Raw genomic sequence first — 72089 nt, 5'->3', positions numbered from 1 at the left:
TAGCAAATCTCCATCGTTGGCCGGTTCTGGGCTTTAAAATTGTAAATTGAACCCAAAAAACCAATCTGCTGCCTATCTTCATATAAAGCATTTCTTGAATTACAGAAAAGACATTTAACCTGTCCAGAAAGCAACAGAATTTGGAAGAACAGGTTAATGCTCCCCAAAAAGAGAAATTATCAAAACATTATAATAGGTTGTAAAGGAGCAGAATACGTATAATGGAAGGGGGCTATCTTAGCAGTATCCCAATTCTTAATATAGTTGGCATTAAAATTGTTTTAAAGACATTTTAAAATGGCATTAATCACTCTAGAGAAGGCTTACAATTTAAAGACTAAATGATGAAAATTTTTGGTTTGGTCAGGGTACTAATTCTTCATAAATGGATTCTGCAAGAGTTCTACGTTTCTGAAGTAGAACAGTAACTACTGTTTATGAAAACTTTCATACAATCATAGAATAGCAGAGTTGAAAGGGGCCGGAGGGCCACTGACTCCAATCCCTGCTCAGTGTAGAACCCCAGAGTATCTGTCTCAGATGACTGACCAGTTGCATCTTGAATTTCTCTAGGGTGGAAGAGCCCAAAATGTCCCAGGGAAATTGGTCCTGTTGTCATCCGATCAGCACATTTTTCCTGATACCTAGCCAGAATCTGGCATCCTGTAACTTTTCAAGGTGCCTTGTCCTACATTGTTTTGTTAGCACGCTGACTGCTCCAGAATTTTCCCAAGGATTGATGTCAGACTGACTGGTCCATAGTTCCCAGCTCCTCCTCCGACCTCCCCTTTCTTGAAGGTAGGGATGACATTAGCTCTTCTCCAGTCATCTGGAATTTCCCCTGTCCTCCATGATTTCTTAAAGATAATAGACAGTGGCTCTGAAAGTTCTTCCTCCAGATTCTTGATGACTCTAGCATGGAGTTCATCGGGCCCTGGAGATTTAAACTCATTCAACCTGATTAGAGGATCCTTGACCATCTGCCTATCAATCTTGAGTTGCCATCCTGCTCCCTCAGCTTGTAATTCCCCTTCATCAAAAAGGTCATAGATTTTCTTTTACAAGAGGACTAAGCCAAAGTAGGAATTGAGCATTTCTGCCTTTTCTTGCCATCTGTTATATTTTGCCATCCACATTGAGTAGTTGTCCCCCCATTTCTTTCCTCTGCCTTTTCCTTTGGACATATCTAAAGGTGGCTTTTTTGTTGCTTTTAGCATCCTTCACTAGCCTCAGTTTATTCTTAGTTCAGTCCATGTGAGCAACAGCCACAGACACAGCTCTTTATCCCGGAGTGCCCCTGCCTGACTTCTGCAGGGCCGCAAGATGTTTGAACCCACCAGCCATGGGTTTTGTATGGCACCGCTGCCTTGACACCTGGGCAGAGCCAGGTGGCCTTCGGCAGGGCAGCCCCATCCCCAGTCTTCCAGTAGCAACACCACCTGCACCCATGAGGTAAGCTCAGTGCCAGTTGCCCACCTGTGTGATGCAGAGACCACGAACAGGAAAGGCAGGTTGCTTACCTGTCAGCGTCATTTTTTGAGTAGCCATCTGTGCACTCACACAAACCTGCCCACCAGCCTCTCTTGGTGTTGCCCTGTGGCTGCCAGGTGCCCGCTCCAGGGGACAGAGGGGCCCAATGGCAGTCTCAGTGCTTCCGAACGGAGGGCCAGGTGGGAGGGGCTCCTGCTGAACACTACTCAAGGAACTTGGAAAGCTTCCTGAACGGGCTGCATGCATGTGCACAGCGCTCCCCCCCCCACCCCATGTCTGAATGCACAGGTGACCATTCGAAGAATGGCAGTTACAGGTAAGCAACCTGCCTTTTTTGCCTAATAAGCATAGGATTACACCCTATGGATTACACTTAGTTTCAAAAGTTCAGAGGGAGATAATTTATGAAAAAGCCAGACAGAATTTTTTTTAATCCTATTTTAAGCTCAGTGGAGAGGGAGTTCCAGAAATGTGGGGCACCTTCCAAAAGGCCCTGCCTCTTCTGTCCTCTTAGGCCAGCAGGCCTAAAAGCAGAGTTTCTGAGGCAGATATTAACACACGAACACATTTGCATATGAAGAGGACTTGGGGCTCCCCATGTGGACCCCACCAGCTTGTGGGCACCTCTGTTCATTTCTGCAGATTTTTATTTTCTGACATGTGGCACAAGGAAGCACTGGCTCCATCCTGATTTTCTTGAGAGGCGCAAGCCCCTGTGTGAGTCTCGGAGGCCTTCTTAGAAAGTGAAGCTGGTGTTTCATCTCATGCATCCATCCCACTGGGTTGCCCTAAGTTTTCAAATGTATGCACAGAGTCAAAAGGGTTGGGGATGCCTCCCAAAGACGGAATGAACTGCCTTCTTGTGTTTCTCAGACGTGCGAGTTAGGAGTGAGCGTGTGCCTGCCCTCAATGACCCTCACTGGCACATGCTTACTGATCATGTCCCCATCAGCTAATTGTGAAAGGGGGCTACCTGTGCATTATTTATGTGCACAGGTCACCTTCACATTCCACTGAATTGCAGATGACAGGAATATCAGCACAACGGGGTCCCACTGCTCTTTCACCAAATCTGTAACTGCATGAGGAGGGTTGTGCTGTGGAACATCTCGCTCTCACACACCTTCAGTCGTATCAGTCACACATTTTATCATTTCATTTCAAAGAAAGTACAAATCATTAATTCTGGAACAGACCAGTTAATTCAGGATTGCTGATATTGCCAATGTAAGTGACTCTCCAGGGCTAAATTTTGTTCAGTACTGCATAAATCCAAATACGAAATGGACAGAATCCAGAAAGGAAACCACAGCCTTGAACTTAGAAAAGCTGAGCAGGGCTGCTGTGGGAAGGACAGGAGGACTTTCATTTCTGGGGGTGCCATAAATCAGAGTTAACTAGGCAGCACTTGATATCACCAAACTGCATAAACGGAATCCACCTTTCTAGAGGAGGAGGAGGAGGAGAGTCTTCCCATAATTCAGCAACAAAGTATTCCAAATCTCCAGATTTCCACAGACTGAAGCTGATCTCTTATCCAGATTTGAATAGAAAGATCAGTGCTGCTCCTAACATAAGAAACTACACAAACATTTTTTCCAATTGTCCTTTTGCACATTCTAAAAGGATCTAGTTGTATTATAACCCTAATTATAATATTCTATAATATCCTGTCCTATTATATAATTAATATATATGTGTGTGTATATTTTCAATAATTATTTCCACAATATATTTTCAAAATATTTTCAATAATTATTTCCACAGTTATCTTCCCACTATGTAGGATTATAATTTCCCATACATCTTCAGCCCCTCCAAAATATTTGAGAATGTTTTGGCTCACTGAAATAAATGAGACTCAAGTTAGTCATGAGTAACTTAGTCCCACTGATTTTAATGGGTTTGTTCGAAATATGCTGAATGACTCAAACTTAGATCCAACCAAGTTTCCCTTGGAAGTTGCATCCGGTTAAGCCTTACTGAATCTTTATGCGTCTACATCCACTGTGCATCATGCATATTGAGATTAAATTCTCTTTCTTGGCATTTCTATCATACAATTATTTTCATTGCTGGCTCTCTTCAGTATCCTATGAACCCCAGACCACATCTACTCAAAACAGATAAAAGTCTTACCTGCATCAATTCCTGGATTAATCCCACACCTACTGAAAACCAAATATGTCTTCTGTATTGGTGAAGATAGGCTACATTTTTCCACTGTGGGGTTGCCAGAAGCAAAACTCCGTATCTTACTGATGGGCTATCAACTGTACACAGACACTCTCTGACATGTGTTTTAGTTACAAATCCAGAAATATAAATGGCCTACAGTAAAACTACATTATGTAGTTGGAATGCAGTATACTTCTTACGACTTCAGTACTATGCCTCTTTCCCCACTGGGCCTTATCTTAAACAAATATGTAAATCTGTGCTAACATCATTTTTATTGACTTGCATATATTTTAAGCTTCCTTAGATGATCAAATGTTTCAGAACTTAAAGGTGCCCATAGTTTATATGCCCCTTTCCTCATTTTAGAGTCTGTAATTTTCTAATGTTTAAGTCAGATTACAGCGAGAAATAAGATGAAAACCAGTGAAGGGTCAGTTTCAGCTTCCTCCAGAGATGTTCAAATAACTCTTAATAATTGGGGCAGGAGCAGGAATGTTACAGAACGGCTTTAATAATTAATCATTTCTGCAACATGCATGAGCTTATACTACCCGGGATTATATTACAATAGCTTCTGATTAATAGAGAAGAAATAATGTTCATTTTACATTTAAAAGCAAAAGTGGAAGAAATTATCACTACACTGGTGACATTTGCTACTTCAAAGAAAGTGATTACTTGTTCTTGCTCTTCAGTTGCTAAAAATATTTTAAAATTTTAAATTAAGCAGAGGCAATTGCAAGGCAGTCAGAAGGTTTCCAAGGTTCCCGTGAATAAAAAATTAAGAAGGAAGAACTGGAAGAAAATACCATAAGAAATATCAGCTCACTATCAGAGGATAGTTCAGTCCTTTCATAGTGCAGATGCTTATGCTATCTTGTTTAAATGATGCTTTCAAAATTTCCTTCATTGGAATTTTCACCAGCTTTTAGAATTACCTGCTTTTATCTGAAGAACCTCTATGGAGAGAGTATGAATGACAGACTGAAAGCTGTGGTGAAGTAGAAACTGAAGTGCATCCCCTAAAAGAAAGATTTCCTTCTCTATTCATTCAGTCTTCCTTTAACCCATACAGAACCATTACTTATCATTCTACAATTCTCTTTCTTTACTACCACATTAAATTTCAACTTTCACACTCCACACAGAGCATACTGAAATAGTGTTCGGGATAGTGGGGTGCCAAATTATTAATGTACTGTTGTTTAAAATTCCAGTCTTTGTGATAATCTGACAAAATCTATATATCTGAACAGTGGCTATGTTCACACAACATGACAAACAACCCTGTGTGGTCACCATGCTTTCCAGTTTTTTGCCATGATCTACCTGACAGACAATCAAGTGGCTTCTACTTTATCATGGCTTCCATCTTCCTTCCACTGTTGGCATGTATCCCATTAGCCACTGTGCCTACAAGTCAATCCCAAGGTGCATCACTCTCTTCCTATGTTGCTTACCTCTTCCTCATTGGTCCATGCATAGAGGTAGGATGGCTAGAGCTGCTCCTGCAGTTGCCACTCTTTCCAGGGTACTCTGTGATAGTTGCATAGTAGGGCTGTGGAAACTAGAAGCATGGTTTTGGACAACACAATAAGCCATAGTGGTACAGAGAAGCAATAGAGCAAAGTTTTATTCCTTGCAGTGGTTCTTAAAGATCAAACTTGCCATGGTGAATTACCATGAGTGGATGTGGACAACACAACTGGAACTCCATGTCTGACAAGTATGCCTTTCAGTTTTTGGGTGACTTGGTGTGACTTGGTGTGCCAAACTCAAGAAAGGAAAGCAAGCGCAATATATCTGGATAAATAACCAATGACTACTATGTATGTATTCCTTTTCCAGACAAACCAATCTAGGTTTCTTAGACAGAGAATAAAGTTTCAGGAGCCTGCTTCCTTGCAGTGACGCATTTCATGCAATTTTCAGCTGTTCTATTTGTCTGCTAAGTCCTGACCACCAAATGGATGCTGTGCTTAATACTTTGATATCTATTGTGGAAATAGAAACTAAGAAACAGAGTGAGTCAGAAGGGGCCTCCCAGGCCATCTAGTCTGACTTCCGGTTCCAGCCAGCTCCGTTCATGTAATCCCTACCATGTGCTTGTTCTATCTTTCCTTGAACACCCTCACTGATGGGGCCTCAACCACCTCCCTCGGAAGCCCATACCCTATCCAAGTACTTCCTGACATCCAACCTAAAACCGGGCTCCTTGAGCTTTGCCCCATTGGAACGTGTCCTGCCCTCCACTGCAGGGAAGAACAAAGCACAGCCCTCTTCCACATGCTATCCCCTCACATAGCTAGAAGTTGCTAAAAGATCCCCTTAGAGCCCCTCTTCTCCAGGCTGAAAAGACCCAGTGCCCTCAATCTCTCCTCATATGTCATCCTTCCCAACTTGTCTACCATTCTCATGACCCTGTACTAGTCTGATTCTAACCTAGCGATGTCTCTCCTGTAATGTGGAGCCCAGAACTGGATGCAGCATTCCAATTGTGGGCACACCAGAGTTGTATAGAGTGGTATCAACACTTCCCTAGATCTGAAAGCCACACTTCTGGCTATATATCCAAGGGTAAGCCATCCTTAACTGTTGTGACACATTGCTGGCTCATGTTCAGCCTGCTGTCAACAAGAACCCCATGATCCCTTTGACAAGTGCTGCTCTCCAGCCACTTGTCCCCTATTCTGTACCTGTGACATCTATTCCTGCCTCCCAAGTGCAAGACCTTGCACGTATCTGCATTGAATGCCATCCTGTTGTCCCCCACTCATTTCCACAGCCTATCGAAATCCTTCTGGATCTGGATCACCTGCTCCTCTGTTGTGGCCACCACCCCCACTTTGGTATCATCCACAAATTTAGTCAGCAGATTGGTTATCCCTTTCTCCAGGTCATTGATAAAAAGGTTGAACAGAATCGATTCCAGAACTGAGTCCTAGGGGACTCTCCTCATCACCAGCTGCCATCCTGATCCTTCCCCACTGATAGTTTTATTGGATTTGGATTTTAATGCTGTAAGCTGTCCTGAGATGTTATACATAAAGGACGGCATATAAAAGTTTTAAATAAATAAATAGTCACTCATCTGCTTGCAGTCTGTCAACCGTGCCCTAATCCATCAGACAGTGCATTGGTCTATCTCAAAACTCCTCAATTTCTCGACCAGGACATCATGGGGCACTTTGTCCAAGGCCTTGCTGAAATCCAGGTAAAAGACATCCATGGTGTCCCCACTGTCTAGCCACCTTGAGTCTTTATCATAGAATCCCACAAGGTTTTCAGAATCCATGCTGCGTGGCTGCCAACCTTCATTCCCTATCTAGAGTTTCTAGAGCTTTCCCTATTCTGAGCCTTTCCATTGTCTTTCCCAGAATGGATGTATGGCTAGCTGGCCTGTAATTCTCCATATTCCCTCAGCTACCCTTTTTGAAGATTGGAACCACTGAAGCCACCCTCCAGTCCTCCGGAATGTCAGGAGGTAGATCCCCCAGGTAGATCTCCACAACCTGCTTTGAGGAGAACACAGAAACAGAACAATCATTTAACATCTCTTCCTGTTCCCTTACGCCTGTTATGAGATCCCCTCCCTTCTTTTAAGTGGTCCCACCACCTGTCTCCCCTTCCTCTTTCTACTTACATGAAGGTAGAAGCCCTTTTTGTTGCTCTTGACATATTTCACAAGTTTCAGCTCATAATCAGCCTTAGCCTTGTGAAGAATTCTTTGCCTTGTGCTGCAGCCTACTGGTATACCCTTTTGTCCATTTGCCCCAGTGTCCATTTCCTGTGAAGGTCTCTCTTCCTTCTAATCTCTCTTACCACCTCTCTTCACATCCACTGTGATGCCCTCTTACACCTCCCCATTTTGCTAATCAGCAGTATCGTTAAGGCTTCCACCTGCAAGGCCTCCCTTTTTAGAGCTTCCCACCCCTCCTGGACTCCCTTGCCCTCTCCCAGAAGACTTCCTCCAGCCTGGCCTTCAATTGACTGAAGTTGGCCCTTAAGAAGTCCCAGCTCCTAGAACTTGACCTCCCACTCATCCCCAGTCCCCTGATCTCAGAGAATACGATGGAGTGGTCACTTGCATCCAGAGCTCCCCTAATCTGCACATCATCCACCAGATTCTTCCTGTTGATCAGAACCAAGTCTAGGATGTTCTCCCCACCTCCACCCCCTTGTTGCCTCTTGGATCCTGTGGGTGAAAAACTCTCCCTCCATAGTTCCTAGGAAGCAATGGGGCCTAGCTGCTGCCGCTCAGTGCATCTCCCAACTAATATCAGGGAAGTTAAAGTCTCCCATTATGATCATGTCCCTCCCCTGGGATACCCTTCCAATCTGGTCTATCAGGGTATCATCCAGGGTCTCAAGTTGAACTGGTGGCCAGTAATATACACCAGTATCAGATACTTGACCACCTCTAGATCCTATCCCTTCTTTAACATTCACTGCCCTGAGATACTCTTACCACCCCGAGACACTGTGAAGGGTGGGACATAAAAGTTTAAAATCAATAAGTAAATAATTAAAGTGCTACACCCCCTCCCCTTTCCCTTCCTGACCTTCCCATAGCATACCCTTCTATGTTGTTATTCCAGTCCTGCATTTCATCCCACCATAATCCGCACCAGGTTGTACCCATCTATTTCCAGAAGAGCCTCAAGCTCTTCCTGCTTGTTTCCCATGCTCCTAGCACTGGTGTGCACACATAGCAGCTCTTTCTCATGAACCCTTTCCCTGGCTCCCCTGACCTCCTCCTTCCTCCCAGCCTCCCTGGCACAGCAGGAAACCTCTGTGCAGTAGTCATGCCAGTCCTTGCAGTCCCTACAACATCCTGCCCCTGAGACCCTGGTCTTGTTCCTTCACTAGTCGAATCATGATTGGCTTCATGATTGGTTTCTGAGGGCCCTAATCCCCCCACCCCCGATCCATTTAAAGGTCTCAGGTTGAAGCCAACTAGAGCATTCCCAAAAGTCACTTTCCTCCTCCTGGTGAGGTGCACCCCGTCCCTCACCAGAAGTCCATTGCCAAGCAACCGGTTGCCCTGATCAAGGAACCTGAAGCATTCCTTCTGACAGCAGGCCCTCAGCCAGTCATTCATCTCTGCAACCCTCTCCTCCCTGGTCAGCCCATGTCCACAGACAGGCAAGAGCAAGGAAAAGGCCACCTGAATCTTCAGGACCTTGAGTCTCTTGCCCAGAGCCTCGAAGTCCTGAGTGATCCTACCCATCCCCTGCCTGACCATGTCGTGTGTCCCCATATGGATCACCAGGAGTAACTGATGATCCCCCAAGGGAAGAAGATGCTCCAGTCTGTCTATCACATGCCAGATGCATGTGTCTGGCAGACAGCAGACCTCCTTCACCCCTAGATCCAGCCAGCACACTGCCACCTCAGTAGCCCATAGTAAGGAGTCCCCGACAATAATGACCCACCTTCCTCTCCCATCTGGTGGAGATTGGGGGGCTGTACCTCAGCCCTCAGTCTCTGACAATGGCCTCCTGCCTGCATCTGACCTGGGGCTGGGCCTCCCAAGCAGGCAGGCCCCTGCCTGTTCCAGAAGAGAAAACCTATTCTCATTTTCAAATCAGTGCCTGGAGATGGATGGTGCGGTGCAAGCCTCTGCCTCCTTAGGGTGACATGCCTCCATGTCTCCTCAGCTGATTAGGGAATCAAGGGGTGATCCCTTCCCCTTCATCCTGCCTGGAAGGGGGCTGCCTCTGCTTGGCCTGGAGGACCTCCTGGGCAATGTCCAGGAGCTGTTCCCCCTTCCTTATCTCCCGGATGGAGCCGATGGCATCCTCCAGACCCTTCGCCTTTTCCTCAAGGAGGGACACCAGCTTGCACTTAGTGCAAGTGCATCCCGGCTCCTCCTGGGGAAGGTAGACAAACATTGCGCAGGAGCTTCAGGTAACCATCACTCCTGCCATGGTCGTCTCCTGGCCTGGCATAGGCAACTCCCTCAGAGAGCCTTGTTTCTACTTGCCCTCTGCACCCTTGTCTTGCCTGCACTATGCGACCCTTGCTTGGGGCTGAGAACCACACTCCCTTGGTGAAGACAAAGTCCCTGGGGAAGAGAGTCCCCGGGCAACACAGGCTGCAACGAAGCAACAAGGCCCTTCCCGCATTGTCTGTTGGTGTCACCAACAGTTGAGAGAGGCTTTATAAACCTCAGAGGCCACTGCCCCCCCCCCGCCTCCTCCTGGGCCTCTCTAGCCTTTCTAGCCCCACCTCCCTTGCTCTCCACTCCTCCCCCAATCCTCTGCCCAAACTCCTGCCTTGTCTTCGCAAATTCCCTGGCCACTCTCTCCACAATCTCTCCACAAGCTGCTGCCGAGATCCAAAAGCTGGGCATTTTGAAGCATCTTTATCTGTAACTTCTTGGCAATATGCTGACCTTTTAAAAGCAAACCCCTTTTGTACCATAACTGCACATGGCTAGAAAGCACATTTTCAAACAGTAGTATAGCTAATAATATTCAGCATTTATCACTTGTCCATGGCTTTGAGGGAGTGTTCTGAAGGCAGGAATAAAATCTTGCCATACATTCTAAAAATCTCACCAGCTGACTCCGCTATGCTAGCTGTATCTAGAGCCACCACCTGGGCAGTATTATAAGCCCCAGCAGGTGATTCAAGCAACCAAGGCAGCAGTTTCTGAATAGCAGCTTGTCACCTGTTGTAGAAGATGCTCTGCAAAACAGTTCTCTGTGCTTGTTCTCTGTTACTGCTCCAGAAAGTGGATCCCTTTCATTTCTGGAATAGTCCATTTGCCTCTGGCTCACCTGCCTCTCCTCCAGATGTCTTTTGGACTATAATTTTCAGAATTCCTGACTGTAGACCATCCTGGTGGACACCAGGTTGCCAAGCTGTTAGACTCTCTGGTGTTATCTGTCCCTCACTTGGTTGACAGCCTGCTTCCCCCGACCTTCAGAGCATCAAGCCTGCTATCGTTTGGGAACCTTCCCTAAGGAATCCTAACAAATAAAACCACCGGTACTGCAAGCACATGCAGTGCACATGAGCATGTGTGCATGCACACAAAAATATGATCATCTTTGCTTAACTAAATACATTGGCTCAGTCTCTCCTGCTCTGTTTTGAGCACCAAGCTCCATCCATCTGGAAGTACACATACATCCAATTCCTGAAGAGCATTTAAATGTTGATGCCCAGAAGCACTCTCTGCCCTGAGAGAAAAGCTTTTCATTTCTTGCAGTTGTCTAAGGGCCATCCTAAGTATGTTCATATTTCCCCTTGAAAGTCAAAACTTGCTCAAATTCCTCTACAGCCCCAGCCTTAGCTGAACTGGAAAGAATGGGAGGCCCAGTGGTTTAGATGCAACTATAACCAAAGCTTTGGTCTGTCTCTCTAGCTTGGTGAGACTCTGTACTGAATGCAAACATGGACAAATCCAACCTGGGGTCAGACTAAGGCCGAAGCAGTCAGGATGCAGACTATGGTAAAAGCCTAGTATTACCAGGCCAGTCGCCTGTTTCCAGAAGAGAGGCTTGTGGCACAGCAAAGACGGGACATGAGCAGTCAGAGAACATTTGCAGTCCAAGGAGGTCTTGCTGGACATGTAGAATCTACAGGTGCATGGGGAATATAAAAAGTATAACCCATACACCTCTGTTTAGCCACTCTTCCCATCCCTTTTCTTGGCAAATGAAAGCAAAGCTAATTTTGACTTCCTTCTCCCTGGCTGGCTGTGCTTACTTGGCCTGGCAAAAAGCAAAAGTTAATCCATCCATCTCTGAAAGGACAATGGATGCCCAGTTGGGCAAGCAGCAGGAAGACTGAAACCTGGGCTGTTTTAAGTGACCTAGTCTATTCCTGAAGAAATCAACAGCCAAATTCCTATTGAATTGAAATGTACAGGGGAGCAGTGCATATGCCTGTCATCAATCTAAAGTACAGTTACTGTATATGTTACTTGTACAAATAAGCTGGAGATAGCTTCAACTGCAGCCATTGGATAGTTTGCTGTTGCCAGGGAATCCCATTTTAGCAGTCTATGAGAATGTATGCTCGGGTCCACAGGGAGATGACTATAGTATGAACCTCAGAAGTTTTATTGGTGAGAACACCCAGAAGACCCCTCTGCAGAGACAAACCTTATAAGCAGTGTTGTCGGGCAGAGGTGTGCTCATCAACTGCAAAATTCCAGAACATATACAGAGTGTTTTATAGGTTTTGAGTCACACGCAGGAACAGGGTTGATGATGAGCAAATTATGAGCACGTAATATATTCATAGTCAAAACAATGTAAGAAATCTGCAGAGGGGGCATAACGCAACAGTACAGCAAATATTGGTGATTACAGGATATTGACATTGACATGACAATCAGAAAGGCACATGAATCACTGGGTGTGAGCTTGAACATATGAGCAAGTGTGATTACAACATTTCTTGGAAAACCAGTCAGCTCAGCTTGCTGCTGCCAGCAGGAGAATAGACAGAATTAACTTTTCCTTGGGAGGGCATTCTGCAGAGGATTAACTCTGCAACTAAATGTAGCAGCTGCCTCAGGCGAGTGGAGAGTCCCAGTCTCTTAAAGGGAGAGATGAATGATAAACCTTCAGGGAAAAAGGATTCTGGCTTGAAATTCTGCTTCTTTCTGGGCAAGAGGAGCAGGGATACTCACAAAGGCACATATAAGCAATCTTTCTCCATAAAGATTTATTTGGATTTCGCCAACACTGTCTTGTGGTGAAATTCTTCTTAACATGTTTTCAGGCTCGTTCAAGAACACTAAAAATCTGATCAAGCCTTCTTGGTGAGAATCCAAGTTCCATCCTTCATGCAGTCAGAGCCTGCACAGCACAAGGCCCTCGTGCCCACTCACCCCCACTGCTTTCGCTGGACTGCTGCGGTTTCTCCCAGCTCCACTGGAACCGCTTCTGAAGACAGTGGCAGCGGTTTGTGTCTCAAACAAGTATGTTCTCCAAGAAGGTGGATCTGATCTCAGATTTGCAGCATTTCTAGGCGAAGGAGCTAGGTTTGGAGTCAAGTGGCCACTGTGATTTATAAATGCAACAATATGTAAACCCGGACTGGCCTTGGTGGCCAAGCATTTTTCCTAATAGTCACCTGCGCATCCAGTTCTGCTATGCTTTTGCAATCAGTTGATTTTATCTAGATTAATAGACACTTGACATGATTTTTCTGTCCTTTTTGTTTGTTCTAGGCTGTTGCTTTCTTTCCAGGTTTAAAGCTGATCACCCCTCCGTGACAAAGAATCACTCAGCCAAATACTCACACACAAGAAGCTCAAATATTACACAGCATTTACATTTGTAGCACAAAAAGCAACATGTACAAAAAGTTACTTTGTACAGTAAGTCGCCTATTCAATAATTGTCTGATCATTTTAACAAGGGCTAATGAAAGATGTCCTAGTGAATAAGCACAGTGGGACTCGGTGTGGAGTAAATCTATGCACCAGCAGTTTGCAGGCCACTCCAACAAGTGGAGTTGAAAACCAAGTGAAGTCCTCTGTTCAGAGCGGAGAGGGGGACATGCTGCATTTCAGGTGTAACCCTGGCTGTTCTTTCAGCGCAACAGTGGGGAGCTTGGGCCAGGTGCTCCCCAGCAGGGCAGCCTCTTCACTTGCCTCTCCCTCTGGGTCAGTCGCTAACCCTCCCAGGAGAGGGATGGGGAGAAGCCCGGGCAGTCCTCGCTCTCCAGCCCTACTCCTCTTGCTGCTTCCCAAGTGAAAAAGAGCAGGGCATGGCAGCAGTGCTAGGAAGAGGAGCTGCAGGAGGGATGGGCCCATCTGGCAAGTTCAGTGCCTTTGTTTTTCATTTTCCCAGCCTTCCATTCACTGTATGGCCAGTTGTTTTTTAAAGCTGTGTGGATTTTTGTACTCATCTCTGCTAATGGATAAATTTTTGATATGCATTTTGCCTAATATGTCCATTTTGTTCAAGCAATGCTCCTTTTGCTTAGTGCTTTTGGTATGTTTCTTTCCCTAATAGTCATGTACTTTCCCCCCAGTATAGTTAGTTTTGTATGCAGCTTTTGCTCAGAGAACTGCATTTCAAAATCTAGTGAAGTGCAAATCATATGCTCATTCAGTAAGTGCATGTTTGGTGTGCCTGTATCAGTGCTGAAGCTGAATGGGATCTCCTCCGTGTCTAAGCAACTGGACCAAAAGACTGCAGGGGCTGGTAAGAGCCCCGTGAGTGGCCCCTGGGCCTCAGCTGGTGCTCAGCCATGGGGCAGCTGGCCCTGAGACTGACTGGACACTTGGCAAACCGCACTAAACTCCTGACTAAGCATAGGCTGTAAAGCACATTATACACATTTCTCTCACTTTATTTATTCTCTTAGTATTGTTGTTGGCTTTTTCATCATTATTGCGAGCAGTGTGAAACTTAGACTCTGAAGTGTTCCCTGAGAAGTGTTTGTGTGTATGTGTAAAAAGAGAGAGAGAATAATTTTAGCTTAAAATTGCCTCCCCCTCACCTTTTGACTAGGATCCTGGCTAGCAAAGATGGAACAATTGTTTCCCTGCTCACTCAACAGTCCTTCAGAGTGATTTGCCCAGTTTTAGGATTACCAGATGCAAAAGAGGACAAGCTCCTGCACCTTTAGCAGTTCTATAAAAGAAGAAGTTTCTTTCTTCAATACACTTATTGGGTAAAAGAGTCTTTTGCATCTCAGCCGAATTCCTGCCTTTTTACACTTTTGGAACTTGTGCCAATCGTTCAAAAAAAAAAAACCTTAAAAGTTTGCCCAAGGCTCATAGCTGAGCAACTCTGTTGAAACAGAAAGGAAGACAGGGAGAAGCAGTCGCCTTGGGGTCCTTCCCCAGCGATTTGCAGAATCCTGTTCAGGGGACTGGCTGGAAAAGTGTTACTCTGAGCACACACAGCCATGCTGTCACCCCAGTATCATGGATGGTTCTGCTGAACAAAACTAAAAAAATACAATGAGTAAAAAAGTACTTCTCTGCCATTAGTTGATATAAGGCAACCAGGTCACATCATAAGTGCTACCATTTTGCACCAGTTCTTCACACTCAGAGTACACTCAGAGAAGGAAATTTAATCATCAGTGCAAAGAAATTAATATATTTCCTCATTGTCATTGCTTTAGGTCATGGAACAAAAGGAGTGTTTGAACTTCTGTCAGGTTGGCGCCGCACCAGAGAAAACTTGCCATTCAAGGACAGGGTTGCAGACGCCTACTCTGATGTTATGGTTTCCTACACAATGACCAGCTCCTTGTACTTCATAGCCTTTGGCATGGGGGCCAGCCCTTTCACGAACATTGAGGCTGTGAAGCTCTTCTGCCAGAATATGTGCATTTCCATTCTGTTGAACTACTTCTATATCTTTTCCTTCTTTGGCTCCTGCCTGGTCTTTGCTGGGCAGTTAGAGCAGAACCGTTATCACAGCATCTTCTGCTGTAAAATCCCCTCTGCAGAATACCTGGAAAGGAAGCCCGTTTGGTTCCAGACCATGATGAGCGATGGCCACCAACACTCCTCTCATCACGAGATGGACCCATACCAGAACCACTTTATCCAACATTTTCTACGGGAGCATTATAACGAATGGATTACCAACATCTATGTTAAGCCCTTTGTAGTGATACTGTATCTCATTTACGCTTCTTTCTCCTTTATGGGCTGCTTGCAGATCAGTGATGGGGCCAATATGATCAATCTCCTTTCCAGCAACTCACCAAGTGTGTCCTATGCTCTCGTTCAACAGAAGTACTTCAGCAATTACAGCCCAGTGATAGGGTTCTACATCTATGAACCTCTTGAGTATTGGAATGGCACCGTACAAGATGATTTAAAGAAACTGAGTGAAGGCTTCAACACATTATCCTGGCTTCAGCAATATTACCAGTTTCTGAGAGCTGGGAATGTTAGCGCCACCAATAAGAGTGACTTCCTTAGCATCCTCCAAAATTCCTTCTTAAGAAAGCCAGAATTCCAGCACTTCAAGAATGATATCATTTTCTCCAAGGCTGGAAATGTGAATAACATAATTGCTTCCCGCATGTATCTTGTGGCTAGGACTAGTGAAAAAACACAGAGAGATGTTATTGAGTTACTGGAAAAGCTAAGACCACTGTCTCTGAAACAGAGCATCAAGTTCATCGTGTTCAACCCTACCTTTGTCTTCATGGACCAATATAGCCTCTCAGTGACCATGCCTGTCTTGATTGCAAGCTTTGGCATCTTGCTGGTGTTGTTGCTTACCTTCTTCTTGGTTATTCACCCTCTGGGGAACTTCTGGTTAATTCTTACTGCCACCTCCATAGAGCTGGGTGTCCTGGGCTTGATGACTTTATGGAACGTAGACATGGATTGTGTTTCCATACTGTGCCTTATTTACACTTTGAATTTTTCCATAGACCACTGTGCACCCCTGCTTTACACATTTGTACTTGCGACTGAGCACACCCGAACTCAGTGTATAAAAAGTTCACTTCAAGAACACGGAACTGCAATTTTGCAAAATGTCACTTCTTTTCTTATTGGGTTAGTCCCCCTCCTTTTTGTGCCTTCAAACTTGACCTTCACACTGTTCAAATGCTTGCTGCTCACTGGCGGTTGCACACTGCTGCACTGCTTTGTTATTTTACCCGTCTTCCTCACATTTTTCCCACCCTCCAAAAAGCACCACAAGAAAAAGAAACGGGCCAAGCGAAAGGAGCGGGAAGAAATTGAATGTATTGAAATTCAGGAGAATCCTGATCATGTGACAGCAGTTTGAAAATCACACACAAATATGTGGGGGGTTTTATTACTAAAGAAGTGTCACACACAGCTGCAGGGAAAGGATAGTAAAGATCACCACTGCTTGTGCTGGCCCATGCGAAACAAGACCAAGGAAGCCCCAAAAGGAGTGTTTATGGCACATGGAGGTAGAAGTGTTAAAATGATAACCTTAAAAAGAAAAGCGTGAAGAAGGGGGAAAAAACACCACATACTTTTTTTCCTTTAATCTAATCACTTCTCCAAGGGAAATGTTTATTGGCATTTTTATCCAACAGAACAATTACCAGGTTTGGCTTAAGTTATTAACAGTAGAAAAGGTCACAAGGGTTTCAAACTAGAAAAAGAAGCAAGACCATACAGCAAAAGGCAGTTATGTCCATAACTCTGATCATATTTGGGGTTTTTTAGAGGTTGGTCTAAGTAAAACCTATGCAGTTGGGAATGGATATTCAACCAAAGCCAAAGTTCTTCCCTACTCTAATGCACCATTATCTATCTCCATGCCACAGCTGACAACGGTGTCGCTTGTTCAGAAGACTAAGCATATGCTCCCCTACAATATAAGTACTGCAGATACGGGGGTGAAAGTTACTGGACACCTTTAGCTTCTACAAAATTGGTATTTTACAATGTGTTCAGTATGGTTAGAGTGACACTCAGAGCCAGTGGATTCTACCACATGGTATACTTGAATTCCCAGGTCTCCGCCACTGCAGTGCTCCTTGCAATCACTGCAGTGCTGTCCTTTTGCTTCCTGTACATTCTCTGTACCAACACCAGACAGAACATGCCAATCAGGCAGATGTGTCAACAGCAAGGAGAGCTCCCGCCCCGCAGGCACCACACGGGGATCGCTCTGTGCCCGGCTGAAGCGCTGAGCCCGCTGCTGCGGTGAGCAGCATGCGCGAGGCTCCATGCAGCATTATCCCATTCCCCCCCTTGAAATGCTCACCAAGCTGCATGCGGTTCACCTCTCCTCTGGCAAACGGAACAGTTGACTGTGTCTTTTGCCACAAGGGGGAAACCATTTTAATGAGAGGCATTAACCATAAAAGCATCAGGCTACTTGGGAGATTGGTTTTTATAAAACATTACGATTAAATGGCTGAAAGAACGTCTGTGGTAAAACAAAGCTTTATGGCTGTTGAGAATTATAGATGGATGCAGTAAATTTGTCTCTTGCTAAGGATAGTAGCTGCTTTATAAAGTATACATGCTTAGAAGCCAAATAGAAGGAATGGAAAGAGAAAGAGCCAATAATACTCAGGGTAAAATTTTGCCCTGAGTTAAGCCACGTATTTCTCTATTCCAGAAGCATTTCAGAGAGGGTTTGCTTTATGCATCTTGAATGCAATCCAGCCTTGCATAAACAAGCAATGTCTTCCTGAAAATATATTCTGCGTATTATGACCATTGTTTAAAAGAGAAGTCAAAGGGAATGTGGTGCGGTTTGGTATTCTTGCTTCCCTTCAAAAGAGCTTGTCTCGTTCAGCCTCCATGCTGTGCGTGTGAGAAGGGGCTGGCGCAAAGTTCAGTGGGTCCTCCTTGACTTGCGCAGCTGGCGCTTAAGTAACCCGTGAGCAAAGCCCTAGGGAGGAGAGGCAGGAGGAATGTGGGGCTCCTCCCACGGAAAGCACGGGGTGGCTCCCTGTAATGTGCATGCCTGGATCAGCAAGCCAACAAGGGACCCCTCTGCCGAGCCATACCCTGACTGTAGCCATGCTCCGTGTTCGTCGCTGTCGTCTCCAGCCTTTCCTCCATTCTTCTGTTTCTGGAAATAGATTTTGATTAGGTATTTGCCTGAGCCAAAGCCATATTTGTCAAATAATGTATACTGTTGTTATGATTCAGACCATTCCTCCAACTAACTTTTCTTCTGACTGACAGCAGCAATCCAAGATTGCAAGCGGAAGTCTTTCCCGGCACAGACATTCCTTTTCCTGGAACTGCTGGGGACAGAACCTGGGGCTGCTTTTTGCATGCAAAGTATGTGCTTTCCCACACGGCTACCCCCCTCCCCCGCCGCCTCCAGTATGTTGTGGGGAATAAGGCCTTCTTTCATGTGTTTTCATTCTCCATGGTTTTACTCTTGGGTCACTTGCCTAGAAAGATAGATGGTTTGAAAATTCCCACAAATACATTCTGTAGATGCAATATTATTTTCCCTGTAATAGATCTTGTGCTGATTTTTTGAAAAGCACTTTAATGTTACATTTTGGTACATCAAACCTTTTGAATCTTGAATTTGAAACAGGCTGTTTTGAAGTTTAGCCATGGCAAAAGCAAAAAAAAAAAAAAAATAGTCTCACATATAGTTGCACTCTCTTTTCTTTTGAAACACACATGGTAGAAAATGCTTGCCTACTGAGAGGGCCCAAGGAGAGGAATGAGGGCATTTTCCCTATTCCCAAGATCCAGAGGTCCTCCTGTCCCCACCAGCACCTTGCCTGTAAGCACATTGCCAAGATGAAAACATTGAAATCAAGCGTCAGGCCACACTCTCCCTCTGCCTGTGTATTATTACTGTGTCCTTGTTTGACCCTTTGACACTGGCCAGAACCAATCAGAAGCAGTGTCCAAACAGAGCAAGCGGGGCAGTGAGACTCTGGCACACAGGTTGGTATTCAGAGCCAGGCTTCTTCTCTCAGTGAAGAGGTACGGTAACTAAAGTAACTGCAGTTCCAGTGCGTTGGCAGGAGCAGCAAGGGGTGGGCACCATAAAAAAGGAGCACGAAGCAATACTTTACCCATCACAGGAGCAAAATGGCCAGAAGCAAAATACATCCCTTCTAAGCAATACTTTACCCATCACAGCCATGGGAGAGAGTGAGGAGGGCCAGGGCCAGGACCTGACAGGCAGCAAAAGGAGCTTCCCATCCAGTGCAAATACCAGACCGAGGAACTGGCCGTTTCCTTTGGGACCTTGATGAGGGAGGAGAGGATGAGTGCCCTTCCACATGCCATGGGCCTGGGCCTGATTCCCAGAGCAGCTGCATGTAATTATAAATCCATTCAGGCAACTTATGCGATTAATCTCACAGTTAAGCTGGCCCCGAGATTTCTTGTAGACCACTGTGACCAATAAGATTGAGAGGTTTCTCAATCTTCTCATATTGCACAAAGCACTTAAGCCTCCAGTCACCAAGAATTGATACTAAGTCAGCACGAGCTAATACAGAATCCCTGGGGCAGGAAATTCTGTTTTATTGGCTTTTGTTATTCACATAGAAGTAAAATGCATACCTATCATACTGCCATTATAAATATTCATCAAGCACCCAGAAACTTAGGAATGTAAAGAATGCTAAAAGGGCCTCAGTAATCATGTTTTTCCTTCAAACTAAAGGTGTGCGGGGGCTGGGGGGGGGGCAGGACAAGCAACACCTTTGCATGGGCCCAGGAATATGAGCATGATGCTTTATGAAGACACAAAGATGGCACAATCCCACATCTAGATTAATTGTGAGTACAAACAAGACATTGATTCCCCCCCATGCTTATGGCCATCATTGGGATGTGGCCTTTTCCAACATATGACAAAAGAACACACATACTTGTACATATGCAAAATAAGGAGGGTCCTGCAGGAGAGCAAATGAGAGCATCCCCTACAAGATCATAGAAACATAGAAATACAGCAAGTCAAAAGGGACCTCTCGGGCCATCTATTCTGACCCCCAGCTCCAGCCAGCTCCGCTCATGACATGCCCACCATGTGCATGTCCAGCCTATCTTTGAACGCCCTCACCGATGGGGCCTCAACCACCTCCCACGGAAGCCCATTCCACACCCTCGGGGTCCTGACTGTCAGGAAGTGCTTCCTGGCATCTAAATTGAACCTGGGTTCCCCGAGCTTTGCTCCGTTGGAGCACGTCCTGCCCTCCTCTGCAGGGGAGAACAGGTCACTGTGTGACACCCCCTCACATACTTGTATGTCGCCAACAGATCCCCTCTGAGTCTCCTCTTCTCCAGGCTGAAGAGAACCAGTTCCCTCAGTCTCACCTCATACGGCATCCCCTGCAAACCGGCCACCATCCTTGTGGCCCTATGCTGCACTGGCTCTAACCTAGCTATATCCTTCCTGTAATGAGGGGCCCAAAACTGAACACAATACTCCAGTTGTGGGTGCACCAGAGTTGTATAGAATGGTAGTAATATCTCTCTCGATCTAGAAGCCACACTTCTGGCTATGTAACCAAGGGTGGCGCTTGCCCTCTTGACCACCGCATCACACTGCTGACTCATGTTTAGCCTGCAGTCAACCAGCACCCCAAGGTCCCTTTCGCAAGTGCTGCTCTCCAGCCACTTGTCGCCTAACCAGTACTTATGACACCTATTCCTATGCTCCAAGTGCAATACCTTGCACTTATCCACATTGAACGCCATCCTGTTGTCTCCTGCCCACTTCCATAGTCTGTCCAGATCCTTTTGGATCTGGAGTACCTGCTCCTCAGTTGTGGCCACTGCCCCAGTTTTAGTATCGTCTGCGAATTTGATCAGCAGACTAATACGCCAAAGCTTTGATTTTAAATGTAATTGCTTTCATTGGGACAAATGGGAGCTTTTCTTCCATTGTTAATAGCAAATACAGGTAGGGGAAATGAGTAGTGTGGCAGACACCCAAGGATCCTGATTGAGATCTGGACCCTTGGCCCACTATTCATATTGCTATAAATCACATAACTGTCAATTGTGTGAATAATGTTACGTTTAGGTTGGATCTGAGGAGGGACCTGGGAAAAAGCACTGGGGAAAAAGCACTAGCTTAGTTCGGAACCTGGCCCCAGCCCTAAGGAGAAGATCATGTAAGACCTGGCTTCCTGCTTGTTTGCCCACAAATCTTAAAGCAGCTGTGAACAGCCATCAGCAGCAGCATTCCCTACCTTGTGGGCAAGATATTTCACAAGGAGGTTAGTGAGTTTAGAAGTGACCCAAAGTGCTTATGCTGCTGGCTCAGTGCCCCTGACTGGCCCCACAGCTCAGTCCCCCCATGAAATGCCCCACTTTGCACCCACTTTTCTGCTCTTCAGCAGCATGTGAGATGAGGCATGGAAAAAGCAAAACCAAATGAAGCCCAGTACCTATCCCAAGTCACCCTGTTCCGCGTGATCTCCCAAAGGTGGAAGAGAAAACTGAGATTAACCCATGGCCTACCCTACAAGAGCTGCAGCCGAGCCATCCACCCTTCTCATCCAAGGATGTGCATGGATTCAGTGGAGGACTGATTACTAGTTTAGGTAAAAAACGTCATGCCATTCAGCATGATAGGGAGGTCAGTGACCCAAGGCTCCTACAGTTATAGTTCTTTATCTTTAAAATATAGGACTGTGCTCTACAAAGTAGGGCCCACGGCCACTGCAACCTGATGGCTAACCCTTTGTCACTGCAATCATCCTCCCAGCCAGGTACAAGGTTTGTCTCTGTTAGCTCAGCGAAGGATAAACAAGGAGAAAATAAGAGGGGTCTCCATCCTACTAGAAAAGCCACTGCTGCAAAGTAAGTATGTGGAGAGGGAAAGTGATTTGGTTTAAACACATTTATGCAAGCTCAGCTGGCGCCAAGTCAGGGCGCAATCTCCTCCTGATTCCAAGCCCTGAAGTTCTAGCAAGGGGAATGTGCTCAGTCTTCCTGCCAAGTATAGTCTAGCAAGTTTTTGGCTCCCCAGAGGAAAGGGAGCCAAGGAGGAGAAAAGAAAAAATCCTTCAGTGGGCGAACCAAGTGGTCTAGCTGAAAGACATATCACAAAAAGTGCAAAATATGTAAGGGTTCATTTCTAACTTGAGCTAACCTAACAGAATGCTAGTACTCAACACTGATAAGCCCCAAGGACATATAAAATAATAATATACAGTGCATTAGAGCTTAGAAGCAAGCAATAAGTGAGAATTACAGTGGTACCTTGGCTCACAAGCTTAATCTGTTCCCAGACTCTGGTTGTGACCCAAACTGGTCGCGAGCCAAGTTAAATTTCCCCATAAGGTTCAATGTAAATAAGGTTAATCCATTCTGTAGCTATTTTTTTTAATCAGAAAAATGTGAAGCAAAGTGACAAAGAACAACAAAGATTGCGGCCATCTACCCCTCCCACCCCAAGCACAAGCATGGCCATCTCCCCGCCCCCCAGCACGACCACAATCACGCCCATCATCCCTGCATGTGCCCGTCTCCATGCTGGGGAGAGATGGGCGCAATATTGCTGTGGGGGAGATGGCCAAGATTGCGGTTGCGCTCCTACAGGAAAGACGGGCGTGATCTCGGCCATCTCTCCCCTGCCCCCAGCGTAATTGCGGCCATCTCTCCACTGGGGGGGGCGGGGATGGGGAGTTGGCTACGATCACGGTCACCAACCAACGCGGAGTTTGCAACTTGAGTCAAAATTTTTATGAAATTTTTGTTCGCAACCCTATCTGGTCATGAACTGAGGCATTTGTGAGCCGAGGTACCACTGTATTTCTGTTTGTACTGAAAGAAAGATCACCAAGCAATAAAATCAGGTTCTCGGGAGTTTGCATAAATCCTAAACATCCACATATAAGGACCAGCTCTAAAGCCAAAGGTCCAGTAAGGTGCTGGCAGTAAGGTCTTTAGGAATAAATGTTCTAACTTTCTTAAGAGTGTTTCAAGGGCTGATTCATCCTGCTGGTGCAGGTTGCTTCCGCAAATGGGATGGGAGCAGGAGGAGGATCCAAAACAGGAGGAGAGGAAAGGTAGTGCCTTCTGGCTAAATCCATTGTCTTTACTCCAGACAAGGGGTAAGGGGATAACAAGCCACTGCCACTGCCTTTTGCAGCACTGCATAACTAGCACAAGCATAACAGGCACCCTTCTTTTCCCCTACCCAAATAATTTTGATTATTTTTGTTTCCACTGCACAGATTAGCAAAATAAGCTATTCTTTCAAATTTCAGTTCAACTGAATTTAAATTAAACAAATGACTAAACCAGAGAACAATGATTAGGCAAACTGACATTTCACCAACAAAATGTAGCATCTAGTATGTGCTAGCACGCGTTGCCCGAGTATGGCACTCAGGCTGGCCTGCGGTTCCAGTCCGTTTGTTGTAATTCCATGATGTTCTGAAGGCAAGAATGGTGTCGGCGTTTTCTTTTGATGTGGCCTGGATTTGTTTAACCTCACGGTGGCTTGCTTGGAAGCCCAGACCTGCAATACAGCAGTTACCATATGGGGGCTGCAGTCCTATGCACCCTTGCTGGGTGTAAGCCCCAGTGAATGCAGCAAGTCTTCTGAGTGAGCCTGTGGGACTTCCTTCTGAGTCATGTGTTCCATGCATGTCAGAGTGCCACAAATGCACATCCTCTGTTCTTTCCCAATTTGTGCCAACAAATGTGATCAGACGGAAACTGGGATATCGGAGGTGGTGTAACAGAATGAATGGCAGTCAAGGCAGTTACAAGCAACGGAAAAGATAACTTTGATTCTAGTCTAAAAAGTTGTTCGGAGAATGTATAAATATTAGCTTCCAATATGTTGTTTCTTTGCAAGGAGAGAGCACATTTCTATACTCAGGAACTACAGAAACTATTGTAACTTTTAAATATAATCTTGTTGAAACTTGCTTTTAATGGCAATAAGATTATAAATGTACAGTCTTCAGAGTTACTGGATAACAATGTACAACTACTGTCTTCTGCCCACATACCTGGCAGCAAACCCAATGGGACCTACTCCTGAGCAGACAGATGTAGGACTGGGCTATAAACCTTTTAGAGAAAGAAGATGGACTTGGCAGGTTGTCTTCTTGTTATCAGGGTTACAGGCAGCTGCTTATACTGACCTGGTTCATTTGCCATGACTAACCACCATGAGTTAATTCACCTGCAGGGCGCTGAGTTGTGTGCCTTCCCACATGTTGATATGCAAGCCTCAGCAGGAGCACCTGACAACAGCACTTGTTGTCATGACATGCAAACCTCCAACAACAGGGGCTCTTTGAGGTTTAAACAATCCTTGGATAACCCAGGGTTGTTCTGACATCATCTAAGGGTTGTTTAACCCTTGAATACACCGCAATGTTTGGGTTCACACAACATGACAAGCTTCCTGACACAGCTTGTATATTCAGAATAGCAGTGCCAGAGCCCTTTGGATGAATCAATGCATGGCAACTTGCTGTGATATGTAAAATGGCCCCGAGTCAGACTATAGATCCATCCAGAACTGTAAACATTCCATTGGCAGCTTGCCAGGGGGCCAGGCAGGAGGAAAATTTCCAGGTGTCCCTGGAGGTGTTAGGGATTTCACCCGGGCCTTTTGTCCACAAGTAACACAGAAGATGCCAGGAGAGGCTGTATAGACCGTGTGACTCCTGAGGTTGGTGCCCAGCTATCCACAATGATGCTCATGCTGGTGTCTTGAAACAAGCTGAGGAGCACTGAATTAAGAACATGCTTTGTGTTCCCTTGGGACATTTCACCATTGATACACCATTCCTGCTACAACCCATTATTTTGCTACCCAGTTGGCATAAAAATGTTATCTCATATTTTCTCTTGGCTCCACAGAAGTGCATGGTTTCCATGGGTTTTCCCTTGAAAAATCTATAAGAAAAGTAAAGATCTTAATCAGTTGCTCCTAAGGAATTTCTGTGCTTATCCATAGGTATTTTTCCCATTTTCTTTCTATTATACACCAGCAAACTGATCCGGCTTTGGAAAAGCTGGAATAGCCCTTAATCTGATACAGTGAAGCCTTCAAGCAAACTCACTCAGCTCTCAGAGTTGGGCAAAATGTGCCTGTCTCATCTAAGTGAAGCCATGTCTACTAGCATCTCAAGACAGACCATTGCCGTGGTCCACTGCTGGCCCAGTTTCCCTCCAGGATTGCTACCCACAACAGGAAGGAGGGACAGACATTTAACTGGATCTCTTGCCCTGCTAATCTCCCTGGGCTTCAAACTGTATGTACTACAAAGCAATAAACTCACATGGAAAGTCTGTCTCTCCTGGCTGGAGATGTTACTGCAAGCATCAAGCACACAGCCACATTTAAATTGATTAAATTAATGTATTTTGAAAGAAAAAACCCTGTAGCGTATATGCCTAGTATCCTCTCAATTGGAATGCCAAGTTTCAGGTATCTAGGTTTCACAGTTTTGGTGCTATGGAACTGATGGACAGACAGACATCCTTTTTATTATCCTAAATTGAAAGCCACACCAACTTATGTACACAATTGCTATTAAATAAATAGTTAATGTTATTAGAGCAAATATGCAAAATTACCCTAAAATTGATTGATATCTCATATTTACAGAATCAAAAATAAGATACAACCCATCTAATGTTAAGCCCTTCAAAAAGCATTTCGTTCAATGGAGGAGACTGTCCAAAGTAAATCACACAGAATGTCTTACTCCCAGGAAAGTGTGTATAGCAGTGCAGCTTCAGGCATGTGTGCAACTATCTCACTGAAATAAATGAGACTTGTCTGGATCACACCCTTAATTTTTAAAGGCACCAGCTATTATTCTATGTTTTATTAAAATAGTCCTTTAAGACATGTTTATGTGAAGTATCTGCTTTGAATGGTTTTTAACTGTTGACTTACAAGTATTAGAAATAAATATTGTTGCCACATAAAAAACACATTTTCTAGATATTGTACCATTTTAAAGCAGAATAAAATATATGCTCTGAAAAATACAATGCAATATAAAATTAACACCATACAACTACAAAAGCACATACAAAGCCAGCATGACAAATATAATATATAAAAAGAACTTGGCAAAAAGACAAACATGAGTCAGAAAACACCAGCATCATAGCAGGGATTAAAACAGTATGGATGTAAAACTCTTAAGAAAACAACAAGATTTTTAGCAGCCAATGGAAGGAAAACAATGTTGGCATGAGATGGACTTTCACACAGGGGAGCATTGCATAACTGGGGTGCTACCAGCAAATAGCTTTGGAATGAAGAGGCTCTTGGAGAAGTCAGGGCACTGTTGCTACCCTTTCCCCCGTACCTTTGCCCACACCCCATATATGGGGCTCTGCACAAGAACTTAGTGCACAGAAATGTGATATTTGAGAAGGTCTCTAACAGCAATGCATCCCATGGCACAGAGGTTTTTAGAAGTAAAGCAAGACCCAAAAGCCAGCACTTGAATTACGCTTGGAATGAGCTGAGAAATGAAGCTGGCAAAGAAATGGCTTATTGTACATATAGCCTTGCAGCTGTATTTTGGATTGAGTGCAATTTGCAAAACATCTTCAGAGACCACGTGACAGCAGTCAAATCTGGAGGTGGCCAAGTATGGCCATCTCTGTCCAGAGGGGACTGCAGCTGGTAAAAGGCACTCTGCCACAGCTGCACGAAGAATCCAGAAGCCCTTCTGGACTGCAGGCGTGCTCCTGCCCATATCCAGCACAGGAGGGGCAGCACTGCCCCAAGCATGTGACCCACTCACACAAGTATGCGCAGAACACAGAAATGAACCCAGGGACACCGATTTTTGAGGAGGAAGGGGCAGAGGGAGCAAGCTGCAGAAGCAGGGAGCATATAGCAGCCCCTGCAACTGCTCTCTAAGAAATTATCTGAGGAAGGAGCACTGCTTCTATTGTTGGGAGTTACTCCTTTGATTATCAAAACAGGCTCACCTGAAAAGCTCTACACTAAGAGCACCACTGTCTTGCCAGGACAGCACTTCAGTTTCTCAGACCGCATTGAAACCTCACTTATGGCAGACATTGCACTCCAGTTATGGTGTACAACTTGTGGTCATGAATCAGGGTGAGTACCACACGCCTCCCTCAGACCCAGCATTCATGCTGGCTCACACAGGCTGATCTCTGCAGCTCTGTCTATGAGGGTGTCCAACTCTAACTTTGGCTACCACTGAAGGGTATGATGCGGTTAAAAATATTCTAAAAGGTGTGCATCCTTGAAGGGGGGAGTACCTAATCATGTATTAATAATGTCAACTATATAATATAATATGATATATAATATGATATAATATATAATACAATACCACTGGACACAGCATAGTAAAAATTAAGCACTTTTAAATTGAATACTTACTTTTCCCACTGAAATGATTAGAGTTTAATGATGCTTAACTTTGGTTGTATTACACCATAAATCAACCCTTGTTCCTCTAGAGAAGAAGAAAAACAAAACACTCCAAGACACTTTTATATACAAAAGTATTTTTAAGATTTGCTTGATAGTTTTTCATTAAGGCAGACTGTCAGCTACACAGAGGTCTGAGGTTGGTGTAATGACATTGTTTGCATGTGGATACATAATATTTGCCGCAACAGAGTGCACATTTACCAGGGAGCAGATACCATTAAATTCAGTGGCACTGAAATCTGAAAAGATTTGTAAGGGTTTAAAAATGATTTTAAAAAATTCAAAGCCACTTTTAAGGTTAAAAGTCAAGGTGACTTAAACCATAAAATCTGCTACAACTGTAACCAAAAATTCATGTAAAAATCCAGTCGAGGAAATCCTAAATTCCAGTTCAGAACAAGCAGCTACAAACCACCGACAATCCAGATAAAATACAACTTAAGGAAAGGTCAGAGGGGACAGGGAGGCTCTGGGGCTTACTTACGGGCCTGCCATGATGGACCCTCACGGTCATGCTTTCCAAAGGCCTGAGGCCACTGCAGAAAAGTCCTCTCCCCCCACCGCCTCCCCTTGGCCCTTCCAAGGGTAGACAAATGAGGAGGACCTCCACTGTTGATCATGAAGTGCAGGCAGCTTGGTATGGGCAAAAGCAGTCCTTCAAATGACGCAGACCCACCCAAACTTTGAAGCTTTAAAGGTCGAAGACAGCACTTGAACTGCAGGTATGAGATTCAGGTGTCTGGTGAGTCAACTGCCTGACACCCGGTAATCCGGTGACCGCAGCCCATGCCAATGCTATTAGATTCCCACAGCTTTGTGTGGCTGCTGCTATGCAAGGACCATCTGTAACTTCTGAATACACACACTGGAAAGGCATGTTTAATTCCAGTGTAATTATAAGAGATAACACTTGCCTGTTCACTTGCCTATTTCTTTGGCTTATCAGTTTCAGTGACAAATTGAAAGATTAGGGCATCATCCTGTGCGATCAGCAGGCGGGTGGCTAAGGGAGGAGACGGGGGTGCTGGAGACGAGGCCTCCTCCCGCTGTTCCTGCACCGCCCCCCCGCCTGCCTGGGAGCAGCCGCCCAGCTGAAATGGCGCAGGAAGGCCCAGGGCAGCGCCTTCCCGCCATTCACTGCATCCATGTAAGCCTCCAAAATGGGGCGTCAGGAGGGATGAGGCTGCGGTGGCGAGTGCCGAACCCCAGCAGCATAATCCTAGGCAAGTCTCCACTCAAGTAAGCCCCACTGAGATTTCTCTGTTGGCTGATTTTACTTCCCACTTTTCTACTACAAGATGGCACTTTGAGTAGAACAATGAAACCCAGCTAAAATCAAAAGCTTAATTTAAAACGCAGCGTAAAAGCAAAGCAATCAAAGACACCATTAAACACGTGCTCAAGAGCATGCATACGGTTAAAGCCTTTGGAAGGCACTCAAGGTCTTGGAATGATTCTTAAAAGGCTGAGAACAAGGTCTGGGATCGAGAGAGACGGCACAGCAGCCTCCTTTTAAAGCTAGCAGCGCTTTGCCCTTTACCTTGCGCCCCTGCACGTGCCCGCTCTTCCCTGCAGGGGGGCAGTTCTGGGTCTGCAAAGAAGGGTCTGCTCAGGACTCCCCCCCACCCCCGGAAGCTCCTGCATGCATACCTGAAGTACGCCTCAATGAACACGGGCTTATTTCTGTGTCAAGGCATGCAAGATTCACCTGCACAGCAAGAAGTACCCCTGGGACAAATAGAATGATAGAGCAAGACATGTAAACATTTTTTACCATGCATATTCTCTAAAGACTACTGGATGCAAGTATATACTTAGGGCTTGCTACACCATCATCTTCATGAACAAATCTTTCATTTATGTTCTGCAAATATAGTGACAATCAGACAATATAGAGGCTTTATAATAGGATCATTTCTGTTTTTCAGTGTTAAAATCCATCAAATAGCCCCTTTATTAGGAGTGTTTTGCATCACAGATAAGCAAAAAGTTATTCAAAAGCATATAAGTTCCTTTGATCTGATTTTACTGATATGTAACAGTAGTCATGTCTCTTCCCCTACCGTATTTCTACTTAGTAATTCATATTTAAATACATATTTCTCAGGGCCTGATCCAGAAGGTTGCAAGAGTGGGCATTTCCCAGGGGTACATAACATTCAGGAATCACTTAATCATAATAATAGCTATAGCACAGTATAGACATTCCTCAGGAAAAACATATGAAAACATTATTCTTGCAGTTAAAATTCTTGTAGTGTGCAAGCCAGAGACTGCCTTTGTGCAGGACAGTCCAAGATTAGGCTGGCTTACTGCTGCTTATTATCTAAATACCACACTCCACCAGCTGGCGGGCCCATGGAGTGGGGTATCTAAAATATTCAGGCATTCTAACTTTCAAAAATTGAAGTTTAAGCCACCCAGCTTATGCTTAGTAACCTGGGAGTAACTCATTGAAGTAATTTAGTTTACTTCTGAACAGACATGTGTAAAAACCCAGTGGAAAAAAGCATGAAATCATCATTGCTCTGCTGCTACAGGAAAACTAAACTTTTGGGGATTAAACCTTGGTTTAGGCTGAATCCAAAGGGGGAGGGTGCAATTTATGTGGACTTTTTTGTCAGTTTCAAATTAAGCCCTCTTTTGCTGCTTTCTTCGTATGTTTTCCAAGTTTGTTGGTTGGCTATTTTAAACAATTCTTTTCAAACTATTTGAAAATGTTATGCATGCCTGATTGATTACAATTACCCCTTTGAAAAGTGTGGAAATATTTGCCTTTATTCTAGATAGGCTTTGCTTGTCCTCTGTGATGTCAGCACATAACCAAATCTTATTAGTGTCATGACATCATCTCATTCTTTGCATGATGCCTGATCACTCTAAGGAGGAGAATTGTCACTTCTTGTTTTTAAGTGAACATTTTCAGATTTGCAAAGTTACCTGTCCCCAGTAGGCCCCAGTTTGGCAGTCTAACTGATCTATAGGTATGCACCAGGGTGGAAGAAAGAACAGGACTTAGTAGCCCATCTCTAACAACAGTTACAGCATCCTAAAAGATCAACAACAAAGTTTGGCAGCCCCACATAGAATACAGGGAGACGGTTATTTGATCAGACATGTCCAGCAAGAAGAAACACATACAACATCAGCTCATGGGATTTTCACAACTGAAGGATGGGAAACTAATCAATTTATTCCTCTAAGTCCCAATATCAAGAAATAATATTTAGGAGGAGAAGTTTCAACCCTCCTGCCAATTTAGTCAGTTACATGTCTGTATGCAGAATGCACCCATATAACTTCTGTGCTTTTACATCAACGGAAGTGCTCAAGTAAGCTTTCTGTTCCTTCATCAGGAGCTCACTTGATCTTTAAGGGGAGAAGCTGGGAGCTCAGCAAACTGTGTTTTGAAGCCTCCAGAGCCTGACATGCAAGCCCCTCACCTTTGGTGCTCTGCAAAAGTGGCGGGAATAAAGATGCACTCTGTGGATTGGCAAGGAGATGCTTTAGTGATAGCAGCAGGAAGGGTTCCATTCCCATTCCAGAAGTTCAGAGTCTCAGGCCCAAGGACCAAATGGGGCTCATCCGGGGTCCCAATCCAAGTTTCCCCACGTGTGTGCCCCCCTTCCCCAATTACCAATTGTTTTATGGCTTTTGTTGGGCTGGGCTGAAGAAGTTTCAACACTTCTGCTATGGGGCTAATACCAAAAACAGGTATAGGTGCTTTGAGTGTATCGCCTGAGCTTTAATTTATGCAACTCAATGTTGGATAGTGACCAATGTATTTTGAACCCTTGATTTGTCCTGTAAGCAACCTTTAATGGCAGAGATTGAAAAATTAAGGTTAGGAAAGTAGTTCATCTCACAGAAGTTTGCTGCACAAAGAAACTATGGTACATTTCATCATTATAAGGGTAGTATTCCTGCTTACTCACCTAATATCTTGCCTGCTGAATTTGGCAACTCTTTGTGAACATAGCAAACCAGGAGGTTTATCAAGTACAGTACTTAGTGGACCATTATGTAGGGCTGGAATAAAGCTTTTTACTGGGTGGGCATTCATGTTCATTACATAGTTCAGGAATAACAGAAGATTGTTCAAGCAAATTTGGTAAACAATAATATTAAATGTAATCAATAGAAGTCACTGTCATTTACGCTGTAGTTGAACAGAGTTGGAACTTCTGTCCAGATTGACTTTTGTCCTTAGAGTAACTCTACCTTATAAAATGACTCAAACACTTTTAGCTAGAGGGTGATCATTTTTTCTTGTACATAATCAATGATGCAAAGTTACTGATAGCTCCATTCCAAAGCCGTGTCATGTCCCACAGATTCCCATGGAGTGGATTTCAAGAGAGAGCCAGCATGGTGCAGTGGTTAATAGCCTGGGACTGGGACTCAGGCAATCCAGGTTCTAGTCCCTGCTCAGCCATGGAGCCAATTGGGTGACTTTGGGCCAGTTAAAACCTACCTCAAATGGATGTTGTTATGGGAATAAGATTGAGAGTAGCAGGAAGAAAAGAAAAAAGTGGGATATAAATTAAATGAATGAATGAATAAAATAAGTACCTACCTTATAAGTCTAGTCTCAAGTAATAAGTAATTCTAGTCTCAATATGAATCCAGCTCTAGATGTTCCTCTGCTTGAGTACTGTGCTTCCAGCAGAGGGTATAGCAGCCCCCTCTGGGTAATAAAGTATTAACGTGTCTGTCAGTGACCATATTTTATATAAAGAGGGGGCACAGTCAGATTCCTTGGGCTGGGGATATTGTGATTCTGGCTGAGTAACAGTCAACCAGTCTCTTATATTCCACACTTAGACAAAGCAGTCAAGTGTGTGGTCTAGCCAAGGCACCTTACTTTTGCCTTGAGAATACTTTGGAAGATACAAAATGTGTCCAAGATGATATTATTACTATTATTACATTTCTATACTGCCCATAGCTGAAGCTCCTCTCTGGGCGGTGCACATTTCAGTCACCCATCCAGATTTCTACCAGGCCTTATCCTGCTTAGCTTCCAAGATTAGGCAGGGTCAGGCAGTTCAAGCTATATGGAAGAAATAAAGTGATATACACTTTATACAATGATGACCTATTGATATACAATGAAGACCTGTTCGTCCTCTGAGTAAGTCAGGAGTTCTCTGTGGCCCTCCAAAGGTTCTTGGGTAAGCAATTTCCTCCCCTCTCCCCCACTGGCCACTGAGAAAGGAAGCACAAGACTTCCTTTTTCTTGCCATGGCTTTTGTGCAGTTTCTCTCCACTACTGCAGAACCTGTCTGGATGTACTCTGGCTCACTCTCTCTTCCTGGGAACCTGATCCTAGAAAGTGGTGCTGGGAGAGTGCTGCTTCAGTTGGTGCCCACAAGAGTTCATGTTGCTTCCATGGAAACATCTGCTCCAATCTGCTCCCAGAAACATCCGGGAGAGGCCACCTGGACACCTGGCCTATGGTTGCATCAGTGAGCTTATGATTCTCAGCTCCAAATTTTCACCAGCTCCTAGGGATGCACTGAAGGCCACACACTGGCACCTAAGAAATATAATAGACAGAGTGTTAGTAAACAACAACCCTACTGTAGACAAGATAGAGATAATACTGTTGGCTGGGGAAGTAGAGGCAGCCTAGTACAGAATTAGGTGTGTGCTCTCCTTGACTGTGGGGTTTGCAGAAAGGGGCACTCCTCTTAGGCTGACATGCTGACTGTGTCCTTACCTGGAGTAGGCAGACCTTGCCACAGTCATTCATGCTCCAGTAACATCCAAGGAGGATGCAATGTGCTCTATGTGGTGCTGCCCTTGAAAACTGTTCAGAAAATTATATTGTTCCAAACTACAAGACATCTAAGTTTCTGCTTGGTGCACAGAATTCAGATACAATTCTAATTCCATTGATTGGCAAATTGTTTCTGGAGCCCATTCAAGAAGCTGGTGTTAACCTTTAAAACTCTAGCTGGTTTGGGTGCCTGCAAGATTACCTTACCCCAGCTGGTTTGTCTATGTGTTTAATCAATTTTTTATCATTGGCTGTTTCAGGTCATAACCTTTTTAAGGCAGCTAGCAGCAGAAAGCAATGCAACCCTAGTAATAAAATCATATGAAATATTAATATTTTAAATGAAACATTACAATAAAAGCGTTTCAGAATACCTATGGGTCTGCTGCTCATGCCTTCTGGGCAACAGGGAGGCCCTTGCTCCACTCCCTACTCACATTCATTTCAGAAGGAAGTAAAATCCTGGATCTTGAGGATTACTGCCCTTGACCAGCAGCCATAGGATGGCACTGTTGATCAGTTTTCCTGATAGGAATGCACACTTTCAGCTCAGTCCTTACAAGACCTGCTGCATCCATTCCAGCTGAATTTGTAGGGGAATTCCATGCACTCCATCAGGCTTCAGCAAGCAGGAACTGTGCAGCACAGTTCACAGTGGATTAGGCACAGTATGTGTTCGGGAAAGGTTCGGGAATTGAAGGGAAGCCCCTTCTCAGTGCGTGTTCCCCGGTTGGCTTGCTCCTCCTGTAGCGCCGCAAAATGCCCAGGACATGTGTCAGTACAAAACTACAGTAAAGGAAGTAGCAAAATATGTGAATTGAATCAAATCCTAATTGATGCCTGTGTCTTCAGATTATTTTACAGGAATCGTATTGGTCTTACAGTGTTAGAATTCCATTACAATCACTAGCTGACTGGCTCATTAAGAATGGTCAATGCATTCAAATCAAGAGTATTGTCCTCTGAAACTTTACCATAAAGTTATATATGCTATTATTAGTAGGGGTGGTGACTGATATGCATTTTTATTAGATATTATAGATTGGGAGGTATAAACCTAATGAATGCTTTTCATTATTTCGGTTTTTAAATTATGTTTATGTTCTTAAGAAGAAAGAACATATTCTATATACCTTTGCCAAGATTTATCAGTGTGCAATTTTGTATCAGATTAACAAACTGATTTTTAATTAAATTTTTAAAGTAACAAAAATGTGTATTTATTTTGTCTTGGGGGGTGTGTAGCAGCTTTCCTCACCTGGCCTGCGGATGTGCACTGATTTGCTTGGGGCAGTGCAGATGGCGTCTCAGAACGGCTCCAAACAGTCCCTTTATTAAAAAACAACAGCGTGCCAAAAATGTAACAGAGACGCTCATTGACGCTATTTTAGGACCAAAACTCTTGAATTATTATATTTTTGGAATTCATATCAAAACTACTGATGGCATTAACCCTATAATGTCCAGAACAGAATGGAATGCCTGCAACACCAGTTTCCAAGTGAGCCAAAGCAAGCAACTTCGCCTGTCACGCGTAGGGTGGGAGGGGTGCCGTCAGCTGCAGCACATCCACAGAAGCCGTGTTCTAGCATGCATCGCGACAAAATCCAGGTTGCTGTGCAAGGCCATTTCTCACAGATGCTGCTGGGGGAATATTGTTTGGCCCCACGAACTCCCCTGTCTAGTGTTCCTCAAGGGTCAGTCTTACCCATGCTATTCAACATCTGCATGAAACCACTGAGTGGGGTCATCCAGACTTTTGGATGTCCAAACAGAGTTCTGTACTGTCAGCAGTTTGCTGATGGCATCCAGCTCACCACCAGCAGCTCATTCTCCCTCCATTTTCCGACACTCAAGATAATTACAATTGTTACATTGCATTTATATCCCCCTTCGTTCCTCTTGCAAGGTCACTTACATAGTCTTCTTCCACTCCGTTTTATCCTTGCAGCAGCAACCCTGTGAGGAAGGCTAGGCTGAGAGGGAGTGCCTGGCCCAAAGTCTCCCAGTCAGCTTCATGGCTGAGCGGGGCTGGAACCCGGACCTCCCAGGTCCCCAGTCCAGCCCTCTCACCGCCATGACACACTGGCTCTCACGCCACACTCAGTAGGCCTGAAAAGCACACCGTCTTGCGGTTTCTCAGATTACAAACCTGAGTGTAACTGCACAAGTGTGCAGGCTCTGGGCCAGCAACTCTAGACAACTGCCTGAGCCAGTTCTAGAGAAGGGCCAGCAACCTTCGTCACAGTGGCTGCTCTCCCCACTGCTGCTGCTGCCTGGCTGCAGTGAAACTGGGCAATAGATACAGAAATATAACGAAATAAATTTCCATAGATTTATTTATTTATTTTATTTATTTTCCGATTTATATCCTGCCTTTTTCCTACAAAGGGCTCAAGGCAGCTTACATCATTCCCCTCCTCCATCTTATCCCCACAACAACAACAACCCTGTGAGGTGGGTTGGACTGAGAGTCTGTGGCTGGCCCAAAGTCGCCCTGTTGGCTCCATGGCCGAGCGGGGACCAGAACCCGGGTCGCCTGAGTCCCAGTCCCACGCTCTTAACCACCACACCATATCCTCAAGCATGGCCTTCAAGCATGGGAATTGATCTAGGTGTCAATTCCCCATTGGACTGACCCCTAGAGGTCCTGCCAAAGATTTCTGGATCCTGATAAAATGTATCCCCTACCCTACTTGTCCTTATCATTCAATATCTGTATGCTGCTTATATAATATAGCATTATTATAGCCTACAAAATCACCATCATCATTTTATCTGGGAATTTCTTGTTTTTAATCAAGCACAGACACCAAGACTGAGAGTCTCCCTGTCAGGGGGTTGCAGCAAAAAAGACCCTTCCACTTGCCCGCCAATCACACCTCGGACATTGGTGTGATACAGAGGAACCATGTGGGGTCACAAGCCATGTGGGGTGAAATTGCTGCTCTGCTGCAAGACAAGTCTATGGCTGGGGAAGTGGGCAGGCTGGCAAGGGTGATTGCTCAGTGGCTCACTCCCTGGCATCCCTAGGCAGAGCTAGGGAAGACACGGGTCTGGCCCCAGAGCACTGCAGCCAGTCAGTGTCAACAACCCTGGAACAACCAGCAGACTGGAATCCTAAGGGTGCTTCCTGAGTTCCTGTCTCCTGGGTAAGAGCCAGGCCTATGATGAAATAGTTTCAGTGGCACTATGCCTAACTTTCACATACATCTTGCATTTTCTCCCAAATGAATAATTAGCCTTATTCACACACCATTTTTAATAGTAAGACTTGCCAAAAATTGTACCTGGATCTTCGAATATACACCAGTGCAGAGCAATGAGGGTGTGCGGCACATCCAGCTGTTCCTACCCTCATATGATTAACATCCAAGGAAAGCTTCTGTTCCGATGCCAATCCACAGGGCCTACAATGCACGTTCCACACCTTTTGTATCCTTTCTAATGTTGGCCTGAACTGCAGCAGTAGATAATAAATGCAGTGACCTCTGCATTCTTGCAGGATCCCGGGGGAATCATGACTATGACGCAAAGATTCATGAAGCTCACAGTGGCATTTTATCAACAGGACTAGATTTCAGAGAGCTTGAATTAAATTTAATGAGCTGCAAAGTGCTCATTTGTGATGAATTCCCCGTATTCATAGATAAAGGAAACAAGGATGTCATGTTTCCTTGTTTTGCTTTTAGTTCAGTCCTGATGCCATAACATTAGATATACTCTCTGTGTCTGCTCCCAAGAATGTTTGTACTTTCTGTTTACAGGAATCCTTTGGCAATCCTAGGAAGTTTCTTGCCACACGTAATTCCAAAAGAGATCTGCCCCTTGTTTAAACAGCAGTGCTGCAGTCCAGTGGAAACTGGAGAACAAAACCACTGCCATAAGCATCCTTGTTCTTACTTTCTGTGCGGTGGGAAAAGGACATGCAAGGTTAGTATTTCAAGAGCAGATCAATCCTATGGCCCCTAGACAAGCTTTCTTGGATTGCCTGATCCAAGTTTGGAGAACAGCCTTGCCTGCAGATAGGGGAACCCATGTTTGGATTCCCCTTATCCCATCTCTCAGTCAGTTTGGACAGAACTGTGCTGGCTCCAGCAAGGTTGTAAAAGTGACAGAGAAGAAGAGTTCTGGGGGACTTTCTGAGGAGATGAGATCAGCATCACTAAGAGAATTTGCCCCAGAATGTGTCAACTCCCTGGCTGCTTTGTAGTACAGGAAGAGCGCGGAGGAAACCTTTGCCTCCATCATTCACTGACTCTACATAGGATGCCCATAAACCTCTGAATCTGAAGGTTGATGGGTATTCTGAGTGGGTTGCCGCAGGCCCGTATTCACACATGCAGCCATACCCTCTGTACACTCACGGAGATGACTGTGGGAATCCAGCCCTTAGTCAATCTCACTGCGTAAATTCTGCATGTGAGGAAGAGAAGAAAAGTTTGCAAAAAAGGAAATATGTAATTACAATTTTGGCCATCTTCTTTCTCCAGTGTATGTTAATCTGCCTTTATTTATTTTTTTTATTTAAAATTTTTCTGTGCTGCCCCATTACTAAAATGTCTCCAGATGGCTTACCACCATCACCACCACCAACAACAAACCCCAAAGAACAAAAACCATAACAACACCTTCAAGCAAGACTACCTTAATCTTACGTAAGATAAATTCAACATAGCTAATGGCAATCCTGATTCATTTTTGAGAAGCAAGATTCTAAAATCTACAGCTCTCTGTAATTTCTGAGCTGCAGAGAAAGTGATGAGAATGGTGCTGAAAAGGTCAGCTGTGATGATAATGGTTGGTTGAATGCCCTCATATATGCATTGCAGTCAGAACTTTAAAAAGAAATTCCACTTCCTTTACTATTTTCTGTTAAAAAATATTTCCAAAGATCACATCTATTTATCTGCTTTTGTCTGTGAGGGAAATAAATTTCTTCCAGTGTTCATGTTTGATCTTAAATAATAAGGTTTCCTACTGATGATAAAACCATTTAGCTTGATTTAACAGGGAGCCAACATAATAGTTTCTATCTTAGCACATCAAAGCACCAGACAGATGAGTTAAAATCCAAAGCTTTACTACAGAACTTCATGCTAATTTTTTAAAAAAAATCTAAGAGAAACATAATTGTTCAATTGATTTGCATAGTCCATTTTATCCTGTAGCTAGGATGTCCTCCACAAGCTGAGTAAAACACTGAATACTATAACAATTGTTCCCTGAAGTATATGTATTTCCTGGTTTGGAGCCAGAGTTTCACTGGATCAACTGCACTGATGGAAGTGGACATTATTATTATTATTACTATTATTATTATTATTATTATTATAACATTTCTATGCTGCCCCTTGCCGAAGCCTCGGGGCGGCTTACAACACAATAAGATACATTGAAATACAATAGAAGACTTCCCTGACTCAATTCCATGGCTGTTCCTCATCCCTCTGAAAATTCTCTGCAGAGAGACCAGAAACCTGCAGGATGGGGTGATCTCTGATCTGTGGGAAGGGGTTCTCCAAAATCAGGCAATAGGATTTTCTTCTTGTGGAAGGGAGATTCTGGAACCTACCCACTGTGGATAATTTAAAAATTAAAATTTTAGCACAAACCAGCACTGGTCTCCAGAAATATTAAGGGTTAAAATTCATTAATGAAAATAAAATTGTATAAATGCAGACCCTGGGTGCATATGATATGAATTTTAACCCCCAACTCTGGGTGCTTGAGAAATGTGGAAAGTGTACCCTACCCCCTGAGAAATGTGGAAAGTGTACCCTACCCCCTTTTCATTGGCACACTTGCCTCTGGAAGCTATCAGAAGGAGGGCCTTTAAGGAAAGCCATCTTTTAGGCAGTGCAAGTTTGGACAGGGAAGTATTCATATAAAACTCGCTTCCTCAGTTCCAGGTCCATTCCTCACAGAGTAGGACCAGTGTCAGGTTCATGAGCTTCCTTCATTCATACCTCAGATCCCTGGGCTTACCTTCCAAGGAATCCGGCATGCTCTCCTGCTGCCTCGGAGCAGCCACATCTGCTGCAGCGTGGGGCTGGCTAGCTGCCCCTGTTCAGCCCATCAAGAGGTGGAACTCCCCCGCACAGGGGCGTCTAATCATTCCCAGTGGATCATCAATATTTTCTGCTCTTGTTTAAGCTGCATCTCTTGAGGCATAACAGTGTGGATTTGCGCACGTAGTTGTGTGCCCTGGGATAAATGTCAGCTGCCTGCTGTGGAAAAGCAGCTGTCTAGCATTTCAGATGCATTTATAATTGGGGGAGAGTGAGCTAGGAGCATAGCACCACCTTGACCTCATCCGTGTAGCCCAAACAGATATGGGATGGTTGCAGGTCCATTTCCTCAGCATGGTAACTTGGTGGTCTGGAGAGAGCCATGTGTTACTGGGCATCAGATCTAGCCAAAACTGATATCTCGTGGAAGCAAGTGAGCAATTGCCTCCATATCAACCAAGCTATGTGAAGTAGAAGGTGACTTGAAACAGAACTTTATCCAGTCTTCCTCTGTTACAGCACCGGGTAATTAAAGGCATCTGAACCAATAACTGGAAGGAAGTTTCACAGATAGGTATCAAAGACAGAAGCTGGAGAAACATCCTAACCAGGTTCAAAGGGCCTGGTGATATTGGTCACAGGGAAGCTTGGGCGAACAGGCATGGCTATAACACTGGCAGGCTCCCCCAAGAGTGCTCGATGCTGATTCACCTGCACAGTGTCCTCCCTTTCTGTAAGATGGGAAAGCTGCAGCCCTGATGTTGGATGGAGGAGGCAGCCAGAAGCTTCCAGAGCCACTGCACAGCCAGCAGATTTCTTTACCCTTCATCGACTCTGTGGTGCTAAATTATTTACTAGCATCCATGTGTTTTGCAGTCCCCCGTGCCATAATTTCCCAGTTCAAATGAATTAGAAATTACTCTTGCAGCAAGCCTTAAATAACTGACTACAGTGCACCATAAAGTATATATAACTTCTTAGGGACAAAATCCTGCCAGATATTAAGCTTAATTCTATTAATTACCATCTAAATACAGCACGAACACTGTGATAAATGTCAAATATGGCAGTAAGGTAGGAATGAGAGTTATTTTTGTAAAAAGGGAAGGCATGCATCCAAAAGGATAAAAGAACATCTGAAGTACAGAGAAATGGGCAGTTTCACTCTCGTTCAGTAAGCTACTTTTCTCTTGTCCTGTAAATTGCACTAAAAATGGGAGGTTGCCTGCAAAGGCCCTCCCCCACTTAAGGAGCATATTAAAATCAGGGAATGGGGTGGAAGTTGAATTCTTTTACATGGCCTGCAGTCGGTCTTTACATCATCTTCCTATACTCCTACTTCATATCTCATTCCCTCAAGAGGCCATAAATTTTATTTCCCTCAGATTTGAATGAGCCTTACTGAAGCTCTAAGATACCTCACAGAGCTATTACTTTCCCAGTTCCTCAGTGAGCAGTTATGTAACTGGTAAATGTATCAGGTCTAATGATTTCTCTGGTGAGAGGCACCACTATTAATCCCCCGAAAATTTTGTCTAGTACTATCATTCTATCCTTACAGAGGAGCAAAAGGGTTGAAACAAAGCTGCATAATCAAATAAAACTACATGATAACTTCAGCACTTTCTACTTCAGGCTGCCTGTGCAGTCGCTTGGGAGTTCAGCTCATGCAAAACAAGTAGCGGACTCTTGGCCGGCACCGTTGCAGAGCGTGTGGCTGGCTTCATGTAATTGCTGGGGCTCCCAGATCATTCCCTGCTGGTTGGTTTTTACCAGAGAAAACTCAGGCTGCTGGTTTTTACCAAAGAAAGCCCAAATGGCTGGATGTCAGGTTCTCTGAAAGGCTGTCTTCTCTTGCATGTGTTTGCCCGGCCACAGGCCCGTACCCCCCGCCTTCAAAGTCCTGGCTTTCAGGGGTTGTCAGACTTGCTTTGATTGGGCTCCTGCCAGCATGGTTCACTCTGCTGCTGTTCTGCTTCTTTTCCCTTTCTGTTATGTGCTGTCATTTATTGTGATTTTATTGTGCATTGTCTTTTAACATTGTTGCGTACCTCTGTAGTGGCCTTTATCAAAATAAATAAAATATATTAAAAAAGCAAACAGGGATGTGATGCTCTTTTATTTAAAAACATACATAAACAATACAGTGGTGGAAGGAAAGTCAACACTGACCTGTGTAGTCGTGGAACCAACTATCTTTGTTCGAGAGGAGAAAGCAGCCCACAAGTGAGGCTAATAAATGCAGTGATTGTTTTTGTACATTGCTATTCCGTATTGTCAAACCACATATTTCACATTATTACTTAGCTCTGTTCATCTGTTGCATTAGTTAACTTGCATAGACTTTATTTATAAGCACATCTCTAATGTTAATTTCTTTCACTGATTGGAATTTTCATGACTCAGTTACAAAAAGAGCATTTTCAAGGTTGGCAGTAAATATATAAATATGCTGTACATGAGAGCAGGATAGCACTTTTTCAATCTGTTAGGTTTGACCAGATAGCAGCTTCTATACTTTCCACACAAGAAATGGTGTCCTTTTTGGCTATAGTAAACTGTATTCTTTAGCTTCTAAACTTTGAGCTGATTTGTCACTATATAGACTTGATTATGAAATATTATCTTAACATATTTTCTGATTCAAGTGGTCATTGTTGTAAACAATGCTTGTAACAATAGAAATTGCTTGTTTTTGTCATTCATTTGTAAGCATAAGGCAGCTGTTACACACCAGCCCAAATCAGGTTGCAACAAGTTTCAAATAACCTTCACCAGAAAAAGGTAGCAAACTGGTCTGTTGGTTTGGATCTGCCATGCAAGATGGAACTTCAGCTACTCTGATACAGGATCATCTAGCTGCCTTCAGCGATGCACCGCCACCTCTGAAGGCTGCCTGGCCCACTGTCTAACTGCTCTCTCCAAGATCTGCTTCCCTGCTCTTTCTGCCCATGTGTTCCCTCCTGTCCTTGGGAACAGCGAAGGACAAGTCTGCTCCATCTTCTGAATGGCTGCCATCCAGAAATGTGGGCACTGCTCTCATGACTCCGCGTCAATTTCTCAGGACTAAACATGTTCACTTCTTTAACTGTGCCACATAAGGAGCACTCTGGCAGTGCAGCTGATCCACTTGGGCAACTCTGGCCCCACTGAACCGCAGTATCCTCTGTCCCCCGCTGGTCACCCAGGTTGTCTTAGCAGAGGCATGGAGAGAGCAAGGAAGCAAAGTAGCAGAAACGTGTCATACAGTATTTTGCACCCTGGGCAACCCACTGCAGCAAAACTGGGGTAGGCAATGGGATTCCCATGGACATCCATGTGCCCCTGCACTTTGGGGGGCTCACCAAGGTGCCCTGTGCTTCTCACTTTAAGTAACTTTTTTGCCAGCAGCTACATTTACTTGCTTATTTATTATTTTGTGGTGGTGCTGAAAATTGTGCTGGCAGGGAGTTTCTCAAGTTGCAAAATGTGCTCATGGCCTGCAAAATTTCTTATCCTGACCTGTGCCCAGGTAAATTCCAGATCTACCAAAGGATGTGAAGGCGGCTTCCTCCTCCCCGTCCTCCCAGCAAGGCCATGCGCATGCTTTCACATTGTCAGCTGGGGAGCCACGGTGGGCATCTGTGAAGCAGGAGCCAGCTGTTGGGTTGGAAGCTCCCCAAGAAGGAGTGGCCTCCAGCAGCAGTTTGAATCCTGGCAGAGCCCCAGCCAAGCCATACCTAGGATTTCACGAGGTTACTTCAAGTTACATGTAAATACAGTGATTGATGATTTGTCAATCTGAAACATCCCAGTGTTCCATTCACCCAGGAACCTCTCAAACAGCTGAAGAGAAGGCGTCAAAATTTTATTAGGCAACAAGTTCCAATCATGTAATTTCTTCCTTCTTTTCTGCCCAAGCAAAACCAAAAAAATGGTCACAGTTCAGCTGTGCTTAAGCCCATTGGAATCAATGACTTTTGTCACTTTGACTGGGCAAAATATAACACAGGGCAAGAAGGCAGACAATTTTATGCAAGAAATAATAAGCCAAAGCTGAAAGCACCCATGTTTCTCTTGGGTAAATGCAAGTTCATGTCAGTGGCACTCTGTCATCTGGTACATAATGTTCATGACCCATCACGCTTTCTACATTTTACAGCCTCTGAAAAAGTTATCAGTCTTGAGTGAGTTTTCCTAAGTGATGTTGCAGGGGCCGGGTCAGGACCCCTGAATGTCAGGCCCCCATTCAGTCATTAGGCGTTGCAGGCAGTTCTAAGTAAGGTCCTAACAGTGGAGGCCAAGCTACTCACAGCAAAAGCATTGGCATTCACATATTAAAATGTCAGCATTGCTTTTCTTTTGGTATGTAGAACAACATGAAAGTTTTACAATATCTTATTTGATGGATTTGGTCCTATAACCATCATCTTTCCATGTCTATTAAGTCTGAGAATTACTGGAACACACAGTTACCATTTAACAGAAATACTTTTAGCAATATCTGCATCTCCATTAGAAATCCAGATTATAGAAAGAGTAGATTTTAGAGCAGGTATTTGTAACTAAAGCATGGTAAAATTAGAATTGCGTAGACTAAGACTGCAGGCCACCTATATTTGGCTCCAGATTCTAAATGGGGCACTGTCATAACTGTGAGCTCAGTGAGCTCAAAAGAAGGATACAAGACAGATGGGTCCCGATGCAACGTTCTTTCTTGTATGTGGGTACTGCTCCACCAGGGGGTTGCCTACATCCACTTGCATGATGCACATCCATCAGATTCAATAGGACTGACGAAGGACAGATCACTTAAAGATGGGTGTGGAGAAACATCATGTCACAGCATGTAACCTTGCTACCGCTCTGCAAATGCTGTATTTATACAATCTGTAAGAAGTTCCACGTGCACAGTATTCACTATTCTACTGAACAAATTGCAACCGGATTATGAACATGAGCCACGAACAGTCCTGCTGGTGGATTTGGTGCTGCCCCCTCTTGTTCGTCCAAGGCGAGTGCTGCTTTGGGGAACGGACTGATGATACTGCCATGAACAAAAGGAGGGCTGGCTGGGTGACAATCTCCGTGAGATTTGTTTTTGAAAGAATGATGAACAGAGTGTGGATTTACACATTCAAAGAGGTAAACAAAATGGTTACATTTGGAAGTGTTCTTCCAGTTAGCATAGGGGAAATGCATGCTATAAGTGACATCAGAAGGAAAAACAAAAACAGTAGAATGAAGTTTCCATAATCTTAAACTTATATGTAAATGAAGTATTGAGAAGAAGGGCCAAAACTGTTGGCTGCTTGGGTAACGGATCGTTTACAGGATTTCATGCACTGTCCACTTGAGTTTCATCAATCACTTCTGACTTGTTATCTGTAGATACTGTATATAGCCTGTGGGAAGAAATCAAGTCGTATCATATGGCATCATTCTTGGAAACTATTGAAAGCTTGTTTCATGCCAGGTTATTTCTGATATTTGTTTAATTTTTAACATATACATAAAACATATACAGTTCTGGAAGCAGATGGAAGGACAGGCACTCCCTTGTCCGCCTCCACTGGTTTTGCATCAAGATCTGAGCACAATCAATAAAAGATAAATAAGCAAATTATACGTGCAAGAGACATGCATTTTTGTGGTGAATGTGTGGGTGGAAGGGAAGGAATTTCCATTTGTTATACATGCACCTCTTTTGCACTTAACATCAGAACCATGAATGACTGGGGCTGCCACCATCTCTCCCATATCTTTTCAGAGATGGACGTCAGTCACAAGAGAATTCATGGCTCTTTCAAAAATATGCAGAAATTGCCCGCTCCCTTAAAACATGCCTGGGTTTCTTCAGGCTGTCTTTCTTCTGCAGCGGCTTAAGATCACCTGGCCGGCAACAGGCAGATTTGCAGTCAATGACCTGATAAATCACGGGATTGTACATGGCTGCAGATTTTGCAAGCAAGGTTGGTATCACTGATACTTTGATGGGAACGGAACCAGGTCTCCCAAACGCGGACCACACCGAGACGACTGCGTATGGGATCCAAGCGAATAAAAATCCTGTGCAGATCAACATCGCCACCTGGTGTGAAGAGACAGTTGATCAAGGGTCAAAATTCTTGCTTAACGTAATATACTATTTCAAAGTATTCACACAGTATGTGCTGCATTGCCAGAGCAGTTCTTCTGAAATATAAAGTAGAATGGCGAATAATCCATAGACCCAATGTATAAACTGAGTGAAAACCAGTACTTATTTAACTTGTAGGCATTTATATTTAGAACCATTTCCATGCGATATAATTCTATTTTGTGAGAAGGCATTTCTCCTTAATTGCAAGAAAATAGCAGTGCAAATCAGTGCATGACTTGTGCACTGTCAGCCCTGTCGGTGTGCGTTTTTCTGCAGAAGTATGAGAACCACTGCTCTGGCTTCTCTTCACACCGTTCCAAGCAACAATGGAGGAGCCAAACAGATGGAACAGATCACAAGATTCCTTCCCACCCAAGCCTTGCCCTCTTATCTTACCTATTGGCATCCGGGAGAAGCAAGAGGTCCCTGCAAATCAGGCAGATCATGAAGGAGGGTTCACCCCCACTTCAGTGTCTTGCCCAGCACAGCTGCAAATCTACCACTATTCCACATGTAGCAGTGGCATTGGCCCTGTGTACCTTTGGGGAGTCTTTTTCATACCTAGTTGTGGATATTCAGAAGAAAAAATGTTTCCTGGTTTTTTTTATTTCATATTCTGTAGCCAGGTAGTCAAAAGTTTTGTTAGCATTTTTACATGTAGCTTTTTTCTCTCCCAGCCACTTCGACTGGCCCCATCACACACATGCAGTTGTTTAATTGTTTAAATGATTAAATAATAAATATCTAAGACAGAAGCAAAGGCTTTTATAATAGGCAAATGTTCCCTAGAATTTACGCTGGATACCCATAGCATCTGGGAAGAATTCTCCCCTCCCTCTCTTAAATTCACACTAGAAGCAAAAGGGCAAGGAAGCAAAAGCCAGGCCGAGAGTTAGCAGGAGCCTCCACTTGAGCCAGGACGTCTCCTCAGAACTTGCTTCAGCACCTTCTGGGGCTGAAAGGTCTCCTTCTCATGGGGCCGGGAGTGTCACTGAGTATCCCCACACCCTTACAAATCCTTCTCCGGGCAGTTGCTGCACTCTTTGTGAGCACACATGTGTGTCCAGGACTTAGAATTAAAAACACCTACTTTTAGAGCTAATCAAATACAGTGCAGCCAACATTATAAGTTAATTTAGAGCTCTCAGGTAAGAGGAGGGAGGTTTGGGGGCGTGGCTAAGCCTATTACTGGCAAACCCTTCCAGAATCACTACTTTTAAAGGCAATTTCTAGTACAAAACAAGTGGGTTGCTGCAGTGCCTTATCTGTGGAGCTGCCTTTGGAACAAGGCTGGACATTTCAGCTGGTCCAGAAGAGAACTGGGAAATCGTTGACATTGCAGTGTATTGACATTACAATGATGCTTTGTGGACTGCAGTAGCTGTCTGGGCCCAAGGCAAGGTGCTGACATTAAAACCGAAAGCCCTGCCTGGGCTGGGCTCAAGCCCTTGAGGGACCTCCTCCTCCTCCCACAATGCCTGTCTGGTCATCTCCAGTGGCCCCCCCTTCACCAAAGAGGCAGGGGGGCTCCTAAGGGGAAGGCCTTTCCAGGGGCAGCCTCCCAGCTCATCTGGCCCCTGCATTGTGTTCTTTTCTGTACCATGTGATGTTTTGGTTTTCCTAGAGTTTTCCATTTTTCAGGTTTATTCTTTAAATATGTGATTGTGTTTTTAGATCTTTATGCAGTCATTCAGCTTTTCTTCCAATTTTTACTTTGGTTTTATTCTGCATTAAATGTGCAATGGATTTATATTACGTTTCATGGCATTGTTACTTCTGATTTTAATTTTATGAATAATTCTGAGAACTCGTCCACTGGGGAGTACAGAATTTAGTGAACAAACTCACAGCAAAACCCAAACATGCTTGCTGCTACTAGCAGTTCTGGGCAAAACCTTTCCCGGCTGCAAACTTGGTTTGCCCTGACTGTGGCCCAGGTCCTGCTTGCCTTCCTCCCACAGTGCACAGATGCTCTTCCTGCACGTTGCCTGACTTGAGCCCTGCTATAGGTTCAGCCAATCCCTTCCAAACCCCACTGGGCATCCTCCACCTACCTTAGTTAACTTCATTTCCAGTACATGGCTGTTTTGAATCCTCGTGTCATAATGAGCTACTTCTTTGGCAGATGACTTGACTTTTGCTATTATTTTAACATACGAAAACATGATCACAGCAGTTGGGAGTAAGAGACAGAAGAAAAGGATACTCAGGATAAAGGCCTGCCCAGCCACTGAACCCTGAGCCAGCCACCAGTCCAGCGTGCACGAGGTCCCGAATGGCTCAGGAGAATAGTTCCCCAGGCCAGCAAAGGGGATCGTTGCCCAGAATGTTGCATAGGACCAGATTATTCCTAAGCAGATGAAAGCATGGTGCCTCTTCAGCCAGGTACCTAAAAAAGAACAAGCATCTGTTGTGAGTGCTGGTAAAGTCATGCACGGACGGCGCAGCAGTGCTCTGATATAGAAAAGGCTGAAACCGACTCTGTAATTCCAGGGAAACAGTTTTGTGCTGTGCCCACCCCCTTTTGCTTCACCCAAATGCTTTGCTGATTCTCTGGTGTGTTCCCTTGGGAGCCAGTTGCCAGGCAGAATGGGACTTGCAGGGAGACCTTGGCAGGGCCTCCCTGTGAGCCTCTGTGGTGCTGTCACCCCGGCTGCCTCCTGCAGAACAGGCCCTTCAGCGCCATCAGAATCCCGGTGCTGGCCCAGAGAGGAAGGCGCAAGCACTGAGCGGGAAAGTCCAGCTCCTTCGCGGGAACGGATCAGCTGACTGAAGCAGCATCTCCTGTGGGGAGCCCTCAGGTCATGACCGTCGTTTCACCACCACCCTCATGGATGTCACATCTGCTTTGCCCTCCCCCTGCAGGTATTTTCAAAGCCACAGGGGACCCATTCTCTGACAGCTCCTGTGCAGCCCAGAGAATGGTTGTGCATCACAGTTGTCGCAGTGGTGGGGCTCAGCTGCAGGCGCATGGGGCTGATGGCATGGGAGGGGCCCACAGAAAGGCTGGGATCACACGCACTTCCGGTCTCTGGCTCAAAAAGCCACCTGTGGCAGCTTCTCTGTGCCAGAGAGAGAGATTTGGTCTGCAGGTGTTCTTCCTATATCTCTAATTCTCTTGGTAAGTCTTACATTCTTTTCCTAAAAAGAAAAGTATTTGCAAATACTGCAAATTCAGGAGTAGGTCACCTGGTACCCTCTAGATATTTTGGACTACAACTGCCATCATCCCTAGCCAATAGTCCGCAATTATGGAAGATTATCTACCCTGGTCTAATCTATTAAACATGGGTGTGTATTTTTGGATTTATGTTGTGTCATTCTTTTCTGAACAATATCAACTGGGATCATCTTCCTTTAATCCCTTTTCATCTCCTTTATATGTGTAGCAGTATTTCTTTATTCCAGGGTGAACGGCTTTGGAAGCTTTGGGGTCCACTTTTGTCTACCATCAACTGTAATCCACTTGAGTTCCAAAAACAATTTGAAACTTTGTAAAAATGCATTCTTTGTGGCTACAGAGCATGAACAGTTCGAATTAGTTAGTTTGCAGGTTAATTTTGAACCCTTTGGCACTCCATAGCCACGATGGAGACTTTTTTCAAGTTTAAATTAAAAAAAAAAAAAATAGGGAGCAGCAGGAGCTGAGGTGGTGGGCCAGCATTTTATTTATTTATTTATTTATTTATTTATTTATTTATTTATTTATTTATTAAAACATTTTTATGCCGCCCCAGTCGCCAAAGCCTCGGGGCGGCTTACAACATTAAGTTAAAAAATACAACATTAAATTATAACATTACATTAAAATGTTTGTAAAGTACAAACATTAAGTTAAAATGCAAAAAATAACAATATAAAATAAGTCGCCCTGGCCAGATATTACCTACCCCACCTTACCCAAAGCATGCTAATCCAAAATGTTTGTGTGCTGAATTAATTGTGATACTGCAGGTTTGTTTATCTAAATATCTAGCTGTTTTGAACGGTTTTTGGTTGCAAGACCTTTTCTAGATCAGCCGAATGCACATAGATGCGTCCTGTGGTGAATTCTTGGTTGACATTTCTCTGGAAATCTCAAAGATGCAGAAACTGATGTGGTCATTTCCAAGAAAGGAAGGAATAGACATTATTCCACTTTATAACTTACCATAAGATAAATAGCAGATTTTGAAATATCTGTCCAGGCTGACTGCTGTCATGGTAATGAGGCTCCCAATGCCAAAGAAAAACCCAGCCCATCCATACCAACGGCAGCCGCTCCAACCAAAAATCCAGCGGTGAGAAAAGAAGGCAATTATGCTGAAGGGTTTTCCTACCACTTTACAGGAAAACATCAAAGTAAGTTTTCTTAAGCAGATTAGCATACGCGCACACGCACACACATATATAAAACAAGATATAAAGGTGATCCTTCAAGCAGTAATATGGAAGGACTCCCAGAATGTAAATGAGTCTCCATTTTTCATATAAATACATTACATAAAGAACAAAGGAAAATTCAGTTATATGACAAAACTTAAGATTTACTTCCTAATCCATAAAACACAGACCATTATCCACATTTAGGTCAATGAAACATAAAGATCACATTTAACATAAGAAGCTTTAATTCCTAGAACTGATCAGACACAGATAGGATTTGGGGTATAAGGAGTTACTTGGGTTGTAAATTTACTGTTGTTGAAAAAGTGGGTCCCACCACTAAGCAATTTTCTGATTTGCTGACTAGACTAATGACACCCAAGATGGGGGCAATCACTTCACTGGGGAAAAAAACTACTCTTGTTTTTTGATTCGGGGTTGGGTTTGCTGAACTGAGATCCCCATAAACAAAGGATTAACTCTCACCTTCTAAGGAATTTTTTGTATGCCATATAACTGAAAGCTACAATGCTGTTCTCCCAGACCGTTGTCTCTGTGATGAAGAAAACCTGTGCTCCCAGGCAGGCTTCATCATTCTGTGTACGTGTGTGATGGATGCCTTCCTTTTGCTCCCCCACACACATTCATGCCTTTCCCCAGATAAATTCCTTTCTATTTTGGGCATTTGGTTATGTTGCTTTAATAGTTGTTTTCTTCTCACTTTGTTTTAAGGTCCTTGTGTTTGATTTAACTGATCATATTGCATTTCATGCAATCAGGAGCAGCACTACCAGGTTAATCAATGCCAGGGTAAAGCTCCGATGCCCAGGTTTCCTTGTGCTGCTAAGTATTTTCACCACTAAGTGGCATTAATAATAACTTAAGACAGAAGCTAATCAAACTGAAATATGGCTGAGGAAAGTATTCAGGTGTCACTTTATACAGTGCCCATTCACTGGCCTGTTGTTGATGAAGGAGCCATTGCTGGGGGGCTAACAGGCCACGGTGGCTTGCTAGCCCCCCTGCATGCGCCCACGTGCCATAATGTCTGGACCTGGCGAGGGTGGGGGGTGGCTGGGTGGTTAAAATAATCTCTCAGCAACACCCAGCAAGAGCACTTAGAGGAAGGAGGCGGAGGGCACCCAGCATGGCAGCCAACCTACCACTCTGCACATGCAGACTTGGCCAATGTTTACATTCTCAGTCCACTTGAGGTTAAATTACCTGAAATCCCTAGGTCACACACTGCTAAATTGACAGTCATGATCTCAGCAGGCCTCAGCTTCTTCTTCCGTTGTGTAGACATATAAATAACATATCCATTGCCTAAAGTGGACATGACCCCTGCAATAAAATAATAGTAAACAACAAAGAGGTCATGTGTACCGGGAAAAAGATGTTCCCCTGGGATTGAAATAATTTCTACCTCTGTTCAATGGTCTCAAGAGAGATGACCAGGATTTTAAAAACTGGAGAATAAACACAAAGAGAAAGTGTAGGGAACTTTTCCCTGCCTGAGAGTTAATCTTAATAGGGGTAAGGAGGGGCTGCCTGTCAGCCACCGGTGCAGCTACCTCAAATTAGGTATGTGGAGGAATCTGCACTGCAGCTAGGAATATAATGGTTTTCCTGGCGCTGCTCCCCAGTCTCATCCTGCTTGTCAAAGCTGGATTCTGAGTTCCTGGTGACCTGTGCCCAGCATTCATGGGGAACTTGCCAGGATTAGACCCCAAATGATGCTCATGCCGTGTCTCTCTTCCATGCCTTGTGATGCAGAAGAGAGCAGCACTCGTGAAGGGAGCCCCAAGCTGTCCCTCCCTTTTGTGCTATATCCCGTTGCGTTGCGTTGTTGCGTTGCATTGCGTTGCTGCACCACATGTGGAAGGGGGTTGTTCAGGCAGGGCTCACCAGGAATGGAGCCCCACATGAATGCGGAGCAAGCCACATCCTCCTTCCACACCCCCTGCAGCCAGCCTTTGTTCCACAAGTGTTTGCAGATATCCTCTCAGCTCAGGAAACTTTACAAGACCAGGCTGAGGAGAGAGGAAGTCTGAGAATGCCAGAGGGACAGGAACCAACAAGAGTGCCTTCAAGACCACTTGACAGGTGGGGTCAGCCCTTTTATCCACAGTTCAGTCGTGGCTGAGGGAGACATTGGTTTGGACGGACGTGGCCCTCAGCAGCCGGGCCACCGGACCTGAGGACAAACTAATAAGGCAGGCAGGACTCATCTGGTTGGAGGAAGCACCAGAAGAGCAGAAGAGGTGTCGGTGTCTGCAGTCTATGAAGGCCACTGCCTAGTTTTCCCGGTTTTGTAAGACCTTTGGATTATCTTTTTATCGCACATTTGCCTGGCGGATGAATGGTGTGATGTACCGATTAAATAAACAGCTTGGCACAACTCTACTCGTATGCAGAGCGCCAGGCCGGACGGCGTAAGAGCAGGCAGGGCGTAACGGGTAGTGCGGCTGGGAGAGGCCAGGGCGGTCACAGGCACTGAGCCCGTGGGAGCTTCTCAGCACCGGGCCCACAGCAGGCAGCTGGATGACACCCCTCAGTCCAGGACAAAGCCTGACCCTTGCCGGGAAGTTGCCTGTTGCTGCATGGCTTGGCTTCCTGTGGGCTAATAGAGTGTGACCCTTACTGAATACCCCCTCCATTCCCTAGCTCTGCCCTGAGTCTGGGCACAACAGAGAGGCAGCAGGCAGTTTGTGAAAGTTTAAAGGGTTGGGGAGAGCTGCTCACCAAAGTTATCTTAGGGTATTTCCAGTTGAGGCTTTTATTGTGAAATTGCACTGCCTCATGCACAGGATTTGTGTGTGTGTGTGTGGGGGGGGGGGGCGGTCCAGGCATTGTTGCCTCCCACTTCTGATCCTCCTGTGTTTTTCCACTGCTGCTTCTGTCTTTCCTGTTTCTACTTTTCAAAAAGCAGTAGAAGATAGAGTGAGCTGGTTCAGACAATCTGACAGCCCTCCATGAGCTCATAAACGCTTGGGGTGCTGAATGCTGTTGCTCAAGTACCGTTTCCCATTCTGGGCAGCCTAGTTGAAGAACGATATGGGCAAGATGGAGGGGGTTCTTCTTGATCATTCCAGAGTTCAGATCACAGAATTAATAGGCTCACGTTAGAGGAAGCCAGATTCTGGCTCAATATGAGGAAGAACTTCCTGACGGTGAGAGTAGTACAACAGTGAAACAAATGGCTTAGGGAGGTTGTGAGCTCTCCCACACTAGAGGCATTCAAGATACAACTGGCCAGCCATCTGAGAGGGACAGTTTAACTCAGTATCCTGCATTGAGCAGGGGTTGGACCCAGTGGCCCTCTGGCCACTTACAGCTATGCTATTCTATGGTTCTATGAACAGCTACGCCCCAGCTGGAGTTCGCTATGCCTTCTTGAGTCATCTAAACCCAGGCATGGCTATCTGAGGGTTTAACAACGCTCACATGGTCTGTTTTAGGGTTCTACAAGGGTTGAGTTAACGTACGATGGGCTGCCATGTTGTGCAGACTGAAACATTACCTGCCGTTTGGTTGTGCCTCCTGCATCTTGCTCATGGTGGGCATGTCGTGAGTGGAGCTGGCTGGAGCCAGGGGTCAGACTAGATGGCCCGGGAGACCCCTTCTGACTCGCTCTGTTTCTATATTTCTATGTTTCATTTGCTAAGCATGCACTATTGTGCAGAGGGAAAGAGAGAGGAGCTGAAATTGTATCTTTGCATGTACACAGCAATGATGTGAGGAATCCCCCAGCAAGTAAATGTGATTCAGTGTAGCTTTGTGTCCTGCCCTGTGGAAAGAAAGGGAAGTCATCAAGCACTGCTTCCTTCGTGCACAAACTAGTAGCTCTCCCTGGACAGGCTCTGAAATGATCCATGGGGAGCAGGCAATGCTATTCCAAGAGGTTCCACACTGCCCAGACTGGCTCTTCCCGTGATCAGGGCAGCCTGGGCAAAGGGCTTGGAAAGGGACTGCAGGGGACAGGAGGGGCAACTAAGGAAGGGCTGCTCCATCATCAGGAGGACGGTTCAGGTGACTGCTATATCTACTGTGGTTGGCGATATGACTTGCGTGGTAGACGTCGCTTTGCTTGCAGGGGCTGGCTGTGGGTTTGCTGCGGCTTGTGATTTCATGGCTTGGTGCTCTGAGGGCACCTTGGGGCTGAGGGCCTGCTGGTGCCACCAGACCCCAGTCAGATGGCAGTGTGCTGCAGCTAGACTTGCTTATGAAACCTAAGCCATGGTTAAAATGAAGGAAAAACAACAGCGGAGCAGCCTGTAAAGTGCAAGAGGGTCTGAGAAGCCTCTCAGTCGAAAAGGCAGAGTGCCAGGCAAACCTCCTGGTGATGAACTTTCCAGAACCAGATGGCCAACACAGGAAAGGATCAATCAGAGTACACTGTGTGCACAATAAAAATAAATGAAGGGGAAAAAAGAAAAAATGCTGGCGTAGTTCTTTGGGTACCCAGGTTAAAGTGGTTTAGGGTCCTAAAGCTTAAAAAAATAGGGTCAGAGAAAGATAAACAGCAGCAGCAGTTGTTTCACGATTGGTAAGATGTGCACCATTCAGTTGATTCCATACTACTAGAAGTAGCATGTTGAATTTAATTTTAAGTCATCATCAAAGGCATTACAGAAGTTGCATGAGGTGTAAAGAGATTATGTATAGCCACAGCCAAAGTATCTCTGTTTAAGCAATGGGTTGTGCACCAAACTTGGTTGGCACTTATTGCCATGGAAACCACCTGGACTTCCAAGAGTAAGTCCAGATATAACAGCATCTTCAGGCTGTGAATCTGGTATTCAAAGGAAACACAAATGTACCCAGAAAATACTGGGTCTCCCAAATCATCCACCAAGAGTCCTTCCATCTTGTCTGGATTAAGCTTCTGTTTGGGTTCATTATTGGTTCCAGGTCAGCTCTTCCACAACATCACTTGAAAAGTATAGTTGGGCACCAGCCTCACAGCTTCGGCACTAATCTCTGGAAAAGATGGGTTCATCTTTAAGTCCCAAGCTCCTGCCATTGCTCAAATGGCTTCCTTTGCTCCCACTTCTGTATAACACAAGGAAGTGGATGTTTCAAGCCTGAGGGAGAGGGCCCAGAGCCACCAGGGACATCTTCATGGCATCTCCATGGATATAGAATGGGCTTCCATGGGAGGTGGCAGGCCACATCAGTCAGGGCGTTCAAGGAAAGATCGGACAACCACATGTTGGGTATTACATAAGTGGAGCAAGGTCGTGCCAGGGGACAGACTAGATGCTCCGGGAGGCCCCTTCTGACTCTCTATGCTTCTATCTCCATCTCTGTATGACCCAGCCTTTGAGTATGCACATGCCAATTGTAAACTCAGCAATTTGTGCAATTTTGTACAGTTTCACTGTGTACATACCAATCGTTTTCTTTTTCTGTTTTTCATGAAGATGCTTTCCAATCATAGTTAGGCCCAACATAAAAACAAACACCAAAGGAATGAAAGGAAATGCAACAGTATAAGGAAAGCAATACTACATCCAACTCGACAGTTACAGCTGTCAATGAATGATAAATATTTTGTAGGGCAGAAAATGAATGCCTTAAATAAGGTGGATGATGGTAGTTCAAGTGTATAGACATACAGTATAGACTTCATTATTATTATCTATCTCTCTGCTTTTCAGGGGTGGAAATAAGAATGGCCCAGGGGGCAAATCCAGGGGGTTTGTTTTACAGATGAGATTAAAGCACAAAAGAGCATAATCGGATAGGAGAGATGCAGTACAAAAGCCTGTCAGGAGTCAACACAAACCCAAGCAGTTGGATGCTACGGGCCCACTGATGCACATGAAGCACATCCCGGATTTACAGACTGCTGTTTAATCTTAGATCTCTCAGTTTGTTTCACCCAGCTGAGCTTCAGTCAGTCCGCACAACACGCTCACTTACTAATTTCTGCAGCTCTTTTAACCTCCTCCTTCCAAATTCACCTCAGCGCCTATTTTATGGAGGTGCCTGGGGGCCCAGCAGTGCCTGACTAAGGATCAGGCACCGCCTCCACCACCTCCCCACCAGCGCTCTAGCTGTCTTTCCAGGGGATGCTGCCCAGGGGCACAGAGGGGAGTGGGGATGGTGTCTGCTGAAATTGGCCAGGTAACTGGAGGAGGAGGAAGGAACAGAAGAGCAGGGGAGTTTTTAGAGCTTACTCTGCCACTGCCACCCTTATTTTGGCAGAACATTTACTCTGATTTAGGCAAACTGTGTTTGCTGCCCTTCTGCTAAGTCATTCGCTCCAAGTAGTGCTATCTAAAGGCATCACTTACTTCAGGCTTCCTGAATTTTGCCTGCAGCAGTGGGAGTCGTAAGAAGTGGGTAGATTCCCAGCTAGCCTCCAGAAGGCTGATGAGGGAGCTGCCTGTGAAGCATCCTGGCATCTTGAGGCTGGTCTTTTTCTGTGTTGGAGCTGGCTACACCTGACGATTTCTGTTGTGGCTTTTCTTCATGCCACATCCCTGCTGTCTGTCAGGAGACTCCCTAGAGTCCTGCAAGAATGTTAGCCTACCAGGTAAAAGTGAGCCCTTTAATAGAGAATACCTAAGCCTATCTAGATATAACATCAGTGATCCCTGGCCCTTGGCTATTTTTGGAGGGTCCAAGTGATTTGGAAGCCCTACTCTGCTCCCCGGCCCCTGATTACTTGGAGGTGCCGCCACTGATTTGGCTCCGATTGGTAATTCTGTCATGGAACATCACTCGCTGGAACTCAGAATCCAGGGATGCTAATGTGATTGGCCTTTAAGGACATTTGATGCTATTCTCCTTCAAGAGACATAGTGTAGTGTAAAATTAGATCTTAACTGATTTTCTACATTAATGAACTATAGCTGTTGCCTCCATTAGAGGAAGAAGACCATGGGTAAGCTTAACCAATCTGATCTCTACTTCCCTTTAAGCTGTGTCAGGTATCTCCCACACCATGGTCATATCACAAAACTTGCTTAACCAAGTTGGACTGTTAAGTCTCCGACTCATTGTTTCTCCTAATCCTACCATCAATCAATCTAAGCAAGAACGGGGGAAATTAGAAAATTGCATAGTAGACTTTTTTATTTATTTTTTCATTTCATAACTTCCCAGAGAGTCGCAGTTCTCCTCAGCTTATGCCGGGGGAACTGAATGCACAAACTGGGCCAAGCGACAATATTTTGTTCTTATCTCAGCATTAAGGTCTGACTGAACCTGAGGATTATATATTTAATCATGATCGATCTTCTATGGATTGCAGGCTTAACTTTGTGGATGTGTGATTAGCTCAGATGGCCGGTGCACTTGTTGCAAGAATTTTCAATGGAAATCACTTTTTGAGAAAAGTGGGGAACATACATACATCTCGGGAGGTAGCACAGCTGATGGCACAACGGTCCCAAGCAAAGGCTGCTGCATGAGGCACAGAAGAGGGACGCTGCCTGTGCAACGCTGATTCCTGGTGAGCACCACGTGAAGGCTGGGCACAGGCACCACGAACCTGGACCCAGCAGCTGCCTCGAGTCGACCAGAGTCCAGGGGGCAGAACCCAGGGACTCTGTCAGCTTTCCGCCCTTGAACAGATCCTCACACATCTCTGCCAGGCATGTAAGGCAATACCTGTGCAATACCTCCACACAGCCAGTATGACATTTAAAGTGGGCCATCGGTTGTGGCATATGCAGAATTAACATGCAAGGACAGTCCAGGCTATGACTACCTGGTCTGCTAATGGGACACACATAGGGAAGATGCCCTGATCCAGACAAGAGGGTGTTTCCCAGCTGGAGGGCCACAAGATGGGTTATGACTCCATTCAGAATACATTTTGAAATGACTGGGGCTACCTAGCACAGAAAGTGCAGCTACTTTGATACGCATGGTCCCTTCTACTATGTTTTCCCTTAATCTATGAACAACTCAGTTTCAACCACGATCATCAAACCTTCATTTTCAGTGTTACACAATTTTAAACAGCCTATTTAGATATTCAGAGTTAGCAGAATGTCATAGGCTCACTGGAAGATTGCATGAATCTTACCAATTAGCAATAAATAAATTCCAGCTACTATGTCAGCTTCTTTTGGGAGTTTTGATGTGAAAGGGTCTTCATCTTGCTGGTACTGAGGTTCATGGTCATCTTGAGATGAAAAATTTTGCTTTGAGTCCATTCCTGCCACACAGTGCTTAGTATCTGAGAAGCAAGATAAAATGTGTGGATCACCCTGGGCCCAAGGCTCCAAAACCGGAAACTGTTCAGGCTTTCTATACACAATGACAGTATGTCTGTGAGCAGGAGGAGGAGGAGGAGGAGGAGAAGGTTCTCACTTGCTCTGCCTCCTCCGTCAGCACATTCATTGCCGTCTATACCTGGAAAGCACCGCCTGAAAAGGAGATTCCCCTTATCCACGGGGGTCTCCGCACAAACCGGAACACGGATTTTCCAGCATTTGGGGTGGCAGGGGGCAACGAATGCGACGTGGTAGGGGTGGGGCAAGCCTGTCCCCCTCTTGGCAGGCTGAGTAGCCTCTGATTTAGGACTTCTGATCATAAACATTCTAATAAATACCAAATCTTCCTTACTCGTTTACATAGATTCTAGTTTGGAATTGTTTATTCGAATCGCGCTCTTTCAAAATAGCAGGTTAAGGGGCAGACTGAAACATACTAAGCGGCAGAGAAATGACAGGAAGAGCCTCCACTTGCAAAGCCCATGTGCCGCATGTCGGCCAGGGCAGGAAGGAAACGTGCGTGGGGAGAGTTTTACTGCAGACAGATTCTGTGACTCTCGTTTTTTTAAACCCCACTTGAGGCAGTTGATGTAGTTGGTGAGTCTAACCCTCAGGATCTCAAAGGGAAATGATGGGGTTTGGGATCAATCAGATTCAAAGTCACCTCCTCACCCAAGCATTCCCCCAGAACTCCTTGGGGCCCCTATATAATATAATATAAATATTATAAACAGCAATATAAACTGAAAATGATCTAGTGATTGACATCGGGAAAATTTAGCCAATAAAATGCTTTAAAAATACGCCATCTAAACAAATTAAACATTCAAGCCAAAGACATGTGAAACCTGTTTAACCTCATCTGTTTTACCTGTTTTACGCTCCCCGCCCTCCTGATCCATACAGGTTTCAGTACTGATGATTTATTCAGTAGGCTTCAGTCTTTTCACACCTTTTACTCTTTAGACCCAGCCAGCAAAGAAGGGAGCTATTCCGTTGTTTTCACTGCAAAACTCCTACCTTTCTACTCCCTCCCCAGTCCTTCTCCCTCTGGTGAGCTTTCATTCATCTTTCTGTATTCTCTTATCTCAGGAAATGTAAGAAACGAAAAATGAAAAGAAAAATTGTAGTATTTCAATTCCATTCGAAATTGAAAAAATCCGATCTACCTTAAATTGAAACACAGATGAATAGCATATCCCCATCCACCAGCCGAAGATTAATTAACTGTCCTAATCCATTCACATTATATATTTTACATATTATTCCGTTTGTCTTATAGCTAAAGGATAGCTATAAAGGAAGAGCAGGTAAGCCTCAGTGCAGTAAGTAAGCTTGACATTTGCCATGAGCTTTCAGACTGCCTTGCAATTCTCTAGCAGGCATTTCTCTGTGTTACAGTACTGACAGCAAATAGAAGAAATACACAAAATAAAATAGGTGAGCTATTTTGTTCTGCATCAACTTCTGCTTGCACTGGAGTATGCAGTTTTTTGAGTTATAGAACTCTTCAGAAATAGGAAATGTTTACCTGCAGAAGCAAAATCATCATTCCCACCAACCCAAGGTGTCAGATTGATCTTCAGCAGGCCAGATAAATGATGGTGTAATGCAAACTTTTTTGTACTTTTATGCTGCAATCTTACACCTAGAAGTAAATCTCATTTAAGTCAATGGGCTTACATCTGAGTAAACACATATTGACTTGTAAATCAATATAGCAATAGGCTAGCAAGAGGACTCTGTTAATGCATTGTCTTTATTTTAATGTTGACTTAATGTTGTGAACTGCCTAGAGAGCTTTACACATAGAAATGTTACGGGCAATATAGAAATGTAATTAATAGTAATGATGATTTGCAATAAAGTAATCAATATTAATATCAGCTCCTTCTTTGAAGGGTGTTCTGCAGTTTTGTATATTTCTGCTGCTGTAATCAGTGGTACAGATTTGTGGCATACTTTGAAATTATACTTTGATAAGATTCAGCATTGGGCAGGGGGTTAAAAAACATCTAGCTCACTAGGAAGCAAGTCTAAAAGGGAAGTTTTAAAAGCAATCGCCAAGGATCCCTAAAGCATCAGCCATTTTTCAGTTTAGAATTGCACGCAATCTGCATGGTGCTGGTAGCAGCTATCTGAAATTAAGAACCCTCCTATGGATTAAAGCATTGCCCAATGTAGCAAAAGTTAGTCTTGCAATGATTTCAAGTCACAAAGCGTCACTATCTACCTATACACTCATATACACTCCGTATATTTACATTTGCACAAAAATGTCTTAAATGGCAGAAGCTATAGGAGAATCTGGAAGTACCTCAAGTCTTGAGCTTGGCACAGTTCATGTCTCCAGAGCTCTGCTCTTGTCCAGATCTTCTGCTACTGTATATCCAGAGTGCTGTCCTTCAAAGCTGAATATGGCAAAGGTAGTTAAACCTTGAAGAGGGATGGTGGCTATTACAGCCTCCTCAGGCTCACCGCTCTGAATGACGAGCTGCTTCCCATTTGCCTGATGCTGCTTCATCACCCACCCCCACCTCTCGTGGTGCTGCAGCGAGCCTGGCATTCGACCCGTGGAGCTCTTCACTCTCTAGAGTAGCCCAAGCCCTTTGGGGCCTCTCCAGAAACAAGAGGGTCCCGGGGGGGGGGGGGGGGGGGGAGGCAAGTGAGACCATGTGATTTAGGAAAAATGATCATCACTCTCTATTTTGCTTGTGATGAATGCTTTCACAAAGATTTACTGTGTAGCTTAAAAACAATATGTTGAGGGAAAAATCAGATATAAGAGTGGGCATTCCCCTTCGCTGCTAGCTTCTGTCCATGTACAAAAATTGACATGGCTTAAAAAATACACAGTATTTAGTATGTTTGATCAAATGCAAGAGTCAGTGTTACTGAATCCTCCATTCTGGATAATGCTTTTTTATTTCCAGGAGCCCAAATCTGGTTTGCTGTAGATATGTACTGCTTGAGTATGTCAAGAGCTTGATTCTCTCTTTTTGCTCCACAGCAGATCAAGGTGAGAGGCTTCGAACTACATCGATTTAGGTTGCCTAGTTGGGCTTTGCTTTGAATATGGAGTGATGACTTTTTAATAGGAAGCATCCATCAACTTCATAATCCTTCTAATTCAAGAGTCAGTTCTTACCCATACCAGGAGTTAATTCCAAACTGAATTTCCTTCCTCCCTTCCTGAAAGAGTTGGCTCCATCTTCAGGAAGTACGTCCTACTTGTGAGCCACTTGGTGGCAACGCTGGACATTACTCATTATTCTGCCTGTTTGACTTGAGGATGAACTAGTGTCTCCTCTAGAGTCAGGGGCAGTTTAGTTTTTATCATCTGCCCCTCAGTTTCCTGAGTGATGCAAACTTCAGATGAACTTATTAAAGCAAACTTCAGAAGACATAATGTCCATCATTGTGCAAGGCAGAAGTTTTCTTTTCCTGATGGTCAAATCACAAATGAGGATGGAGAATATATCCTTTCACCAGTTTGATCCAATCAGATATTTAATGAAGAAAGGTTGATCTTTCTTCTATTCCTGAAAAGCGATTTTATTTTTACCATAAGAAAAATCCAATGAGAATGAGGAAGGGTAAATGTTTCAAAGAATCCATTAACTTCCACCAGCCTCTTCCCCCCATCTGCCTTCTCCACATGTTACTAGATTAGGGTCAGGTTCCTGAACAGTGCTAGGTTGTGAGGCCAGAAGAATATGATTCCACTTCTCTGTTTTGTCTCAGATCCTCTGGTTGATTTATGAGGAGAGGGGTGAACATCTCCTCTGCTAAGGACAAAGGGAAGGTTCAGCAGCAACCAGCTGAAGTGGCCTTCTTCCAAAAGTGGGTGTCCAAATGTTTCCTGAAAAATAAGGATGGTCAAACCTATCTTGGAAAACAGGAGTACTCTGCCTGTCTCTCTTCTCCTACCACAGAAGCAGCACTCGTTTCCTTCAAACCTCAGAGAGGGACCAAAACTCCTTTTGTTCCCTTCTGAACTGTGATCCTCCTATCAATACATGGTAATTCATTTAATTTTCTAGAAACTTTGGATAGAAAAAGCATTCCAAGGACAAAATAAGTACTTTGGCTTCCACCTTGACTCAGTGGTGGAATTTCAGAGAGAAAAGCAAGACAGTGGCAGGGAGCTTGACCATGAAGAGGTGGGGAAAGTGGGAGGGCCAAAGCCCCGGCCAGGCATCTCAGTCTGTGTTCTGTTAATTCACTCCTCATGCCTTTTTTCACCGTTTCTGCTGCCGTCTGAGCAGAACAGACAGACTGGGCAGGATAATGGTTGCATATTTTTGCTTTTGCAACAGCTGGAGATGTGGACCCTGTTCAACCTGTGAGAGGGAGGAGACTTACCCCACCATCCATTACCATTCACCTTGGCCTGAAGCTTTCTGAAGGAGAACATCACCTCTGTCCGTGGAGACTCTTCACACCATGTCAACCTGGAGAGCCACCAAGGACTCTCTTCAGCAGAAGATCTTGCTCCATGTGCTGAGTTCAATGCTAAGAGTGATGGAAGGGACAGCACTAGCACCCCGCACACATAGGCACACATGCACTTGGCCTCTGCCTGCCTTGCAGTGATGCACTCTTCTCCCTTTCATGTGGCGCTGTGGACTTGCCCGTGCCTTTAGCAATGTGGGCACACAGCCCTTCCCTCTGCCTTGGGCTACCACCCTCCCCTGGACGAGGATCAGAGACATGTTTCCCTTTTGAGTCATTTCATTGCAGGGTGAGTGGTGCTGGGGCTCTGGCTTCATACAAAGCACATGAACAAATTAGAAGTCTTCCATGTTAAGAAGACCGGCAGCTGTATGCACATGCAGTGTTAGCATAGGTACTTTCCCAGTGATCAATACAGATCAACAAGGGCGTATCTGAATAACTTTGGGAATTTCATGGCAGGGCAATCCAGTACATGTCCATTCAGAATGAAATGCCTGTGAGTTCAATGTTTCTCCCAGGGAGTGTATGCAGTCTTAAACTAAGATCCCATTCAAAGGCCAAGATGGGGAAATTATTTGTGAATGGATCAAATGCAGATTAGCTGAGTGGCACAGCTCCCCACACTTATGCGTTCTGGTTTCATAATTAGCTGATCGAGTCAACAGGCATTTTTTGTCCAGAGATAGGCTTCAGCATAACAATTCTTTAAAGAATGGATGTAATTCTTCAAGGCAAATTGTCACCCCAGATATTAGGCTGTTGAGGAAAGCAAAGCACACATTCCAGATGCTCTTGCTTAGCATCATCCAAAATCTCAGAGTGGGGTCCACTAAGGAAGGGGAAGGGAGGGGCTGACTCTTTCCTTGTTCCCCCTCCCCCCAGCAGGAAGGGGGGAATGGGCTGGGGGTGCTGAGGGGCTCTACTTCCTCAAGAGGAAGGCAGGCGGAGTGGCTCATTCGCACCCACCGCCACACCCACCGGTCAGCCCTGCTTCCAGCACAGGAAAGGAAGTGAGGCAGCCCCTTCCTCTGCTGTGCACCCCCTGCCCAGCGGTGCAGTGGCGGCACATGGCTTTCCCCAGGACTCCTGCAGATGCAGGGACAGTGGGGATCCTCACAAGCAATCCTGCTTTCCAGACTTCAGCAGGAACGTGGGGGATGGTGGGGCTTGGACTCTTGGCCACCTGGCATTAACTAAAGCCCCTTGACCAGAGCAGCAGCCCCTTTTCCCCACTCTTGCCGAGGGGCTTGCTAGACTTGCTGCCTGACCATGCCTTAGCACATCATTTGAACGTAGCGAGTTCTGATGACACGCAAGGCCACCCCCGCTCCCCATGGCTTTACATATTTTGGAAAGCCGTGGTTTGCTGTGAGCTGTGGGCTGTTCATTATGGTTTGTTATCAGACAACACAATATCCATTGTTTCAACAACAGCCTACATTCAACCCATGCTCAATCTCTGAGTTTTGGGTATGATAATCCCTGAATCCAATTGCTGGCTGGCTTAAGATCACCCTGTAAGCTTTGTGCCTAAGCATGGATTTGAGCCCAGGTCTCCACAGTTAAAGTCCAACATCTTCAAGTTATTTCTGTATAGTTTGATTTACTTCCAATAATAATAATACACAAAAAGATGGGCTAAAGTTAGTCATGCTCCAACCCTTTTTCTTTAATTAATTTATTTGTTTATTCCATAATTAAGATTACTTCAAATGCAGTAGTGGCCCCAGTACATTTAAAAGTTAATTCAACTGTTGTATAATTAACCATGAACTATTGAAATATTTGCAGATATTTCAAACACATCTATGTTTGTAATATTAATTACTGCTGCTGCTAAGAGAGAATGCCATGAATGTGTTGCTGTTGATATGTACCTTCAAGTCATCCCTGCTTTATGGAGATCCTATGGATGACTGTCCTTCAAAATGTCCTATACTCACTAGCCCTGTTCGGCTCTTGGGAATTCAAGGCTGTGGCTGCCTTTATGGAATTGATCCATCTCATAGTTGGCCTTCTTCTTTCTTCTTCTTCTCTAGCATTATTGACTTTTCCAGTGAATCCTGCTTTCACATGATGTGCTCAAAGAACAACAGCCTCAGTTTCATCATTTTTGCTTGCAGTGAAACTTTTGTCTTGATTTGATATGGGACCACCCGTCTGTTTTTCTGTTGGTCCAGGATATTTGCATATTTTGAATGGATGGACTTTCTTCCTGTCCACTTCCCAGCTTTCATACTCATATACTCATGTAGTACGAAAGAAGCAGGTACTCCAGATCCAGAAGGCTTACTGTAAGCCGTCCAGAGATGGCAGTGATAGACAGCCTATAAATCTCATAAATAAATAAATAAATAAATAAATAAATAAATAAGGACAGAGAAGGGGCAGGGATCAACAGGATGGCATTCAATGTGGGTAAGTGCAAGGTCTTGCACTTGGGCATACAAATGGGTGTCATAAGTACAGGTTAGGGGACAAGTGGCTGGAGAGCAGCACTTGTGAAAGGGACCTTGGAGTGCTGGTTGACTGCAGGCTGAACATGAGTCAGCAGTGGGATGCGGTGGTCAAGAGGGCGAATGCCACCCTTTGTTGCATAGCCAGAAGTGTGGCTTCTAGATTGAGAGAAGTATTACTACCACTCTGTACGACTCTAGTGCTCCTGCAACTGGAGTATTGTGTTCATTTCTGGGCCCCTCATTACAGGAAGGATATAGCCAGGTTAGAGTCAGTGCAGCGTAGGGCCACAAGGTTGGTGGCCGGTTTGCAGGGGATGCCGTATGAGACGAGACTGAGGGAACTGGGTCTCTTCAGCCTGGAGAAGAGGAGACTCAGAGGGGATATGTTGGCGACATACAGGTATGTGAGGGGGTGTCACACGGAGGTGGGTAGAGACCTGTTCTCCCCTGCAGAGGAAGGCAGGACGTGCTCCAACAGAGCAAAGCTCAGGGAGCCAAGGTTCCATTTGGATGCCAGGAAGCACTTCCTGACAGTCAGGACCCCAAGGGTGTGGAATGGGCTTCCACGGAAGGTCGTTGAGGCCCCATTGGTGAGGGTGTTCAAGGATAGGGTGGACATGCACATGGTGGGCATGTCGTGAGCGGAGCCGGCTGGAGCCAGGAGTCAGACTAGATGGCCCATGAGACCCCTTCTGACTTGCTGTTTCTATGAGGAATAGACTAGTGTGGGTGATCTTGGCCCTGGTCTTCAGGGATACATCCTTACATTTGTTGATCTTTTCTAGTTCCTTCACTGCTTACCTTTGAAGTCTCCATCTTCTCCGAATTTCTTTGCTGCAGTCTCCATTTGAATTGGTGGTTGAGCCAAAGTATACAAGATCTTTCAAAATTTCAATAACTTCATTGTTAACACTAGAAGTATCCAATTCTTCTACAGTGGTGATTTTTGTTTTATTGTTCAGCCGCAGTTCTGCTTTTGCATTTTCCTTGTTCACTTTCATCAAGAGTAATTTCAATTCTAGTTTCTGGCTCTTAGCTGAGCGAATCAGAGCAAGCTCCCCAACAGGTCCAGAGCTTCTGGGATACAAGCAGTCAAGCTCCCAGGGAGCAAGTGAACAGGGAAAGCAAACAGTTTGGTAGTGGAGTTCAGCAGGGGATGTCAAGGGGAAGTCACTAACTTTTTTTCCTTTTTCTTTTCCCTTCCCTCCCCCTTTTTTTTTCTCTTACTTCCTTTCTACTTTAGCCTCCCTCCCCCACTTTGTTTTATTCCTTGTAACATCCTCCCTCACTGGTAAGACTGCATTGTCCAAGAGGGGTGGGTAATCTTGAAAAAAGAGATTCCCCAAGCACAACTATGAACCTTTCCAACAAGAAAAAGTGTAGAAGACAACAGAGGAAGCCCATGTGGCTCTCTAAAAGGTTAAGTGACAGCCTGAAAGAAAAAAGAACATGTACAGGAAGTGGAAGCAGGGCCAGACCACAAAGGAAGAGTATAAACAAATAGCAAGGAATGGCAGGGACACCATCAGGAAGGCTAAAGCAGGAAATGAACTGAGAATAGCAAGGGATGCTAAGAACAACAAGAAAGCCATCATCAGGTCCATCTAGAACAAAAGATATGAGAAAGAGAAAGGTGCTCGGCTACTTAAAGTGGATGGCAGAGTGATAACAGACAACAAGGAAACAGCAGAGGCACTCAAGTTCTAGTTTGCCTCAGTCTTCTTCCACAAGCAGATCTATAATGAAGAGGAAGTACAAGCTGAAAATGACAGTCTAATATTGACAAACAAATGGTGAACGAATGCCTAGATGGAATAAACACTTTCAAATCTCCAGGGCTTGATGAACTCCATCCCAGGCTCATAAAAAAAGCTAGCGGAGGACCTCTCAGAACCACTGTCTATTTTCTATGATAAATCATGGAAAACAGGAGATGTGTCAGATGAATGGAGAAGTTGTCTCCATTTTCAAAAGGCAGAAGAAAGATGAACCTGGGAACTACAGATTAGATAATCTGAGATAAATCCCTGGAAAAATTCTGGAGCAAATTCTTAAAAAATCAGTCCACAAGCACCTTGATGAAAAGTCAGTGATGAATAGAAGCCAACATGGATTTATCAAGAATAAATACTGTCAGACCAATTTAATCTCATTTTTTGACTGAATAACCTCCCAAATGGGCAGTGACAACACTGCAGACATAATCTACTTTGATTTTAGCAAAGCTTTCAACATAGTGCCCAATGACATTCTGATAAGCAAATTAGCAAAAACTGGACTAGATAGAAAAAATATCAGGTGGATCCAAAACTGACTGCTAAATTAGACACAAAGAGTGCTCATCAATGGTACCTTCCCAAACTGCATGGAGGTGACTAGTGGGGGGCCACAGGGTTCAGTCCTGGGCCAACTGCTCTTCAACATCTTTATTAATTATTTGGATGAGGAAGTACAAGGAATGATAATCAGACTTGCAGACTATGTAAACAAGGGTGGAACAGCAAACACCCTAGAAGAATGAAGATCCAGGGCAAACTTGATAAACACGAACACTGGGCTGGAAGCAACAGAATAAGATTCAGTAGGGACAAATAGCATGTCCTCCACCTCGGAAAAGAAACCAAGTGCATCAATACACGATTGGGAACACGTGGCTCAACAGACCTGAAAAAGAAAAAAGACCTTGGAGTTACTGTGGACAACAAATAAATATGAGCCAACAATGTGATGCAGCCACAAAAAGGGCAGATGCTATTTTGAGATGCATTAATGGAAGTTTTATTTCCAAATCACAAGAAGTAGTAGTTCCCCCATATTCCTCACTAGTCAGAACTCATCTAGAATACAGTATCCAGTGCTGGGCACCAAGAGTTAAGAAAGATGCAGGCAAATTAGGAAGGGTCCAGCGGAAGGCAACAAAATTGATCCAGGGTTTGGAAACACTGCCCTGTGAGGAGAGACTGAGGGAAGTGGGCATGTTCAGCTTTGAGAAGACAAGACTGAGGGGAACATGATGTACCTCTATAAATACCTCAAAGGCTGTCATAAGGAGGAAGGTCAAGAGCTCTTGTTGATGCCAGAGTGTAATCAAGTCACGGAATAATCTGGTCTAGGTGCAACCAGATTCAGACTGGACATCAGGAAAAGCTTCCTCACTGTCAGAGCAATATGACAGAGGAACCAGCTGCATAGAGAGGTGGGGGGCTCTCCCACAACAGAGACATTCAAAAAGAAACTGGAGAGCCATCTGAGCGGGGTGGTGTAAATCAGCAGAGCATTGGACCCAATGGCCTTCATGGCCCCTTCCAACTCTACTATTCTATGATTCCATGAATTCATTGTTGCTTTCTACCAGTAATATGGTATCATTGGCATATCTTAAATTATTGACACATCATCTGTCATTTTTCATTCCTCTTCCCTCTGATGCTAATCCAGCTTTCCTTAGGATCTCTGCTTACAAATTGAACAGATAAGGAAATAAAATACACCTTTGTCTGATGCCTTTGCTTATAGGAAACCATTCTGGTTCTGCATTTTCTGCCCTAAGCGTAGCTTCTTAGGGCACTCATCATGTCAGCCAACTCATTCCTTTCAGGACCATCCATGGCTGTGGACAAGCCCAAATTCTGTAAGCAAATCTCACTTGGAAGGAAGGGCCATTTTTGTCAAGGCCCATTTGCAAGCCATTGAAAAGGCAAGATAACACATCTGAAATGTGTGTGTGTATGTGTGTGTGCAGCAACAGCATAGGGAGGGATGGGAGAGAGGTATAACCTTCCCTTCCCTGAATGCCATTCTTCTAATCCAAAGCAGGGCCAAATATTTATTTATTTATTTATTTATTTATTTATTTATTTATTTCATTTATTAGACTTGTATACCATCCCATAGGCTATAGGGCTCTCTGTATAAGCTTACTGCACAGTAGAAGTGCAGCAGCAAACCCCTGGACTTCCGGACTTGAGCCTGTCTAGGGAAGAGAAATGTGGTACAGAGAACCACATGGTAGGAGGGGAGAGCTTTGACTCTATCCCAGCATTCCCTTTCCACTGGGATGACCAGGAGTTGGCAGCGTGTTGTGGTTGTTTCTCTTGACAACATGTGTCGTCCATTGAAAATCTGGGTACACTGTACAGTGACAGAACCCTGTTTAGTGACACTAGGGGCCCTCTGTCTGCCAAAGCATCACCAGTCCGGGCAGCTTTAAGGGGGAATGAGAGAGATTCACGGGCACAAAGCTGACAGTGGCATGAGTGATGGCAAGGAAAGGGCCTATTCTTGCTTGTAGCCCCAGTTTTGGAAAGGATGCACTTGGAAGCTCAGGTGACAGCGGTAGCGAGGAACGCCTTCCTTCAGCTTCGGCTGATTAATCAGCTGCGCCCTACCTGGAGTACGACTGCCTGGCGACGGTGACACACGCGCTGGTGACTTCCCGCCTAGACTTCTGTAACGTGCTTTACGTGGGGCTTCCCCTGAAGACAGTCCAAACACTTCAATTGGTGCAAAATAGAGCTGCCAGGTTGCTGACAGGGATGGGGTGTTATGCTCACATGACTCCAGTCCTCCGTCAGCTTCACTGGCTTCCCATTGAAGCCCGGGCCCAATTCAAGGTGTTGATTATGGCCTATAAAGCCCTAAACGGCTTGGGTCCTGGCTACCTGAACGAGCGCTTACGTCCGTATATGCCCGACCGCCCTTTGAGATCTGTGGGAGAGTCCCTTCTCCGGGAACCCTCCATGAAAGAAATTAGGAGAGTAAGTACCCGGAGGAGGGCTTTCTCTGCGGTGGCGCCCAACCTATGGAATTCACTCCCCAAAGAGGTCCGCCTGGCACCGTCGTTACTGGTTTTTCGGCGCCAGGTAAAGACCTTTTTATTTAAACATCATTTCAATTGTTAAAACATATGATCTGGCCAGGGCAACTTCTTCTTCCTTCTCTTTCTCCTCCTATATTTTTATTTTATACTGATAATTTAAATTTTATATTTGTAAATCAATGTATTTTTTGTATTTTTATTTTTAATGGTAATTTATTATGTACTATTGTATTTCAATGTATTTTATCATGTTGTAAGCCGCCCCGAGGTTTCGGCAAGGGGCGGCATAGAAATGTTTAATAATAATAATAATAATAATAATAATAATAATAATAATAATAAACCACTCCACATAGAGGGGAGCCCTACGCAAGTTCCCTTTTTGTAACCTGAGTCCCAGCTTGTGCTTTGCATGTGTGAGTTGGCAGTTGGTTCTTGTTTTGGTCTCACGTGTTTCTTCCCTCGTGTGGCACCAGAGGGCATGCCACACATTGCAGCATCTGAATCAAGATGCTTTAATTTCCCCAGAGATGGTAAGTGCATTGGAAATGTTACGATAAGTTTGCCTGAAGAGTGAGAAAAAAAAGAGCCAGTTAGGAAAAATCTACTTAACACTTCTGTATGAAGGGTCATCAACTTCTGAGATTTTTTCCACAGGTTTCTTAGCACAAAGCACAAAACAGTGATTTGTGCTAATGATCACTGATCCTTTTTAAAAATTGATTATCTTGTCTATACAACAGAGTCCAGAATGAATTCAAAAGAAGGTGTGAAACAGAGCAATAAGTGCATCCATGTTAGATTTTCAGGACAGCAAAGTTCTCAAAGTACAGGAGTGTATTTATAAGAAAACTGCAATTCAAAATGGAGTGATTTGAAATTGTCCTTTGTTGGGGGGATATGAAGCTGTCCAGCAATGTTCTGCTGGCAGCCATTTTGGTGCAATTGAAAAATAGCATTCCAGATAAACCTTGGATCTCAATACTGACTTCACTTTTGTGCAGAACAAGATGCAAATTTAATATAATAGATCATTCCATCGAACTATTCCAATCAATGAATGCGAGAATCTTGCGTGGAAGTGTCTTCTGGAGAAATTAAGGAAACCAAGTAGATTAATTGCATCTCTAAACCCTCACATACACACGCACAGTAATTTTTGGACAAGCCTGAAACGGATGCCATTGGATCTGCACCTAACTCCGGGTGGCAACACTGCACCTCCCTTCACTGTTCAATGGAATGCAACTTGTTGAAAATAAAAGGATTCTGTTGCTTTTCATAACTTTCAACGAGTGAAGTTTCCCCTCTCATTTCCAAATCTGCTTCATTATATCAGTGTTCTTTTGTTATCTGGAAACAATGGACTTATCTGAATATCTTAGAAACAGCTGATGCGCCAGCCTCCTTCTCCCTCCCTCCCTCCCTCCCTCCCTGTGCCAAATGCAGGGTGGGTGCGCACGCAGTGCCACGATGGCAGAGATGGCCGCCACTGGCGCGCACCTGCCTCCTGCTCTGGACCACACCCTTGATGCTGCACGATGTGGCCCAGAGGCAGAGAGCTCCTTCTCTGGCTTAGGCATTGCAGGGATGCATTGTGCTTTCACCTGGTTACAGATGGTTTCCATCTGTCCAAACAGCGTTTGAGATGTGCCTCCCCGTCCGCATGCTGATCAAATGGCTTCGACTTGTTTTGGGTTTATTCATGACATTAACTCTCCATGATAAGCTGCTAGTACAAGTTTTATTTCAACCATGTTTTCTTCCAGGTGGTTTCTGTGCATCACACAATGGGTTCTGCAGCTGTGTTGCCTTATCCAGGAACAGACCACTGAACAAATTAGGATTTGTTTTCTTGGTCCTCGGCTGTTTGTTTTCCTTTTCCTTCTTTCACTTCCTCCCGTATCCCAACTGCCTCTGTAGCACCACCATACTGACTTTTAAAAAAAACACTGCTCTTGCATGCCGATTCTGTAGTCTGGCAAAATGGCCTGCAAACAATCCAAAATTCTGGGTTCACTCGTAGTTCCTAACTTCAAGCTGAGCAAGTCAGACGGAAGCTGCTGCAGTTGGTCTAGAGACTGTGGTTTACAAGCAGCCAAGCTCCCAGAGAGCACCCAATCAGAGCAAGCAAACAAGGAGAACAAACAGGAGTTTGGTGGCCAAGTTCAAGCAGGGAAGGTCTCTGGAAGGAGGTAGCCGTTAGTTGCAGAAGAACTAGAAGACGCTCTGCTCTAGTGGAAGCAGTAGAACTATGGAACGGCATTCAGTTACTCGAATATGTGACCGGAGGGCCGCCTGCAGTGGAAGAACTACAAGGGA

At 44.7% G+C, this 72089-nt stretch overlaps 2 protein-coding genes across 3 annotated transcripts in view; one reads left to right on the top strand and one right to left on the bottom strand.

The window, feature by feature from the left end:
- Positions 1 to 16412, top strand: part of PTCHD4 (patched domain containing 4) — a 67020-nt gene extending 50608 nt beyond the window's left edge. For both annotated transcript variants that reach the window (XM_044445177.1, XM_044445176.1), the window contains exon 3: positions 14779 to 16412. In XM_044445177.1, the coding sequence (XP_044301112.1) occupies positions 14779 to 16412 (1634 nt within the window). The remainder of the gene's footprint in view (positions 1 to 14778) is intronic.
- A 28216-nt stretch (positions 16413 to 44628) lies between these two features.
- Positions 44629 to 57995, bottom strand: LOC123030858 (opsin-5-like). The gene is made up of 6 exons (XM_044445146.1): positions 57842 to 57995; positions 51022 to 51141; positions 49583 to 49753; positions 47487 to 47821; positions 45137 to 45381; positions 44629 to 44695 (listed from the first exon to the last, which is right to left on the bottom strand). Exons 1-6 carry the CDS (start codon positions 57969 to 57971, stop codon positions 44629 to 44631), a joined length of 1068 nt encoding a protein of 355 aa, XP_044301081.1. The 5' UTR covers positions 57972 to 57995.
- Positions 57996 to 72089: the final 14094 nt, after the last annotated feature.

The sequence above is a fragment of the Varanus komodoensis genome, unplaced genomic scaffold (genome assembly GCF_004798865.1).
Source record: "Varanus komodoensis strain SLA01 unplaced genomic scaffold, ASM479886v1 scaffold47, whole genome shotgun sequence".
In the NCBI taxonomy this organism is placed as follows: domain Eukaryota; kingdom Metazoa; phylum Chordata; class Lepidosauria; order Squamata; family Varanidae; genus Varanus; species Varanus komodoensis.
This window is presented reverse-complemented; position numbering and strand designations above follow the sequence as displayed.

Bases quoted from the DNA above. Each gene is read 5' to 3' on its own strand.
- LOC123030858 (XM_044445146.1), bottom strand. From the start codon at position 57,971: ATGGACTCAAAGCAAAATTTTTCATCTCAAGATGACCATGAACCTCAG. The intron at 51,142-57,841 runs GTAAGATTCATG...ATTTTATTGCAG, and splicing joins AATTTATTTATTGCTAATTG to GGGTCATGTCCACTTTAGGC. The intron at 44,696-45,136 runs GCATGTTTTAAG...TTCTTCCCACAG, and splicing joins GACAGCCTGAAGAAACCCAG to GCTATATACAGTATCTACAG.